This window comes from Triplophysa rosa, linkage group LG3 (assembly GCF_024868665.1).
Source record: "Triplophysa rosa linkage group LG3, Trosa_1v2, whole genome shotgun sequence".
NCBI classification, from domain to species: domain Eukaryota; kingdom Metazoa; phylum Chordata; class Actinopteri; order Cypriniformes; family Nemacheilidae; genus Triplophysa; species Triplophysa rosa.
Window position 1 is genome coordinate 4662751 of NC_079892.1, and position 60948 is coordinate 4723698.

General features: G+C 40.0%; 1 long non-coding RNA gene across 1 annotated transcript; it reads left to right on the forward strand.

The window, feature by feature from the left end:
- Positions 1–41939: 41939 nt before the first annotated feature.
- Positions 41940–45656, forward strand: LOC130551550 (uncharacterized). Its single transcript, XR_008962628.1, has 3 exons — positions 41940–41997; positions 43433–43666; positions 45545–45656. It is a non-coding gene; the product is annotated as an uncharacterized LOC130551550 (long non-coding RNA).
- Positions 45657–60948: the final 15292 nt, after the last annotated feature.

The following is a 60948-nucleotide window of genomic DNA, read 5'->3' on the forward strand; positions in this document are numbered from 1 at the left end:
CTAACCTAACAGATCAAATATGTTATAGTCTAGACCTGAAGTAAACGTCCCTCAAACCTTTTGCATCTGACATTTTGCCTCCTGACCGTAACATCCAAGATGCTTCACTGGAAGCCCGTAGCATCAGTGCACCCGAAGAACATTACCAACCCTGGCAACAATTTTCAGGACAGAACAAGTCAAGTGTGTAAAGTTCAACAGAAACATCATAGAAAATGAACCTGCCCGATGACATTTTAATCAGAACAGGCCCAACACGTAAAAACAACATTTTGTCGGAGCTGTGTAATTTATTTCTTGTGCTGTACTGTATGTATTGGTATGAGGCATTGCTGAGCTGCTCGTTGTTACACAGACGTCAAACGAATGTTTTCTTGTTCAGTTGAATGTCAAAGGGAAGCATATTTAAGGGATTCATTTGATGTTGATAGCCCTGCATTGATTATTTTCGAAGTTTGAATGTACAGTGAGATATTTTTGCTTAACCAGCCGTGCTGCATAGCTCTCAAAATTAAACATTATATGTTAAGCTTTGCCTCCTTTTGAACTGTAAAACTTTTAAATATGTGATCAAGTCATTGAAAGCAGGCGTCTTTAACCTTTAGTTGATTTTGATATTTTTATTGTATATTTTATTATTGCATATATTCATTGTATATTATATTGTACATTGTATTTGCATTATCGTTTTTATTCTGTAATTGTATTACAGAAAAGGACAGAATGTTTTAGAATGAGATAAGTTTTAATGCATTGCAGATACTTGATGTCTGTGCTTTTGTTTTTCCAACAGAACTGATGTCCCTGAGGAATGATGGTCCTGGAGGAACTGCTTTTGTGTGGTTACAAAAGACTAATAGGATGGAGAGAGATATTGGGGCTGCTTGCCTGTTAAAATGATATTAACACAAGCACATTTTCTTGAAAATATTTCATTTTGATGAAAGGAAAAAAGAGCAAACATCTGGACTATTTTTAAATAAAATAACAGATTTAATTTTGGAAGATATAAAATAAACATTTCTGAAAAAGCCATCGAGGAAATGACAATGCCAGCATCTGCTCTGAACCAAAGTAGTAAAATTATTTAGAATTCATTCTTGTGTTAACTAAATATATTCATTTAATGCATTTATTGTAAGTAAAATATTGACTTAATATATGAGGACTCGTTGGAGACATTAGTTGCACACATGAGTACTGTAGATGGATGGATGGATCTCTTTCTCATCGCTTGGACAGTCAGTGCAGATGACACCGCAGTGATCAAGCCTCGCGGCTCTTGCCCATTTTTCGGCCTGTGTTGAACATCAATCACGAGCTCTCAAAGGGGGTCGTACCCACACATGCACTTCCATCAGTCAGCCTCTCCCTCATGCCCGCACCACTCTCCAACAGAACGTTTTAATGCACTCTCAAAGTCAGACGTTTGAAACGCTGGGATAGCGAAGGTGAAATTGAAGTGAAGCATATACAGCACTATAGATTATGCATAAAATTGGCATAATTCCAGTCGCAGGGTGTGGCAGGTGCAATCTCGCCACGTTTTGTGGTTGGCGAGGGTTCGCGTAGCGCCGCCCGTCTTGTATGCGAAAATGCACAAGCAGCGAAAACGAAAATACCAAAGAGGTGAGAAATGGACTTTGAAATAAGAGGCAGAGAGAAAGAGAGAGTAAATCTAGCGTTTTAATGGCATATCTACTATCCTTGTCACGGAAGCACTTGTAGATGCAGAAATAAAGCTTTCAAAGTGACAGCTCAGATGCACTATGCTGCGGTAAAGGCCAGAATACTGAAAAGCACAATACGTCTGAAAAGATGTTTTCCATCTGGCGAAGTAAGACAGCCCTTCCACTTTAATTTAACTGCCAGAGGGGAATTGTAGCTTAGAAGATAATGCATCTGTATGCTCGCGGTGGGCTAACGTTAAAATCTACAGAATTGAGAATTTTAGTGCGGCAAAGCATGCGAATGTCCTCAAGGGTGATCGGTATCTTACTAACTGCGCTGCTGATGGTTTGATATGAAGATAATGACACATGATTGCGATGTAAAACGCTATCAGTTAGAGCGTGGCTACGCGGCGTGTTTTCTGAGGATGAGCTTTAAGATAAAATTGTTGTTTTTTTATGTATTCTTGGCCTTTTTGTCACATTCATTGATATGGAAAGATATGATTGGGGGAAGAAGGGGAAGTTGGCACTTGGAAACGTTGCAAGATGAAACTTGTGTTGGTTGCTTTTGTACCATATTCAGGGTGTCGGCCTTTAGTGTTTTAATAGATTTGGTCTTTTTTGATTCTTTGAAGAAAAATATGCTTGAAATGCACTCTTAAAAAAGTGCTTCAAAAGAAAAACCTTTGTTTCACGAAAGGTTCTTTGTGGCGAAAAAAGGCTCTTCAGATTATAAAAAAGTAAGAAAGAGATGGTTCTTTCAAGAACCTTTGACTGAATGGTTCTTTGTGGAACCAAAAATGGTTCTTTTATGGCATCGCTGTGAAGAACCTTTTAAGCACCTCTATTTTTAGGAGTGTACGGTTGTAAAAAATAGAAATTGGCTGATATATTTGTGGAAGTTGTATAGAGGGTTTCAAAGAAACAACAGAAACGTTACTGCGCATACACGCTTTTGTGGCCCAAACTTCCAGTACACATCCGCAAAGAATAGAGTCTCTGTAGATTATTTCTAATAACAAGCAAAAGAAATAAGTAAATTACATTAGCTAGCAAGTTACAAGGATGTCTAGTCAGTATTATTTTGGGTTACCAGTAGAAGAACCGGTACCTGGCTAACCAAATGTCAGGATATGGCAGAAGAACCCAATAGCAGGCAGGCAGTGAAGGGGTTAACAGATATATTTATTAAATAATAGACAAAACAGAAACAAAACACCCACAATGGGGAAAACGGAACTCAGAAATATATATATAAAACAAAAGACTTCCCACGAGGGGGCAAAACGAAAACAAGACAAATAACTAAACTCAAAGACACGACCAAACGTCTTAAATCATAAAAGGCACAAAACTCACAAAACACGAACAGGAACAGGAACAGGAACACGGGCAAGAGCACGACCACGATACAGAAACACACAGTACAGGCACCAAACACATACAATGCACGAGCACAAGACAAAGAAACAAGAGGGTATTTATAGGAAACACAAACGAGGGATAACGACATGGGGCAGGTGTGAGACATTAAACACTCAGGGAAAGATTACGAGGAAACGAGATGGCGGGAACAGAGACGAGACACTGGAAAAACACATGAGAGGCATAAACATCTCATGGTCTTCCCACATAAAACCCAAGAACTCTGTCCCGATCCCACCACACGACTAGAATTTCATAAACAAGACGGTGGGACCGTGACAGAGCCCCCCCCTTAATGAACACCTCCAGGTGTTCACCAAGGGGTGACTAACAAGACCTGACAGACTGGACCAAAGACAAAAACCAGACAAACATGGTGAACAAGACAAGGGGAGACAGGACAACAAGACTAAGGGACTGGGGTGACATAACAAGAAAAACAAACATGGGAGGGGGGGTGGGCAAAACAAGAGTTCATAGGGGGCAGTCCAAAAGGGTTGGGGGGAACAGTCCCAGTCCCCGGCTGCGCTCGAGGGCGCTGAGTCCTGAGGGACGCGTAGTCTAGGATTTAGGAGGAGTCCTGGGGGGACAGTCTTTGGCCCTGGGAGTCTCCCGACCGTGGAGCCGGCTGGACGCCGGCTGGAAGGGCTGAGGGCTTGACGCCGGCTGGAAGGCCGGCTGGAAGGCTTGACCCGGCTGGAAGGCCGGCTGGACAGGGCTTGACCCGGCTGGAAGGCCGGCTGGACAGGGCTTGACGCCGGCTGGAAGGCCGGCTGGACAGGCTTGACGCCGGCTGGAAGGCCGGCTGGACATGGCTTGACGCCGGCTGGAAGGCCGGCTGGCATGGCTGAGCCGCGGCTGGCTTGACGCCGGCTGGAAGGCCGGCTGGGACAGGGCTTGACGCCGCTGGAAGACCGGCTGGACAGGGCTTGACGCCGGCTGGAAGCCGGCTGGACAGGGCTTGACGCCGGCTGGAAGGCCGGCTGGACAGGGCTTGACGCCGGCTGGACAGGGCTTGACGCCGGCTGGAAGGCCGGCTGGAGGCGACGCCGGCTGCACCGGCTGGACGCCGGCTGGACAGCTCACCGGACTGGACGCCGGCTGGACACCGGACTGACGCCGGCTGGACACCGGACTGGACGCCGGCTGGATCACCGGACTGGACGCCGGCGGATCACCGGACTGGACGCCGGCTGGATCACCGGACTGGACGCCGGCTGGATCACCGGACTGGACGCCGGCTGGATCACCGGACTGGACGCCGGCTGGATACACGCGGCTGGAGGCCGGCTGGAAGGCGACGCCGGCTGGATCACCGGACTGGACGACCGGCTGGATCACCGGACTGGACGCCGGCTGGATCACACGGACTGGACTGACCGGCTGGACACAGACGGACTGGACGGCCGGCTGCACCGGACGTGGACGCTCCTCCGCTGCGCCTCTCCCTCCTTCTCCGCACCACCGGATCCATAGCCGATCTTGGCGAATCCGTGGGGACCGGAGGGAGTTCCGCATCGGAGGAGACCGCAGACGTCATCCCCGGGTCACACCTCCCCCACTCGCCACAGGCGCCGCCAGGAGAACCGGGGACCGTGGAGCTCCAGCCGAAGGGTACTGAGTCCCCCCGGGCAGCGGCAGCCAGGACGAGGCCCTCCGGAGTAGTCGACCGTGGGGCGAGGGCTCCGAGTGGAACCTCACCCTCGGGACCGTCCCGGTTGGCCACGAACCTCACCATGTCCGCGAACCCAAGGGGAGCCAGCAGCCTCTTCTCCGACGGGGCGAGGCGCTGAGTGAGGCAGCAGTTGAAGATCGCCTTCAACTCTGCCTCGCCAAACTCAGACGCCCTCGCCACCGTCGAGAATGCCCCGGCGAACTCCCGGTTCCCGTAACTCCCCTGACGGAACCCCAGCAGCAAGTGGGCTTGGGCGGCCCGCGAGGACGACGCCGTGCCGTCCATATTCCTGCCCGCTGGGTTCTGAACTGGCTCGTGTCATTCTGTCAGGATATGGCAGAAGAACCCAATAGCAGGCAGGCAGTGAAGGGGTTAACAGATATATTTATTAAATAATAGACAAAACAGAAACAAAACACCCACAATGGGGAAAACGGAACTCAGAAATATATATATAAAACAAAAGACTTCCCACGAGGGGGCAAAACGAAAACAAGACAAATAACTAAACTCAAAGACACGACCAAGCGTCTTAAATCATAAAAGGCACAAAACTCACAAAACTCACAAAACACGAACAGGAACACGGGCAAGAGCACGACCACGACCACGACCACGATACAGAAACACACAGTACAGGCACCAAACACATACAATGCACCAGCACAAGACAAAGAAACAAGAGGGTATTTATAGGAAACACAAACGAGGGATAACGACATGGGGCAGGTGTGAGACATTAAACACTCAGGGAAAGATTACGAGGAAACGAGATGGCGGGAACAGAGACGAGACACTGGAAAAACACATGAGAGGCATAAACATCTCATGGTCTTCCCACATAAAACCCAAGAACTCTGTCCCGATCCCACCACACGACTAGAATTTCATAAACAAGACGGTGGGACCGTGACACCAAAATTGCACGACCCATTCAGCAAATTGTTTATTTAATAAAATTAACAGAATAAAATATTAATATTAATTAAATATAAATAGTTACAATATTAGTAAGTAGCCAAACCGATCAAGATATGAAGTTAACTTCAGGCCTGGCGCGTGCGTCCGTTGAAACCATCTATAGATATTTTATATCATTTCTATCCACCAAAAAGTGATAAGTAAAATCACATTTTGCTTTCTTAGTAAAAAAAGTACTTTAAGTTAAATCACATATTGGTGATTTTCTAAGTAATTGTCAGTGAACAGATTATGGGTATTACGTGGGCAATGCCGTCTGAGGTTTCATTTACCATTAACATAGAAAAAAGCCAAAAATTTGACATGCGTTTTCCAGCTATTTCCTCACAAAATAGCACCCAAACTGTGTTAGCCTAGTTAGCATCACAGCGCTAGTCTCGCCTGTCCTATTAGCATCCGTCGATCCTCCTTTTTCTTCCAATCTGTGGAGACTTCCAAACACAAATCTGACAGGAAATATGGCTCGCTTCTCACCTCTCGGCTGATACATTTTTGTATTCAATTACAGCAAATGACTCGAGCCGATCAATATATGCTCCCCTTTGGAAAGAGCATTCTTCACCGACTCCGTGTTCATACAACACACCTGCCAGCCGAATGACTCCTTCCACCGCGGAACCATTTGTGCGGTCTCCTCTCTCTGGGGGAAGATTACGGCTTGTATCATTTTTACGTGAAAACAAGTTGAAAAGGGAGGGGGGGTGGATCGATAAGCTTTGGGTGCCTAAACGGATTGAAACAGGCTAAATGTTCCCATTTGTATCCTCTAGACAACAGCTTCGTATCCACCGCGGAAGAGCACGGCATTGATCCAATAAAGTGAAGCCAAATTTTATTTCATTCAAATGACAGATGTGTCATTTTTGGCATGATCTGTGGTAGGTTTACAAGGGGGTGAGAGAGGTTTTGGAGGTCGACGTGAGTCATGCAGACAGATTGTGCTATTATCAGTGGAAGAGAATAGAGCATCTTAGTATTTTCTCTCTCTCTCTCTCTCTCTCTCTCTCTCTCTCTCTCTCTCTCTCTCTCTCTCTATATATATATAAACAGTATATACAGTATATTGCACATTACAAATATTTGCACATGTATGTTAGAACATCCCTAACTATGATAAAAGATTTTGGTTTTACTGATTTGTTTGGGATGTGTTTGATTTGTTTTTTCTCATTATAATGTGCTGTAATTAACGAATTTGTTTTCTTTTTTGTCTGCTAATGTATCCTCTGTTGTTCGCTGGTGTGCTGTGGACTGACTGTGGAAAAGCCTTCTGGTAGATTCTGCTCCTTTGTGGAGCCCGTCTTGAAGTTCCCAATGCCACAGGAATGTAAAACAGATTCACCTGCCAGAGAGGTGTATGTGTTTCTTAGAGAGAGACTTGTGTGTGTGCGTGTGTGCGTGTGTGTGTGCGTGTGTGCGTGTGTGTGTGTGTGTGTGCGTGTGTGTGTGCGTGTGTGTGTGTGTGTGTGTGTGTGTGCGTGTGTGTGTGTGTGTGTGTGTGTGTGTGTGTGTGTGTGTGCGTGCGTGCGTGTGTGCGCGCGTGCGTGCGTGTGTGTGTGCGTGCGTGTGTGTGCGTGTGTGTGTGCGCGTGCATGTGTGTGCGTGTGTGTGTGTCAGTGTGTATTTCTCGGGCGCTTTGACCACACTGTCTTGCTGTGGAGAGAAACTGCCTATTCGCTCTCACCCGGCCACTTTTCTTCATTTGACTCTGATTAGCTTTGATAATGTATCTGTGCCGTTACTGGCTAATAAAAGAGAGAAGGGCGGCCAAGGGAACGGGGGTAATGGGGTTTACGCTCTGTGACTGAAAAAACACACTGACAAGCTCTCCGGCAAGGCGGACGAATCGCATGGGGCGCCTCGTCTCCGTTCAGCTAAATGCAACAATCCTTTAGTCAATGTGACCAACCTGGACAGCAGTCGGCAGGTCTATCTGCAGCGGCTGAGGAGAGCCAAACCATCTCAATGGGGCTGTATATCAAGCCTGATGGGGAACTGTGAATTTTCCCTTCAGGACAGGATGGAGTTGAGAGTTTTGAGGCTGAAACGGGCAGTTTCTTTTTCCTTTAACAAACAGGGCTGTCAGACATCGAGCTGTGCCAGGCCTTTGTTTTAGGGTGTAAATAACTGCGGAAAAACTTTGCATTCACATTTTGTCCTTTGGGGCTGAAAATAAGTACTGTCAGAGACATGGCCCTGCCCTTAAAATTGGAGTTTAGATAGGCCTGGGCTGTAGGATTGTATGTATTGTTAAATAGTAGAAATGAGGAGATGTGTGGTTACATCTGTTCATGCATTGACACAACTTTAACATGCTACTTATGTTTCTAATATGCTTCTTATTCTATTCTATTCTTATTGTTTATATAATGTGAAAAGATAAAGACAAATTAAGATGTAAGTCAATGGGGGTGAGATCTGTTTGGTTACTGACATTCTTCCAAATATCTTCCTCTGTGTTCAGCGGAACAAAGAAATGTATACAGGTCTGAGAAAAGTTTTAAACAAGTTAGTACAAATGTAGTCTTACAGTTTTAAGGGGGGAAAAAAAGAATATTAAACAACTTTTTTTTGTTTTATTTTTATTGTTAAACACATCTCTCAATATAAACATAACCATAGAAGCTGACATGGCGTTAAAAAGAAAAGAGAGAAGATAAGAACATTGTTGTTTATTCTTAACCAAAAAGCTTTAAATTGTGGCATTAACTTGTGATACATTACCATTAAAGCCCCAGTGAAATCAAAATGAAAGTTTTTTTCCTTTTATTAAAAATAAGTTAGCTTTAAGGACGTCAATAAACTGAAATGCTCCTATGCGCTGACAAAATTCCTTTTTAGAAGATATAAGCGTTCAAATTTGACAGTCTGGCATGTGCGCTCAAAAAAAATCTAGAAATTCCATGACATCACGCTACACTTCAGCCTCTCATCAAAGTTCTCGTCCAATCAACTCTGCTTAAGTCCCACCCCCTTCACTATGAGAGCTGCGTCAGTGGTGCCTCAAATCAGCCACTTGTTCGCACATGTATTATGTCCTACATGGTGAATGACACATAATGCACTAGTGTCCGGGTCAGAGACGATAGCACAGAGCTGATCATGCGCATGCTGAGAAAACAGTGCAGTGGGGCTTTAACATTATATGACGTATATTTTTTAGTCGTATTGCTCACCCCAAGTTGGAGCCATGCCTTAGTCTGTTTGTCACATGATGTGGCGACAAGTAAAATGAAGCATGTGAGACTTCTCTTTCTCTCTGTTAATCTCTTGAGTGTGGTGCACGAGCAGCAGGCTAAAACGGCGACTCCAAATGAAGCACAGAGAGACACAGAAGGGCTGTTGACAGCTTTATAAATGGCTTTTCCAGTTGATATATGTTCACCCAACTCCAGTCTAATTTTGTTTAAGTATTGTTTTGTTACCGTTGCTTCGGTCCATTTCAACAATAGAGCTTTCGTCTGTGCAAACATGTATTCTGCACACAGCCGATGGAGTCTGAGAATTGTAGGAATGCTATAATTTATAGTCTTTCAAAAGTCTAAAAGCGTGTCGGACAGTGTTGCCAGACGTACCATAGTTATCGTATTTGTACCATAATTTTGACCTCTGTACCATGTACGATCACTAATGAAAAAAATCCCATAATGTACAATAATTTCAGAATTTTGTGACACTTCAAATGATGGTCGTTGTAATCGTATGGCTTCTATACTCATTGATCTAACTGCGTCTACCGTCGTGATTATGAGACGAACGTAAACGTGCAGTTATACATGCCTCACTGTCTAAATAAATAGCTGTATTCAATACGTTTGACTCGTGTACGATAATTTTCTTCTAAATACAATAGTTTTGAGCTTCTGGTATGATAGTTGGACATTTCCAATCTGGCAACACTGGTGTCTGAAAACGTGTGTGATAGGTGTCATAAACACAAATATGGTAGTGTGTTTTGTGCAATCTTTAATATATCATTTGAAAACTAATTATAAACTTTATTTTAATACTGCAATGTCTCCATCTTGAGTTTATTTTGTCAGATATCAATTCTTTCATTGTTGCCTTATAATTTTCTGAGAATGAATTTTAGGATCATGACAAGTCTCTGGAGAAGAGGGAACTAATTTTGGAATTAACGCACTTGGTGTACGATTAATTGCACCAACACAAAGCAAGTTACAGCGAGTCTTTAAACATGCGTTTGGCGACGAGCTTTAGTCTGTCGTGTGCGCTTGTTGGCATATCAAACGCGCACCACCCACAGAGAGACACGCCATTACTAAATGTCACCGAGCACCATGAAAAGAAACCCCAAAATTGGAGAATTCAGGAAGAGGGTCATTGTTTCCACACAAGCGGCCTGTGGAGCTCAAGCATGGAGCTCAAATGAGTGAACAGTCTCCATCTCTTTAATTCCCCTCTTTAATTAAAGCAGGCAAAGGCGAGCACTCTCACATCTGCCTGAGCTCTGAAGTGTTTTCATACCGACGCCAATTACACCTTCCTTCCTAACGCTATGCTGTTTTGATCGGAGGGTAAGCCTCAGTATTAACAGCGTCATTTCACGCGGCCCTGTGCTTTCGGCGCTCCTCTTTTCCAGTCTCATTCAGATCACAGGAAAGTTGACGTTGAGCGAACGGTCCAATCTGCCCCCTTCGTGTGAAACACGGATCGTGTCATTTTCTCTCTTTATTTTGAAGTCTGTTCTTCTCGATTTTCTCCGCAGCGGCGCGTTAGTCGTCTCAAGCCCGCGCGTGCCTTTGACAATTGCAAATGTAAAGTTCACAACTGACTGCCTTTGCATCTGCTCTTTCAAGGCCGACCGTGTTTGACGCCGAGATGGTCTTGAGGATTTAAATTCCTCCGATGTGCTTCAAGTATCCCGAATGCTCGAGTGACGGGGGAGGTGGATCAATCGCAAAAAACTTCGCCACGCAAAGGTGCTGCCGACGACCGACTCGGGAAACCGTAGTGATGTGATGTCCCGGCCGAAAGAGGGGGATTGGGGTTGACGTGTTTTTAGGTTATGAATACGTCTAACAGTTAATAATGACATCTCATGCACCCTCAGAGATGACAATGTCCAATAATTCAACACAATGAGCACATCACTCAGAAATCTACCCTGAGCAAACAGTAAATCATTTTAGGGTGTTTATTGAAATTAACTTGGAATGCATTTATTGATATTTTCTGCTGCTGTTGAACGCAAAAGACGGTATTTTGAAGAACGTTGGTAAACAAACAACATTGGCCCCCAGTGACTACCTTTGTATGGACGCAAACCACATTTCTCAAAAATAGCTTCTTTTGTGTTCAAATACAGGTTTCGAATGACAAGAGGTTGAATAAATGATGACATATTTGGGTCAACTATCCCTTTAATGTCCATGGTTTTGAAGTTTAATGTTCAAAACACACGTATTTGTGATTTTGAGGTGTCATGACATACATACATTGTGCCACGCAGTGTATTACACAACCATTCACAATTGTGTATATGAAGGTTCGCAAAAGCTGACAGGTGCCACATCGTCCATTGACTTTGATTATAGCCTGCACCATCACGCTGGGCAGATAAGAAGAGCTTATGGCCTCCAAAACAATGAAACTCATAGCCAGTCATCACTAACGCTTAGACAGCGAAATCAATGCAGAGAAGCTTTGCTTGAATACAGTACAATACGGCAACATTTGTTCCAGCAAACAGTCCAGCTGAGATGATGGAGTACCATTAATCTGGTTCTCTGTGCCTCTCCCGCTCTCGTTCGCTCTCTCTTTCTCTCTCTCCCCATCTCCTCTTTATCTCTCTTATCTTGGTGACTGTGCAACAGCTAATCCCGAGGGATTTGAACCTAATGAATCTCATTGATTTGTTCTGGAGGAATCAGGAACAAGATGGAATGGGGTGTTTTGACACAAAAAATTAGATTCATCCTCAAGTGTGTTTTGGTCACTGGGAGCTTTAGAGGTGAGAGAAATTTGGACTTGAGGTTTATAATTAGATTTTCCTCTCATGAACCCTCGGCAAAGTCTACTAGTCTTACTAACCTTTTCCTCGTGGCAAGGATCTTAAAACAGCCTAGCTAGTTTGCAGGTCTTAGACGGTTTTAGATAGTCTAGCCGGTCTGTCGGTTTGGTGAAGTTGATTTTAGTTTTTTTTAGATGGTTTCTAAAACTGACCAGCTGAAAACTAACCAAAACCTATGTAAAACTTGCAGAGGCCACATGAAACCAGCAAACCATGCTGTTGGTTTTTCATACAGTTCTTTTATAAGGAGCATTATTATACATATGTTACTATTATTTTTGGTGCATGTGTGTTGGTATAAGCTGGTTTAAGATACAGTAGTTTAGCCTGGCCAAGCTGGTTTTTAACTGGTCTAGCCGGTCTCCCAGCGAGGACAGTCTTATGTTTGGTTGGCCTGCTGGTATTCCGGCCTGTCCTGCTGAAAACTGCCCAAAACGCTCCAAAACTAGCTTGCAGAGGCCACACGAGACCAGCAAACCAGGCTGTTGGTTTTCAGACTGTTCTTTTAGAATAAGCATCATGATAAAGATGTTACTATTTTTTGTATGTGTTTGCTGGAATTAGTATAAACCAGATGGTTTAAGATGGCTTGTTGGTTTTAGCAGGTTTAAGGTAATGTTGTAGGTCTCTCAGCCTGACCAAGCTGGTTTTTAACTGGTCTAGCCGGTCTCCCAGCTTGGACAATCTTATGTTTGGTTGGCCCGCTGGTCTTCCGGTCTGACCTGCTGAAAACTGCCCAAAGCTCTCTAAAACCAGCTTGCAGAGTCTAGATAGAACCAGCAAACCAGGCTGTTGGTTTTTCGGACTGTTCTTTTACCATGAGCAAGGTCATACATATATTATTATATTTGTGTATGTGTGTGCTTAAAAATAGTTTAAACCACTAAGATGGTTTCTTGGTTTTATCTGGTTCAAGCTAACTTAGTAAGTCTCTATGCCTACACAAGCTGATTTATACTTGGTCTAGCCGGTCTCCCAACGAGGACGGTCTTATGTTTGGTTGGCCCAAGAGTATCCCAAACCTCTCTAAAACCAGCAAAACAAATCAGTTTGGCAAAGCTTTAAGGCCAACTAACCACTGTTTTATCTCCATTTGAATGCTTGTTTGTTTTTACCAGGCTTGAAGCGCCGTTGGAATCCCTTTCAACTATATCAGTGTGGTAATTCAAAGCCCGGAGGCTCGCTTTTATTTGCATTGAACAACATATAACACTCATAACAGCCATCAGAATTACATTCTCGCTGAGTAAATCCGCCTTTGTAGCAAAGTTGTGTATTTAATTAATTCTTCAATTCCCACTCCATTGGTAGCAGATTGTTTGGGGCTCCTCCTTTTAATTAGCTTTTCTCCAGCACCCGGGCACAATGTTTCAATTAGACACTTAATGAAATTCAATGATCATAAAATGCAATTACCACCGTGGTGCATCTCTTCACTGAAACCAAGCGCTAACAAGCGAGAATTTCTTTTACCGTGGACGAGGAGCAGACGGGAAGAAAGGCATCTGGGGATTTGCGATCGGTCTTCTCCTGTTAGCGATGTTAGCAGTGGCGTAGGCTAAGGAAGATGGTGAGAGGCCTGTCGTGATGCTTGACCCTCCTGAGATGACTAATTATGGATGATTTGCCAGTGGTGAACTATGTGTGGGGTTTTTTTTAGAAAAATTAGACGTTACTTTAAATAATCAAGCTTATGACAGAGACAAATGTATTCGGTCAAATCAAACTTAAAAAATACATTTACATAACTAAAGGTATAAAAACAAATATCGGATTCTGTGTGCCCTTGTAGCACTCACTAAGCAGATGGTTTTACAGAAGTCACTGCACTACTCTTTATCATATTTGACAGTAATATCAAATGTAAATGATAAAATACTATTCATGCCTTCAAAAACTTTCACTCCAATCTTTAGCGTGGAAGGTAAAACTTGACTGCCTGCAGTCATTTAAGGGACGATGGAATCGTTCAGAAGCATGTGCAGGGATTTCAGCCCGACGTGGACCGCCCGCTGCGGAAAATTGGCCAGTGACCCCCGAGACGGGTCAGTCCCAATTCACAGATGGCAAATTGCGTGGAAGGCATTGATTAATGGGAAAGACACAACTCGTTATAGTCGCCGGTGTCATCCCCGCTCGCACCCTCTTATTCCCACCACTCGTCTTTCATCAAGCCTCTGGATGAAATAACAATTTAACAATTGAACTCACCTTCTGCAATTAATGGCTTTCTCATTGAGGTAATTTTCAGAAGAGAATAAATACCGGAACGAGACCCGACAGAAGGAGGTGCGCATGTTTATTCATTGTTTACCATATGAGGAAGTATGCTTTTACGTAAGAGCGTATTTCGATATTCAAAATGTTTCTGAATACGCAAATTTACACTTCTGAGGTAAATGATCCAACAAATGGCTTGTTTAATGTTGTCCACATTAAGGCGAGATAAAAAAAACACATGATTCCCCAAATATATTTAGTGTAGTGGCTTGTAATGTGGATGTTTACTTTTATAAAAGGGGAAAAATAGTTTAGCTACTTTGTGTAGCTACTTTTATTTTGTGTAGGTCAGAACCACCGTTTCAAAGTAGCTTCTCCAACACTGAAAGAAATTGATTCTTTAACCGTGGACCAAATAAAAAAGATCCTTGCCTCCCAACATCAATCACACGCTTAGAGAGAGAGGGACTCATTCAATATTAATCATCACCCAAATCTCTTTCCAATAACGTCTTGTCCGTCGTCCCCTTAGAGCAGTCGTTTTTACCTTTAAAGCACATGGTTTTTTTTGGTCAGGCTGATGGCAGATTGCCCTGACTGACTGTAGAGGTGCACGAAGAGAAGAGGTATTGGAGAAATATCATGTCTGATCCAGATCTTTCGCTCATGTCTAGGCAGAAGATGACTTATGGTTCGGACTCGCTCACCTGTGGCAGAGACTCCTCTATTGCTGTCTAAGATGAGCGGAGGACGTATTCCTCTTTGATTTATGGAAGATGACAAATTACAACTCTGTTCATATTTTCTCCATCTTCAGGTAGAAACATAGAGACCTCACTGTTTTTTAAAACAGAAAACAATCAAGATTAACCTCTTAACGGCTCTATTTTTGAGCATTTTATTGATTGAAAAAACAAGTTCAAAGTAAAATTTGTGTTTTAGCTTTTAAATGATGCATAGTTTTTGATAGTTCACATCATGTTGACACAATTGTGGTCCGTTGCTCACAAGAAACTCTCATTTAACTTCAGATGACTAAATGTTAAGTTAAGTAGCAATACAGAATGCACCACTTAAAGATTTTTATGCCGCTCTTGTGTTTGTTTTTATTTGTTTGTTTATTTTGTGCAGATTGACAGCATTACGTGGTTTCATTATCAACCCGGTCACATGAATTGCGTATAAATAACACGCTGTTGCATTATCGTGAAATACGTACGCCAAAGTTCGATTTTACTTGCATAAATACGCCAATGTATGCGTGCACCTCGCTGGAGAGCAGCCATTTTGAAACGTACATGAAGAGGAAACACTGAAATAATTAAAATAATACTGATAGGTTTAGGGTTTGGGATAGGGTAGAGGTTATAATATGCACGCACGCTAACATTAGGCTTAGGGTTTGAGTTAGGGGACAGGTTAATAAGACAAATTGCCGGTTAATATGCACGCGTGCTAAATTGGCGTATCATATGCACGCAAAATCGAACTTTGGCGTATACGTATTTCACAATAATGCAACGTGCGTGTTATTTATACGCAATTCATGAGAATGGCCTGTCATTATACATAGAGAAAGAGCTGTGTGAAGATTATTCACAAAGCATGCTTTATGTAAGCATCTAATCCAGTGTATGCAGGTGGGAGAAGAGTTTGGCGTCTTGTCACCTTCATGCCTAGTTTTATTAAGGAATTTGATCTGCTCTTATCACCTACATAGATGAGGAACAAAACAAGCTTAACTGAAATAAGATGAATGACATCTTTTTTAACAGTTCAAAGATGTCAAAGAAATCCATTTTGTCTTTATAGTGTATGCTTGCAAAGGACAAGTGTACTTTCTAGTACATATTTTCTGACAAATGATGTACCGCTTTATGGTGTTCCATCAAGGTAAGTATTTATTTAGTATTCTATGTTTTTACTATAGATTTATGAAGTATGTATTTATTTATCAAATATTTTTTTGTATTTTGTATTTGTACCATGGTGGGTGGATGCGTGGATGCGTGGATAGATAGATAGATGGATTGACAGACAGAGAGGGATGGATGGATGGATAGATGGAGAGAGAGAAGGATGGATGGATGGATTGACAGACAGAGAGGGATGGATGGATGGATAGATGGAGAGAGAGAAGGATGGATGGATGGATTGACAGACAGAGAGAGATGGACGGATGGATGGATAGATGGAGAGAGAAATGGATAGACTGATGTGGATCGATAAATAACAGACATATAGATGGAGAGAGAGATGGATAGATAGACATAATGATGGATGGATGGAGGGATAGATAGATGGATTGACAGACAGTGAGAGATGGATAGATGGAGAGAGAGAATGATGGATGATTTATAGATGGATTGACAGAGAGAGAGAAGTGGATAGACAGATATGGATGGATAAATAAACAGATGGATAGATGGAGAGAGACACACATTGCATTCAAAGGGAGTAAGTCACAAACTAATTATAAGCCCGCTTACCTCATCATATTTCTCGGTACGGCCCTCCGCCGAGTTCATTTTCCCTCGTTTAATTGCCGTGTGAACCAGAACCGCAGAGATGCCCGCCGCACCACTTAGTGCCCATTTAAGCCGAGCTGAACTCTCATCCCAATGTGTTAAAAGACTTGTTATCAAAAAATGGCTAACAATGGCACAACACGACCAGTGATCTTAGATTAATAGGAGTCGAGCGAACACATTTCTCTAGGCTTGTAGAGAAGGTGGAATGCCAAGTCAGATTGTTAATCCATTTAAAATGGCTCAACATTGTGAAGCGCTCAACACGCTTAGAGTTTCGCGTTTGCGCTCTTTGTTGCGAAAGAATATTTTAATTTGGAGTGCTGATACGGGTTTAGAAAGGATTTGTAGGGGTCCTGAACATAGGTTACATTTATGTACATTTTTGGTTGAAAGTGCTTGCTAACATTTATACGTTTTAATATTTTTCATATTTGGAGACTTTTGCATGGGTAAGCACCTCTTCCTTTTTTCAAATTTCTAGGTATTTCTAAAAGACACACAAAGTTTTAACAAGAATGCAGTATTATTAGCGATCCCTTTCTCAGCGTGCTTATTTATGTGCGTTTTCATTCATCACGAGATATTTTAGCCGGAGTGCTGAGTCATCTTCAATAAAACTTTGCTTAATGCGACGCTGGATGATGGCCAGGTCTCCTCCTTTGCTCAATAGATCACACATGTATAACCGCAACAAGCCTACATGCATTATGCCATCCATCTATCAGAGCAGGTCAGAGCTGCCGGCCCTCCTCTCGGTGTGTCTGTAAACATTTTATTTTATTTGTCGCAGATTTTTTTTATTTTACATTGTGATTGTGTTATTTGTCTTCGCAGCAGAATTGAAATATATGAACCTTGTCCTGACGTACACCCGGTTTCCGTCAGGTTTTGTTTTAATGACTTTATACACAGCAGGTCTGATGGGGGATTTTTATTCAGAGTCTCTGAGCCGAGATTTTGCTAGCTGAGACTTTGAAGCACAGGTGATGAATTAGCATGATGAGGGTGGAAGAGTTCAGACTCTCACCTTTCGGCACGCGCAGCGTTGCATATTTTAAAAGTCTGAAGAAGTTCTGATTTCTCTTTATTGATGTTTTTCGAGCCTGCCATGATTTTGAATCGTATCTTGGCATTTTATCAACCATCATCCTGAGATGCTTTGACAGTATTGAAGTAGTTCTTCAATAGTTTTTAGAAAGTTTTTTCCTCATTAATTGGTTCATGCATTTTGAAAACATTTTGTTTAAATACATTGTTTTCTGTAATGAACAAAACTAATGTGTGACAATTATACATATATTATATCAATATATGAATATATTTTTTCACCTAACTTAAGGCGCAATTTGGAGATTTTAGTAGCATCTAGCGGTGAGGTTGTGAATTGCAACCAACAGCTCACTCCACCCTTCCCTTATGAAGCACTACGGTGGCTGACAGAGGACAAACATGTTGTCACATTTTTGCTACTTTGCTGAAGGAGGTAACATATTTATGAAGCGCGCTCTTTGGAGCAGTTTTTCCGTTTAGAGCTACTGTAGAAACAACAAGGTGAATTCCATGCAAGGGGACCCGCGGTGTATGTAGATAGAAATAGCTCATTCTAAGATAATAAAATCATAACGCTTCATTGTGTAAGGTATTTATACAGCTCTGAGGACATAGTCATGTATATTACATTGCATTTCTGAAAAATCACACATGTGGACCTTCAGTTCAATTCAATTTCTTGTCAATTTCTCAACGGTTTAAATGGTAGTGTATATAAAAAAGTTCAAATGAATTGAAGAATTTGGCATTTGACGTTCCACTTGATGCTGATGTTTTACTACAGATGTGCAGACACCCATCCGCTTTTACACTGACCAAACAAACCAAATCCATCACCAGAAGCTTTGTTTTTTTGTTTTTGTTTTTGTTTTTGTTTTTATTGTTGAGGCACCCTGAGCAACACAAGTCATTTCTCTGGGGTTCATCAAAATTCTCCATGATCTCTGCAGCTCAGAATCAAATCGTACAGAGTCAAACACATGGGTAAACCTAAAAAAACGCCTGATGTACCTGACCTTCAAGAGGAGTAACAAAAAGTGAAGCGGAAAAGATTCTCTTGCTGACAGGCCGCAGCGCTGCTCATCTTCCGAGTGTTGCCCTGGTGTCAATTCCATTTCATCACTCTTTAAAAGTTGTGCAGGACTGGTCAGGATAGCCAAAGAATAAATTCTGCTCTTGGCTGTGGGTGAAAAGCTGCTTAGTTGTGGTGCAGTCGTGAGGATGAACTGAACACGCCCCGGGGAAAAAAAATGCCGTAGGATAGAGAAGTGTGTATGATGCTATGCTCTATGCTTTTAAGCATTACATCTTCCTATGTATGTTACCCAGGGTATAGAGCACGATGTTTCCCTCATATAACCTTGTAAATTATATATTTTTTGCATTTTATCTAGTTTTTCTTCTGCAAAACACAGGAGAAGATATTTTGAAAAATGTTTGTAACCAAAAACCGTTCCTCCCCATTGACTTCTATTGTATAGAGACAAAACGAAAGCTAGTCAATGGGGACCAACGGTTTTCTACTACGACATGTCTTTTACCCTGACATTTTCTTTATTTGTACTGTATGTCTAATAAGGTTGAGCAACTTTACTGCACTGCAGAGAATCTTCTTTGGCAAGGCCAAACTCTAAATGCAAGCCTTCGTGTTTACAGGCTCACTCGGGGAGAGAAGATCTAGGCCATAACACTAACCAATTACTTTCTCTCAGCGCAATTATGAATATTCACCAAAACATAAAATATTGATTGGCCCGTGATAACTTTGACCCGCGGTGAAAATTAAAACAAATATTAATCACATGCCAGAATAATAGCGATATTTATGAGGTCCGGTGTGATGTTGCGGATGAAGTCGAAAATATGATGAGATAACCTCCATTTGTGTTCTCCAATCTACTTTCGTAATCGAGGGGACTATGTATGTCCAATTAATTGCTAAGCCCAATGACACACACACACTTTTTCATATCAAAGACATCCATGTCCGCTAGCAGAATGACTAAATGTCAAGCTTTCACGTTCCCCTTGCGGATTGTGATATCGTTCCGTCTTATTGCATTTAGAGCTTATCGGGTTTGTCCTTTTCTCCCGGATGGTAATGAACCTCTTCACCATCCCTGTATGTGTAACTTTTAAATTACCCACAAAACCGAGGAGATGTCATTGAATGTTGTTGTGTGCACATTGGCTGTGAGGGTGTGTCAAATGGTGTGCAGAGACGCCAGATGCTGTACTGAACTAGTAGGACTATTATAAAGCAATCTGCATTTGGTGGGGTTTTTTGATGCATGTGTCTGGATGAGTGTGTGACCTACCTGTACTTTTTGGGACATTCCTGATTAATGGCTGGTGTTGAAGTTAACGTTGAATCTTGCGGTCCATGGTGGTTCTTATCACAGCATGCTTTAATATTGTACTTTGTATTATTTTTTATGATAATCCTAATGTTTTATTTTCGAGGTGAACAAATCACAGTTTTTCAATGACTTCTGCATCTCAATGTACGTATGAACTGTTTTGATTCATTTTCATGGGGACTAAAAGTTTGAAACACATTTTGAAAGATATAAATTTCAAAATGTAAAATCTGGTTTGTAAAATTGTAAAGTCTCTCTTGTAAAAGACATAATTGATCTTATTGGGACTTCCTGGTCAAATAAAGGTGAAATAAAATAAAAATGCATCTAATTAAAAGTCATTAAGTACGAGAAAAAATGCGAAATTACAAGAAAAATTGTACAAATGTAAAAATGTGCACAAATTGTACACTCTTTAAAAAACTGTTAAATGGTTTTACTTCACTGCGACTCATCAAGGTAAGTTAAGCCATTTCAACTTATTTGTATAAGTTACAGCAACTCACCACTGAGCAAAATAAAAAAATGAAAATTACTTGTACAGCCATTTTGATTGTACTTAAAAATTTACAGTGGCAGCAAAACCATGTCCCGTTTATGTTTTGGATACAAATGCCGCAGGCATTTTCTGCTTTGATATTTGGGGAACATCGACCAAATGCATGTAAACATAATATTAGTAGCATAATAAAACGATGCAAAATATACAGTAAACAAGCACACAAGGGGTGGGACATCTGTAAGACAGCAGCATCATTTGAACACTCCCCGAGTCACTCCCAACCTCTCCATGCAGATTCCTCATTAATCCGCTGATAAAACCTGCCACCAGCGTTCTGGCAACTTAAACACAGGACGATACTTACTGTACCATGTGAAGCAACTTTGAAAAGGTTTCTACTCTTAGCTCATCCAGTACACATCTGCATCAGTCTAATTAGCAGCGATGTTGGCTTGGTCAGATTAAAGGTCAGGCGGTTCTCTGAAGCATGTCTCCTGCAGTCCCAGCCACGCCGGTGTGAGCAGGTGTCAGACGCGGTCAGGCAGAAATCTATCTGTCTGTTCGCGCTCGTTTCCGGGGGGAAACGAGCAGCATCTGCTGAACAGGTTTATCTCTTGTAAAATTGGATGGCTGCGTCTACCAAGAGTCCATCTCAACTCAACGAGAGGAAAAATAAAAGCAACGGTTTGTTTGAACTTTCTTTGCGATCGGTTATGCAGAAAATGCATTTGCAAAATCTCATAGACTTGCTTTGTTGCATTGTTCAATTGCCGAACAAACAATTTCAAGGGAGACAAGTAACACAAGCGTATTATTTAAGCAGTAAAATAAAAGACAGGTGGTGTAAATAAAAGGATTACTGATATCCTGATGTTAATTTAGTCGTCTGTGAGAGGAATCAGGGGAGGTTTTGAGCTTTCTTCCACTTCTATTTTCTTTGTATCGATCGGCGCTGCGTTTTTGAATAATCCTCTGCATTTTTGGTGAGGTTCTCCCAAAGTCCCCGACAATCTGTTTCAGCTACGCCTCACATCCCCCTGAAGTCCTACAGGACCTATGGCTGACTTCCGCAGCTCGGCACGAGCGAAGCAGATGAGAATCTCTGTGGTAAATTTATGTAGTCTTTGTTTTCGTTGTCATGTCAATGGGTTTCGTCTCTCCTGCGATGCAGACGTGCGTTCGGATGAAAAGAAGCAGGAGGACCTCTGGCTCCTGAAGGATTTCTGGTGTGGTTTACTTTCATAGCATTGTCAATAGCAATTACAGCGCGAGGCTTTTCCCCGAGCTGCGGCATCACAGGTCTGGGAAAGTTGCCGGCAGCCATGTGCTCCCTCATTAAGACTGAAGGAAGTTACCGGCAGTATAAAAACAGCCCTGATTCCGGGAACTGTTGACATATCCTATATAATATAAAGCATGGTTCTCAACTTCAGGGACAAAATACACTTGTGTGCAAATTAGAGCTGTCACCATATCCTATTTGCAGCTGCGTGGTTATCGTTGACTCGCGTTCGTTGTGACGGTGTTATCACAATATCTGATGCTATCTATTTTTTAAGAAATAAACAATACTATTTCATTATGAATTACTGTCAAAATATGAGTATAGTGAGGTGGAGAAAGAGAAATTGTATGTAACTATTGTAGCTCTTAAAGCAATAAACAAGTACTGAATTATTTCTGATATTATCAAATGTGTAAAATTGACAAAGTATCGATTATCGTGGTTTAATATCACGGTTATTGGCACTTTTTGAATTTTAAGATCGCAATATATTGTGACACCCCTAATTTAAATCAGATTATATGACTGAAACATTTCTCGAAAACTCTTCTTTTGTGTTCTGCATATAACATGGAATAACATGACGTGAGTAATTGATGCAAAAGTTTTGGGGTGAGCTATCCCTTTATTTTACAGTTTTACATGTGTATCTGATCAAATCTGTGTCTTGACTAGAAAATTGCCAATTACCAACTTTTTACATGCCTGAAAAACATCAAATGTCTTGGCATGTTTTACATATTTTAGTTAAGTATGGCTCTGAAAAAGTAGGATATTGGCTGACATATGTATAATGAACAACTATTTCTAATCTGTGGGATCCGTTTCATTCTTCAATGTTATATACTCTAAATGCGAAGCTCAGCAATCTATCCATCAGCGTGGCCTAAATGTGGCATTTTTTGACTTTCCGCATTAATAATTTACATCCGCGCCCCAATGACAGAAATGTTTAACATGGTAATCCGCAAACAATTGTCCCAGAAGCCACCCAATTTTCGTGATTGACACTTGACGGATTGTACTTGAAATTTCTTTTCTTTCCACTTAAAGTTTCCATGTTCCACCAGCTGAATGCACATTAATGAAAGCGCACCATCCGCATTGACATCAATAAATTCACATCATTCTGGGATGGGTAAAAGTGAGCTTCAAATATATCCTCCTATTGTTAGACAACTAACTACACGTGTCCTCCTCAAGCAGGTTCTGAATACGCTATTGTGATCCAGAGATCATTATGATCGAGAGATCACAATAGACATCTTGTGTCAAGATGTTTGAGAAGAAAAGTCCCTGCTGGGACATTTATTGTTTGTCAAAGTCGGTCGTGTATTGAAAGAGCGTTATTCGTGACTCCACAACAGTGCCCTTCAAGGTCTGTGATTTTATTTTTTTGGGTCTCAATTTCTGAAAATAGTTCCCCAAAAGGGAAATTATGTCATTGTTTATTCACCTTCTTGTCATTCCAAACTTCTCCTTTTTGGTAATTTTCTGCTTTTTTTAGTTTTGAACCCAAATCTTTTGAAACGATACGATTGTTTTTGTGTGACGAACAGACTAAAATCATGTTATTCAGTTTAAATTATAAACTCAAATAAAGAAGAGATCTTTTCCACGTCTGTTTAACAATGAAATGATTTGGAGTTAAAGGAATAGTTCACCTGAAAATTGAAATTCTGTCATCATTTACCTTAATGTCATTTTGTATGACTTTCTGTTTCTGCAGAACAAAAAATAAGCTATTTTGAAGAATGTTGTTAACCAAACAATGAAGGTACTCATTGACTTGTATTGGTTTTGTGTCTATACAATAGAAGTGAATGGGCACTGCCGTTGTTCATTTACCAATATTCTTCAAAATATGTTCTGTTGTGTTCTACAGAAGGAAGAAAGTCATACAGGTTTGAAATGACAAGAGGGTAAATAAATGATGACAGAATTTTCATTTTTGGGTCAATTCTCCCTTTAATAATGTCAGAATTGGCATTTTTGAGTGAACTACTCCTTTGTGTTTTGTGTTTTCTTTTATCAAATAATATGTCAATGTCTCTCTCACTGTCCTTTTGTCTCATAGGAAAAATTGGACAACCGTGAAGCGCGAACCATTACGTCTGCTTGTGATGAGTTCAACATGACTGGAGCGTGAAGCAAACCCATCCCATACTGATTATGACCAACTTAATAACCTCCATCATATGAACTGGCACTGTGAAACCGATGAACTATGACCAATCATTCACATGATTGGACTACAGGGTGCCAGGCTTGGGTGGCCCAATAAAAACAATTGGTGCTAAGTTTCAGTATTCAGATAAGGGCAGGACAGATGGCTTAAAATCTCAAAGTGCCCACAGTTCATTCCTGTAGCGGTGTCCCGTTTGCTTCCAAACATGTTTGTTCAACACAGACAATAAACAGCAGTGTGAGATTTACGCCCTCATGTTTGCCCTTTAAAGCAAAGTGTGGCGTAGGGATGCTGGCAGGTGCCCAATTTGTGCGGATCATGAAACCATAGAAGTATCTGTTTAACAGAAGACGTCTAATGAGCGTGATTTTAATGTTGTACACGAATACTTAAGGGAATATCAGGATGGATGCGGGCGTGCTCGCCGGACGGTTAGAAGGAACGGGCCGAGGCATAGAAGACAAAACACGACGACAATAATTCATTATGCTAATAGGCGGATTAGCATAAACACAGTATAGATAAATCCAATTACCCTGTGATGCTCACCGAGTTGCAGATTTATGTAGTTTAGTATGCACATTTTCTGCCTCACTGCTGCCGGTCACAGTTATTTATTGCCATTTGCTTCGCAAGCGGTGGAATAAGCCTGCCAGCCGATCATGAAATGATGTCCTAATATTTCCAGAAACGACACCAAAAAAATCTGTTTGGATCTCAAGCGCTGCCATCGCCGAGGCGCTTTAAATTTTGGCTTTAGTGATGTTTTTTTGTTCCCACTGATTCTGCGTTTCATCTTTTTCATCGATTGTGTGTCATCGTTTATAGTTCTTATTGCGGGCTGTTCTTTTCCTTCTTGTTTGTCAGTATTAGACATGCAGAGTTCTTCTGCAAAGTTTCCAAAGTTGTGATTCTCTCTGAAAGCTTTAGTTGATTGCGTTGTAACGGTGAGTGACGTATTTTAAAGGAATGATTCACCTGTGATTTTATATTCCGACAATTTTCTCGCCCGCATGTAATTTTAGATTCATTTCTTTGGTGTAACTCAAATCGAGATCTGTTGAAATTATGAAATATGGGTTTGAGATGTAAGAGCTGGATTTACTGACGCTCAACCTTTTGCATGGGGGCCAGAAATTACAGTAATGATGTATAGTCTGAAAAGACTGAAATGTAGCACAAGGGTGACATGGACCTCTTTTTATGGTGCTTTTGTAATGCACGTTTATGTCCTTTTTGTGTGAAGATTTTAAAAGTCTTCTTTTGTGTTCCACGGAAACTAAACAAAAAGCATGGGGCAAAATTAAATAATGGTACAATTGCAACTATTTGGGCTAACCATTCCTTTAAATAGTAATTTACAGTAATATACTGTTTTTACATTAAATTTGTGTAATACAAGTAGTTACAATGGCAGGAACTGTAACTAGTGTAATTTTATTAAATAAGTTCATTGCTGGACTACATGTTCATTAGTGTAGCTCAGTAAATATTCACTTCATTATATTCTTAGCTTAAATACTGCATTAAAAAGAAACTATTTTTTATTTATAGTTGCTTAGAATCCAGCAGCCAAATAAGACGATTGTGTATGATAATAGTTTTTGTAGTTAAAGATGATTACAGCCTATTTATAAGAGGTTTGCGCTTTGTAATCTTCTGCTGGTTTTGTCACATAAATTGCAATTTAATGTGTTTACGTCCTAAATCAGCACACAGGGTCATAAAAAAATAACAATGAATTGCACAAGGTCATAACAGAAGCTATCTTGAACAGCCTCGTAATCAAGGTTAACGCCGCGAATCTTGACAGATTCCTGCGATGAAATTACACATCACAGACTGCTAAAAATACATGTGATTGAAATAGTCATGTCCCATGTTTCCCAGCGAACCCACGTCGCAAAGGGCCCAAGGTGCTTTTTCTTCCTTTTCAGCTATTATAGGGGCACAGCGGGGCAAAGGCTGATCTGAGTACAGTGAGTCAAGAGGGGACCTGTGGATCACATGGTTCCGCCTGATATTCTCCACAAGCCTGAGGACAGTGTCAGAGAATAATTCCAGCCCCCCGGGAGCGAGCAGACTCACCACTGTGTCCCGCTGTCCTCTCAGACAATAGGAAGGGTAATGGCTTCCCTACGGCCTTTCCTATTCACTCTGATTAGACCACCTGCATCATAGGAGCCCGCCACTACAACAATTAGCTCCATTTATCAACCCCACATCCTTCAGAGAGGGGTGGCTGGATAGAGAGGGAGAGAGAAAGAGGGGAGAGATGGTTTAGGAAGAGTTTGAAATGAATGCAATGAAGAAAGAAAATAGTATAAAGTAGCTGGTTAGTTGGTATCCATCTTTGCCAAGTTGGTGGTTTTAAAAGGGTTTTGCATAGCACAAATAGATAGACATCTATTTGATGTCTGCATTTACATCTGCAAGAGGTTTTTTTTATTGTTTGCTCATCTGCAATATGTCTCGGATATGTCTCCTGTCATGTACGTAGACATCTAGAAGATGTCTTTAAGATGTTTATGATTTAGAACGTATGTAAGACTGCCTTTCTAAGATGTTTATCAGATGTTTTTACGCAACTGATTATTTCCAGATCTTGAATTCCAGAAATTGCTCATATGTGACCCAGATCTGTTTACTGCATTTCAGTGTGAAAAGGACAAACCACATGGAATCCAACCTTTTTAAATCTGATCTGACCCATTTCCATATGTGGTCCTAAATAAGATACAGGTCTGATGTTTCGCAATGCGACCTCAGTCTGAACGGCCACATCGGAATTCATGCGACTCAATTCAATGGTCCGCTCAGCACCGCATGAAGTCAAACACACCTGCTGACTTGACCCTTGCTTATTTCTGTATGACAGCGTGCTGCGTGCTGCGTGTTACATGTTATTGTTATTTTGCGCGTGCGATTCAGTTCATAACCATCACGAGTTCACACTGGAATCTGATATTGGCCACATTTTAAAAATATTGTGAACAGCCGAACAAAAAATCAGATCTGAGCAGAATTGAGCATTAAAGCTTGCAGTGTGAACGTGGTCTTACAGACGTACTTGTGCTATCTGGGGTTAGCCGATAGACCATCTAAATAACATTTTGCGAGGCTAATAGATGTGCTTAACTGGCTAGCCTAACCTATTAAAAAAGCTAACCTACCAAACATCTGCTTGGCCCTGATCAGCTAGACCAGCTTTGTCATGCTAGCAGACTAGCATGAACCCTTTAAGACCAGCAAACCTTTTTGGTTGATTTCATTTAATTGATTTTATTTTTACTTCATTCTGCAGAAAAGAGCGAGAGAAGAATTGACTGACAGACGAGTTTGGTAAGCATACTATACCCAGATTGTGTTTTCTTATTTAAACAGACCCAGCTAATGAGGAACATTCTCAAACTGTGGCTAATGTTCTTGCAGAAACATTAAAAGAGCATTTCATCAATATTTTATGTCATAAATATCGTCTCTTAACGTTACTTTAAGAAATAGTGAAATAGTGAAATAGTTTTCATAACTGGAGCTCTATAAATGTAATGCTTTGTAAATAAGGGTACAGCTGCTAATTGGAAACAACAGCACAATCCACAATCAATTTCTGTCTCCTCCACATCAGGCTGAATTTCACTTAGCAGACGGTGTAAGCAACCAAGAATACAGCCTATACAAATATTCTATCAAGGAAATACAGATAGATGGGCTAACCGGTGAGCCGAGGTGCTTCATCTTAGCGGAAATTAGTTTTGAACGGTGCAAAAGCCAGGCACAAATGTGACAAATGTGTGCAAAGATTCCAGAGTAACCGTTGTTTAAGGACTAACCTTGACACCGCTGTGCTATAAATGTTGAGACTAAATAGTTCAGAGTAGATGAAAAGCAGGGACGAACAATTTTTCTGCCCAACCCTCTGGAGAGAACCTCAGCTGAACAGAGACAAAACACAGCGCAGAGAGACCTCGGCCCTTTGTCTTCGCTAAATATAATATGCCATATTTTTCATCGTGCTGGAATATGCTTTTAATCGCGCTGGAGTTATTTGTCATGAAAAGAAACGATATTACAAGTTGGGCTAAAAACACCAAGTGGTATTCTGATACAAAGCAGATCACCCCAAAGACTCCTGCAAAAAGTCTCCTAACAAAAGTTGGGCGGCTTGTTTTACGTTCCTCTCGGGTCAGTGCCAATTCAAGATATGCAATATGCTTCACAGGAAAAATTATGATGATCTTCTTTCTCGTTGAGAGTTCTAGTTCCACCATTTACCCAATTATACAGTTATTGGTATTCTGTCCTTGAATGGGCGAGGTGAAGCACTTACAACGCGTAAACTCGCCGGCTCTGTTAATTATTCGGCCTCGGAAGTCTTACTTCATAACGGAGGGCTTTCAGAGTGCAGGGGTCTCCAATTCCCCCCTCGGTCACTATGCCCCTCATAATCCAGTCTCATCAGTTGTCAGCGAGACAGTATATCCATCCTCTGAAAGCGTGGCCTCCACAAAGTCCTTAATTAAGTCCTGATCACCCTTTCCTCTCTCTGGCATCAGTGTGTTTAATTTCCTGCCTTCATATCGCTGACCCTCGCCAAGGTTTTATTAATCAGCTTTCAACTTGTGGCTGTGTTTGGAAAGGCCATGTTCTATTACTGTTAAAGCTAGGGTAGTTGCGTAGCGGCTAGCAATAGTAAATTAGCTTTCCCTGCGTCCCAATTCGCAATGCGTCCTAATTTAGAATTAGTCTTTTACTATACAATAATTAGAAATTTGAACGCATACTTTAGTATACTATCATATTATGGTAAACTGCAGTAAAATTCCTCCTTTTGCAGATACAATGGTGTTTTTGATATACTGTATATATATACGGTATATATTAAATGTTAGTTTAGTAAATATAAGTATACTCTCGCGGATATCGCGGAAATCACAGGGCTCTAAATATGGATATATATGACATTAGGGTACAATAATGAACTAAACTAAACATCCATAAAAATGGAAAAAGTTCATTTTACTACACTCCGATATTTGTGTTGTATATTTTATGAAGTTTTTTTAGGAAATTGCGTGCCAACACTCCATCAAATCTTCAAACCAACAGGACGCAGTATTCACTTCCCCCCATACCTGCCTGCCACGGTACGAGTAGAGATCTTGACATCTTTTGATACACAGCATCCACAGGTGGCTTTTCAATTCCGATTCCGTGACTGACATCCCTCTCCACGTGAGAAAAAGACAGATCGCGTTTTTCAGGAAGGTCGGCCGAAGAAAGATGGGCGGTTGGTAGCGCGCGGCCGCTCTCGGGACGACGCGGGTTGTAATTTCACAGCTGAGCTGCGTTGGGCGGCGTATTGGACTGTGCCCGAGACAGACCTGCTTCGCTGACTGCCTCTGACCCATGCAGAGATGGTGTCACTGAGTATTTGTGTTATATTTTTTTCTCTTTCTTTTACACCTCTCCTGTCAGATTCATTACCTCAGAGACATCCATCTTTTCAAAGTGACAGCGCATGTAACAGATTGTCGTGAAATTGCTTGACAAGTTTGTTTTAATTTTTCTTCCAATGTCAGAGCAGACAGAACCGTAATGCGAGACGTACAATATATCATCAAAAGAGGCCGTTATGACGCTATTATTTCACTCGCTTGTCATTTTTCTTAAAATAGATGCCAGCAGAAGGGTAATGGACTGACAATTGGCAAAGCCATAATTGTAACCTTGCGGAAAACAAAACGAGTTGTGCAATATCAACATGCTGTTATACATGTCGTCTTCAACCTTTGTCACACTCTTTTTGGTTGAACGAAAGTCTTCATTTCTACAAGCAAAATGAAGACGTAAGTAGATCTGACAGTGGGGGAGAATGGGGTTATCTGTGTGACCCTTTACTAAAGTTTTCATAGGCTGGGAGAAATGAGAGATGTACACTACAGCTCAAAAGTTTAGGGTCATTTGACTGGAATTTGATTTTTCTTACTCTCTGAAGGGATTTGTCTGAATGTTTGGAATTAGATTTGTAGAGATTAATGTCTTTCATTACAAAACCAAAATGTAATTTTATAAAAAAAGGTTTTTGAAATGGATGACTTGGAACAAATAATGTATAAAAGGCCGATAAGTGCCCTGAATATTCAGTATTGTTTAGAAAGCATCTTACATTGAGACCTGAGGAAGATGGTTGATAAAATGGCACGTAAATTAGTATATATTTATGTATAAATAATCTAAAATATTTAAATAAAAAGTAATGACCTTAAAGGGATAGTTCACCTAAAAATGAAAATTCTCTCATCGTTTACTCACCCTCAAGTTGTTCCAAACCTGTGTAAATTACTTTGTTCTACAAACAAATAATTTGCCTTAACATTTTGAACAGTAGTGTAATACGGTATTAATACTTACATATACTGTATATCAGGGTACTGCATGTATCTGCTATAGCTGAGGCATGGCATCATTTAAACGGCAAGATAAGGCCACAGAATAGGACTTTTAAACAATAAAAAGTGTTCTAATGTTTGAGGTAAACTGTGTCATATTGTCTCAAGTTTAATCATTGGTAAACATGTGAATAAAATATTAAATAACTATTACAAAAACGTATAAATACTAATGCACAGTTCTATTCAAAGTCATATTTCCTTATATCTGAAAGTAGAGAACATTTTTTCAGCTTTTAAAAGTATTTGTAATAGTATCTCTTGCCTTTGGGGACAACTTTACTATCATAGCTCCTGACACACTTTACCTCACGTCATAATGCGAAAACGCTCCATTAATTCATTCATGTCTAATCTTTAGCCATAAGATTTACATGATTCAATACATTGGCAATTCACCATGCATGATACATATTTGTACACCTGGATAAATTAGCTTTGACATTGAATTCCTTCTGCCTGCCATGAGAAGAAAATTCAATTAGACATGCAAAAAACTGAGGTGGTGTGCCACCACATGCATCTATATGTGCCCTTTCTAAAAATATGTTCATGTGACAGGTATGCACAGTTTGCAGATTAATAGAGCCTGCTGGCACATCTTACCCCACCCTGTCTTGAATATAGATGTGTTTTTCTACAGGTATCCACAGCTGTGGGCTGGAAACATCCTCATGACATAAATGTATCTCCAGACAGCTGCACGTAAGTATCCTTGAAGTTTCACAGAGAAATCAATCATTAGCCGGGAAGTGTTGAGCAAAGATGGTGTGGAGCTTTGCTCAGGCTTAGAGGGGTTTATTGTATAACGTCATGTTCTCAAACCATCCATGAATAGATCTCAAAATAGAAGGTGGCTCAGGTCCCTTTGGAATAGAAACGTAATATGTTTTAAGGCACACAACTATTATACATAGAAATCCTGGATTTCCTGGGGATTAGTGCTTTCAGCCTGGCTGCGGTGATCTCATTTCGTCCCTCGCTGACGTTCGGTAGCACAAGCCTGTCGACCTTACAGATCTACAAGCTTCTGTAATTCCAGGTGAGTCTGACCCATGTGACATCCCAAGATTCTGACAAGCCAAAGAAAAACACCCTGCATGGTGGGAGATCTCAGAACATTTACTTCTGCTCGTGCACCGCCCGTAAATGTGTCAAGCCCTTGGTCATTTTTCTACTGCACCGTGGCCTCCCTGCGGTTGCAATCACCTTGCTAACGTAACCCAAGTCCGTGTCAGCGGGTATTTTTCGCCAGCCCTTCGGCTTTGACGTTGCTGTGCCACATTCTTAAATAAAGGCAATGCATCACAGGACGGAAAGGTGTCAGTTAAAGAGAGAGAGAGCATGGGGCTAATGACTCAAAACGAGCCGTGACGAAGAAGTGGTACAGCAAATGCAGCTGCAGATGGCGTAGAAGTGCATTGTGGGACAGAGTTGCATTTTTGCAAGTGGTTGGTAAATTTTGCACGGTGGTTAATTTGTATTCATTTGTACGTTGTGATTGAGCGTACGATTATTAAAAAGAGGCCCCACCCCTAAATCTAATGTACAGATGAGATTGTATGGATTGGTACTAATTTGCTGTAAAATAGCGAGAGCGTTCGCAATACCGTTTTATTGGCAATTTGAAATAAGTACTTTTTCGAGTTGTCTTGGTCCAGATACCTGTGGCTCAATATATCAACTTGATTTTCAATTTTAACAATTTTAATGAGTCATGAGATAGAGCCCATGCAATAAATTAATAATTTCCGTTACACGTGGCAGCTTGGGAACGAAATCTCCCAGCCCAATTATTTAGGCAGTCCTGAAACTGTGTTTCACGTGCGCATTGCACTTTTTCCAAAAGCATATTCTGTCGACCCTTCATGCCAAAGCAAAACCACAAATGGACCAAATGTTTTGGTCGGCATATGTGGCAAACCCGGGCACGCATGACAATGATGGAGCCCCGACGAACGAGCTTACACGGCACATTTTATAATTTGCACACCTACCTGCACTTCAGAGAGGCACAATTACCGGGTGTCTCCGGGGCAGCTGGCCTCTCCGATCCTCATTGGCAGGCGAAAGTGCATCTCTGCGGCCCTGTCCGGCTACGGCTCCACCGGTGTGAAATGGGCGTTAATTCTCTTCGCTATCTGTACCATGCAGGGACTGTTTTAAAGCTTGCATTCAAATCTCTCTGTGTCCTGCTACAACCGCTCAAAAACTGTTGAGAGAGAATGGAAATGGGTGAAATAAAAACATCAAACAAACCTGTGAAATGCAAAATAGCCCAAGTTTTGCATGTGGTTGCCCCCATCAGCAGGGCTTAATGAGAATTTTACCTTCCCAGTTTGAAGGTAATGGAAAGGGAAAAAAACTGTGTTTACTGGTAAAAAATCAGCAGGATATTATACAGTTACGTAGTTTTTTATTAATGGGGGATACGTGTAGCGTTTAAGACTCAAATGCGGGACATTATGAGACCGGTGGTGCTGTCCGTGGTCCTGAAATCACCAAGACATCAAAGGAGTTTATACAAACATGCCTTACAAAAAACATTACTAGTGTGCATTCTGAGGCAAAACGAAGGCACTGGTGTATTTTATGATGTGTCAAGCTGTTTTCAGTTTGAACAGCTCTAACATTTATTTTACTCTAGTCTTGGCTAGTCTTGGGCCTGGGTTAATTAGACAGTTATTTAGCAGAAAGGCGTGTGCAATTTGTAATTTGTTTCGCCAATTTTTTAACCATTTTACATTCCAAGCAGAACTATGCAACATGAATATAAAGTTTTTAATACATCTTTAATGATATACTTGAATACTTGCATATACATTTTCCAAAGTTGGACATTATTTTTGACCAGGACTGTACATGGAAACATTGGAACACCTACTTGCTTATTAGCACTATGAATGTAACCTCCAGACAAATGTTTTAATAGTCACGTGATTGTACCTTATGTATCTTATGACAAAAAATGAAATTATACCATGTTTACTGTATATTTCATAATTTTCCTGTTTTCTTTGATTTCGTTTTTCCTTATTTCTATACTATTTTTCTTCTGTTTCTACTGCCTGTACTAATATATATTTACTGCGAAGATGCTTTGCAAAAATGTAAAATTGTGAATGGCGCTATAGTGTCAAATTTGAACTGAATTGTCTTAACACAAGTGTCCAAAAATTGGCCAAACCCTGTCATGTTGTATGGCACATAAATTTTAATTTTTTAAACCTATTTTAATGTCCTTTCATTTTCTATCCTTCTATACTCTATCAATTAAAACGTATGTGTTTACTTGTTTTACTTCTTTCTGAGTAAAATTCACTCACTGGACTCTGACCCAGTTCACAGTTTGAGCCTCCTACTCTATAGAAACTAAAATAATTTGCGAAACAAGCTTTCCTAGTTATGAAAACCTGATCTCACGGGAAATTGTAACTATTTTACGAGGAGCCTTATTTGTATAAATTTGTATGTTGTGAATTGCACAAAAACGTATGATTACTAGAAATAAAAGCAATACTGAAGCCCCGCTCCTAATGCTAACGTCACTGGTGCGAAAGCAAATTGTAATAAAATGTATGATTGAGATCATACCAATTCATATGAATTAGCCAAAATTAGCCACATTGCAAAATAATTAAGTTTTTGTCGTGAGATTGTGTTGGTTATTATTCAATTTCGCTATACGTTAGCCACTCCGATAATGCTAAGTGAAATATATGCTTGATGTGCTCATATAAAAAATAGTAGTTTAAACCATTCACAGCTCTCATTTTCTCTGTTTCTCTTGCTTTTTACAGGCTCCTGCTCGGTTCATTAGCATGAGCTACGCATCAACCAGGACGAGGTTGCGTTCCCTCATTCAGAAGCGTCTCTGTTAACCTGTCAAAACTGAATTGTAAATCTGCTCGATTTTAGGGCCCTGGTAACCTGTGTAGAATATAGAGAAGTTGACATGTTAGCTCACACTACAATCATATGTACATTTACTGATAAGATACCCGACTCGAAAGTGACCACCCTCATGAATGAGGTCTGTATGAGGATGTAAGTAAAAAGCACACATTCACAAAAGCTGTTCGTAACAGATGGAACTCTGTCTGTACTACAAGGGCCTGTCTGCATGTTGTACATTGGTAAATGATCCCCTGCCCCAGAGAGCTTCAATGAATATCCAGAAGTCCTAAAAGGTCACGTTAATATACCAGTAGAGAGAAGAACCATTACAGCTGACGCCAGACCATTGACATCCAGTGGCGAGTAGACATAAATGCCTCGCTCTCGTGAGATTACGTCGTAATCGTTTTTCGTAAAATACAATAACACCCAGCTTTGAAGAAATAAATGCCCCCATGGCCCCCCCCCCCTCCACCACGCGCTTCCAAATTGTCCTACCAACCATCTGATGTGCCCACATGCTTCTGTTTTTCGATCGCCTTAGACAAAACAAACAATAATAATGGAATAATTGTAATTTCCCCTGTTGAGGATTGAAAGGAGTTGGTGGCTGAACTAAGACTCCACACAGTCACGCTTTGTTGATTTGGAACACTTTGTTATGTGTGTGGGGAGCCTGCATTAGGGTCTGTCTCTCCGCTGGTTTTGGAGAACAGTGGCGCTTTGTTTCCCTCTGCTGGACATGTTCGCACCAACATCCTGTGGGATGCAATGAACAGCATTCATGAGCTAAAGAGCAACGTCCGAGACAATAAATCACTGCTTTGTCAATACCCTCATCCGTGCGTCTTGTTCAAGAAATGCCGACGAAACCCAATGGTGCAAAGTGATTCGAATAGATTTTTTAACCTTACAAGCATGTGGGGGAATTTGAGCAAAGGCAAAGCTGGTTTTTACTTTCCTGAACATGAAAGTATTTTATTGATGGGTTTGCAGGGTTCAGTGTGGACAACCAGTCTAGACATCATCAGTCAAGTTCACCAACAGCTGAGAAGTTAAGACGACGTCCAACACTTCAATACTCAAAGTATCCATTTGCTGCAGGCTTTTCAAAACCGAGAGAATTTTAAAGCCTTGGAGAGCTGAAAAGACCGAAGTGAGCCTGTTCAACTTTTATTTGATAGCTATTGGCTTGTTGTAGACCTAACAAGTGCATGAATGAACTTCAAGCAGAACACGTCAATCCTCAAGTCATCCAGTGTAGAATAGAACCCTGCTGTGACTCAGAATCAATGGGTAAGCTATTATTATTGGGACAGCTTGACATCTATTTAGTTTTTTGACACGGACGTGGTCCAGCAATGGGCGATTGTAGCTTTGACCAAGCCAAAGTTTTGCAGGAAACTTTTTTTGTTAAAAAAAAACAAAGGATTGCATCTACAGTGTAATTGGTCATTCAGTAAGCAACCTTCCTCCAACCATGAGAGCTTGAAGCCATGATCCATGTCCACGGGAAGTCCTTGGTGGAGTTTGTGAAAGATGTGTTTATTTGTGAACTTCTTAACCTTTGCTCTTCTAAAACAACACTTTCGCCTCGGCGGGTGGATGTCTCACCTCGCGGGCGAGGAGGGTGTCCTGCTGGGGAGACCGAGTGCTTTCGCAAGGGCGAGGTGAGATTGGTCGTATCCTTGATCCTCAACACTCTGGAGCCTGTGGGGAAAATCCTGCTAATGGCTTCCGCTCATGTGATTGGGTTGTTGACCAGCTTGTTCACGATTTGAAGCTGATCTCAGAACAGCAGGAGGAAGGACCGCTTCTACCAAGTGAGAAATGTGCACTACGTAGTTAACACAATCCATCAGCTTCCATAATTCAACCATAACGGATGCTCAGAGAACAAGATTGAGGGGTGGCGCCCATGCAGACACAGAAGATTAAGATCTGTGTATGTGTGACTGTGAAATATTAGAGGGTAGGTTGTTAATCTCTTGATTTTCTCACATCCTTATTCGTGGTATGCTATAACAGTCTCTCACCTACCATCAACAAATGAATTCTAATAAGCCTTTGAAGGCTTGCCGTCTCAGCAAGGGTTCTTGTTGGAGCGGGAGAGGCATTAGAGTGAGATGAACAAGATAATAGAGGTGGGTGGGGAGGATAGAGAGACGCGTGAAAGAGAATGCCGGGCACTGGCGTTCTCTCTTGTTATTTGCCCTTTGATAAGCCCTGTGGTGCACGGCAACCAAGACTTCTTATTCTTTTTTCTTTATCCTGATTACCATATTATTCTGTTACCCTCTCTCTTATTAAAGTTGTCAAGCAGCATGTTTCTAAGAAATGAGAAAAACGTTTAATGAGAAAAAGGTGAGAAAGCAGGTGGCGGGTGGACTGAATGTTTCGGTATTAGCGTGTGGAGTGACTATATTAAAGAACGATTGCAGTTGGGTTGGAAGAGCGTTCCTGTGTTTGGTACTGCAGTATCTCTTAGAAAAATGGACCTTGGTTTTATTCAAGTAAAAGTTTGTTGACTTTACCTGACATTACTGTTGTAATGTAAATGAATTAATTAAACAAAAAATAGCACTGTGCCTATTGTATTTAAGCGTTGACTTGTCTTTTGTTTTTTTATGTTCGCAAATCGAAATATATAACAGAAGAGTGTTGTATTTTTGACGCTGCCACCAAAGCATGACTGTGATCAATTAAAAATAGACAAAATAAATATTTTAAATTGAAATTATATAGAAAAATCACATTAAAATTCTTGGTTATTTTTAACCCAGCTTTGGGTCAAAAAGAGACAAACCTAGCCACTAGGTTAAATTAACCCAGAAAATGTGTATATTTGACCCAACGGAGGATTAAAACAACGCAGCATTTTGGGTTAAAACAACCCGGCATAGGTTAAATTACCATCCAACGGTTTGGTACGTCTATTTTTTACCCAGTGTTGGGTTTTGAATAACCCAGCACTTTTCATTGTATTTGTATTTATAGTCAATTAACAGTAATTCACCACTTCAAAAAACTTTAATGACATCATTACTCATGGGCGGGGCCTTGCAAATTTGCATATCAGTAAGTGCTTTAGTAAATAGCTTCTACTGTCTCGTATAGCAGTAACATTAATGGTAAAAACACGATTGTAATGGTGAATTTTCCTTTCATTCGTGGCAGGTCAAGGACCATTTGTCCCTTATCCCCAGAAGACTTCATCAACGAGGCTTTGATGATGATGAAGCATTAGCCAAAAAAAACATACAGGGATTTCAGCTCCACCAGGAAGCTCCAGCTAATCCATATGAATTTCCATCTGTTCACAGTTTAGATCTGCCTGATTCTGTGCTTTCTTGCAGGTGAGAGAACCAAAGGGACTCAGAGCAAATGGCTCGGATTAACTTGAGGTAATGGTACAGTCACGCTGCCTTTTGTGTGTGCGGCTTCCTCGGTTTATCCCGGACACCATACCGAGCGAGTTAATTTATCACTGCGTCGGGAATGGGAAGAAAATAGAAGAGCGAAATGCATTTTTTCCTTTTGATGCTCATTTCAGCATCTGATTGGTTTCAGCCAATAAGCTCGAGTCACGGTAATGAGGTGCGCTGAACGAATGAGGTCTGGTTGTGTTGTGATGCTTATGTCGGGAACGAGAACTGATGGCTTACCCCTGCGTGTCTTTTTTCTTCCTCCCCGCAAATCATTCTCTGCTGACAATTCTGCGTGAGCATGTGTGGCCTATTTTTATGTATTCAGCTGCTCAATATTCTTCTATCATGAAGAGCTGAAGGGATATGTCACATGGATAAAATGGTTTTACATGATGATTACCCCTGTAGATACAGATGAATATGGTTAGGGGATAAACTGGGATGTTGGAGGTCCAGCCATCTTAAAGCGGCCATTCATCTATATAGACTAAAGTTTACATCCCCAAATGAGATTTATTGATTAGCTAGGTTGCCAGTAATTGAAAACAGATTCGACAGAAAATGAATTCTGTGCAGTCTGGACTGAAATGCATTATGGGGGATTTAAAGGATTGACACCGGTCTTGACCAGAGAATTGCAGTGTGATCTCTGGATGTCAAGTGTGATGTTGCGTTTTTCATCATTTATAGCTTTTAAACACAGTACTCGGCTCAGAAGCATCTCAAACAATGCAGTTACAAATCTCAGTCAAGTGGAAAACTGTGGATGGGTGGAAAACTAGTCAAGGGCTGCCATCGCTTCTGCTTCAGTGAGCCATCAAGCGCTTTCTTTCTTTTCTCGTAGAAACCATCAAGATCTCACACAGGCTTGCCGATTGCTTGTTTCTCCAAAATGTGCATGTGTGGGTCTGGAAGGAGTTGCTGTGGGACTTTACACAGATGGTGCGTGTTGACCACGGGGACCGGATGCAAGAGCCAGATTAGGAATGGCTTCTGAGACCCTGCTGGGTTTCTGGTGTAGCTTTCCATCCATCTCGCTCTCTTTCTCTGTCGGTTTATCTGTCCTGTTTGTAGGTTGGTGTGTAGAGGCCCATTTACTGCCATTTTACAGCTCATTTGGGTCCAGGCGAGCAGCTTGCCAGAACCTTCTCACAGCTCCCTGTGACCCACTTTCAACTCAAGCTGGCCAACGAAACCAAATCGTGAAAGGACAAACGTATCTGCTCACAGGGATTCTGTCATTCTTTTTCACCCTCATGTCATTCAAAACTTGTATATGACACAAAAGAAGATATTTTTGTGTCCATACAATGAAAGTCAATGGAGTCCAATGTTGTTCGGTTACCAACATTCTTCAAAATATCTTCTTCTGTGTTCTGCAGAAGATAGAAAGTCATACAGGTTTTGAACGACATGAGGGTGAGTAAATAATGAAAGAATTTTCTATTAACTATCACTTTAAGCAAAAATTAGCTACACTTGGTTTTGTGAATCATGTCTCATCCACATACAACACAAAAATCAAAAATGTTCACAAACAAATTTCACGGATATGTTATTTTGTTACACGTTTTTCACATGTTCACTTATGTACTGTATAGGCCAATAGATCTGTGTATCCACAGGCTGGTGTCTTTTATCAAAGCCGAGCCAATATTATTATCTCTCCCTCTAGCTTTCCTACATTCCAGCCCTCTTCCTTCAGTCTGGGCACACACCTCACAGGCTCATTTAAGGAGGTGCATTACGGCGCAAGAGATGAAATTATTTCATTCCTCTCCTCTACGGCTCTTTTCCTGCTCTTGATGGGGTCCCCGCTGCCTCCGAGGCACGTGGGGAGGTACGTGTCCTGCGTAAAAAGGAGCTCGCGTCAAACACGCGTTTGACCCTTCGTTCTTGCACGGGAGAGAGCGGCTGCTTTCAGCATCAAATGATTAGCGATCTGAAGCCCCAGGCGCGGAACCAAGCTCAATTTTCCATCACCGAACGGTTAATGTTAGCCCGAGCAGCAACGCACACAAAGAACAGGGCAAGCCCATCTTTTCAACCCGGGCGATTCAGCAGGCTACTTTGATGCGGGACTGAATTTTATTATCTGGGGGAAAGCCAGTGGAGCTTTGGTAGACTTAATAATTGATAGTTTCATTTTCTGTATTGGCTTATTTCACATGATATAAAGTAACATTGGCTGCATTATGTTTCTTAATTGAATAGGAAGGATGGTGTGTTCAATGCCAAACACGTCGTGCAAATGATATGTACGCAGAAAATTACACAATGAAACATACGTTTGTATTTTGTTCTCGTTGTAATGTTGATTTATTGAAAAAAAAACCTCTGACGTTTTTAAAAAGTTCTGACCAAAGAACATTGTGTTTGTCTGAGATCATTTAAGGTCTTTAATATGTTTTTCAACAAGGCTCTATACCGCCATCTCTGTTTGAAACAAAAATTGCATGTTACGTATATATACGTTTTTTCAGTGGCATTACTTACATCACACTCTTTCACAGTTAAAGTGGACATCAACCCCATCTTTTGTCAATAGCAAATCCTGCCTTCTTTCATATGATTGGACAGAGTTCTCGCCTTCCTTCATTTGATTGGCAACCTCCATCAGGGGTGCGTTTCCCGAACAACGACATAACTCGCTGGTTAACCACCATAGTACGATGCGTCATTGGGGAAATTAACGATGTAGTTACGACTGTTTCCCGAAACCGTAGTAACTCTGTCGGAGATCAATTGTTTGAACCAAGTTGGTTCAGCAATCTAGTTGATGACGCCACACAGGTGGTGGAGTAATGACATATACTAATAAATACGTTCAGATCGAATTAATGTCAAATTCTTGCTCTAAATAACATACGTTGCATTTAAGGACTACTTTTGTTATCCTATTTTTGTTATCTGTTGTTTTATTTCATGATATTTAATTCATTTATAAGTGTCCTCCTACGAAATTCCGCCCAGGGATTCCACATGGTCCTAGCGCACGCAGTCAAGCGCATGCGCACTTTTAAAAAAACAGCGCTTCTATTTCCTCGACAAAGATGTCCAATTAAATTTGTATATATTTTGAGTGATGGATATGGAATGCACTGCGTGTTGCTTGCTTACTTTGATCAAAAGCTTGATGCATGTAAGTCTACATGTCATAATAATAAGGAACCATGCTTCTAACCACAGCTCTAGACCTGTAGTTCCAACCACGCAACTTTGCGATGCTGCTTGCGATTGATCGTAGGAACGATAGTTTTGGGAAACACTTAAATGGTTGATCTATGCTGGAACGACGGAACTTGCGACCATAGTTGGCTAACGATGCTTTTGGGAAACGCACCCCTGATTGATTTTGATGAGCTCATTCAGAGTCCATGTAAACTTGATTCCGTTTCGACACAGCAAGGTAAACAAAGTAATGTTGTACATTATACAATAATAATAAAGTGTGAATGATTATATGTACTGAACTTAAATAAATACATATATAATAAATATAAATAAATACATATAAATACGTTTAAAAATACAAAATTACAGTATCTTTTATTCTTGATGCGATTAATCTCGATTAATAGTTTGACAGCCGTAATTTTATCCATAGAACACAAACTTTTTAGAAGCATGTCATATGGACATTTTTATGCATTTTTCATTTTTGGAGCACCACGGTCCCAATATCCATGGGCCTAATGAAAAAGAGCCCTCGGAACAATATTTCTTCATTTGTGAGGAAGTATAAGAGTAGGCCTAAGTAAATTACAGCAGACTTTTCTCTTTAACAATTCTTCAGCACTGTTATTGAAAATCTAGAGAATATTTCCTCGACTTGATCCATTTCATAATAAATAAAGAAAAAGAGCAGCGGCATATTTAAGTTTTATTTCGGGAAGCGATGTGTAATACCGCAGGTTCATGTCTTTTAATATATCATCCTCTTGCTCCTCATTAAATCCTGCTAATAAATGTATGAGTAGCGTGAAGAGCAGGACTGTGGAACTTGTTCTCTCGTAGACACCGTCCTGCCCGAATCACAGAAGCCCCCTTGTGAACCACCCACCGCTGACTTTGTTTTCAATATAAATGCTGCTCTCTTTTTAACTATCTTTCTTTCCTTCTCTTACACACATTCCCCACGATTGACTCAATGAATCATTATTCAACCGGCAAACTTTGTTGAAGATGCATCTCCACATCTGAGACTCAATGGGAAGTTCTGACCCTGGCAATAGCTGCTGAATTATGAAGACCACCAATGAAGATGTTTGCCTTTGGTACCTGTTTCTCTCTCAGGTAAGACAGACAGACTTGCATAAAACAATGCAGTGATACAACTAGGGCTCTGTATATGCAATAGACTGCCGCTCGTTTCTAATCTATCGCATGTGTGTTTGCTTTTTTGTTGGCATGTTTCTATATTCTCACCATCCCACCTACTTGTCGTGCATGGTTTTGAACGATAGAGGATGAAGTCTGTCTTTAAGTGCCAGGCCTGTATTTTTAATGGCTGCAGAGGGGAAGGCGGGCCGTTTGGAAAATGGCCATCATTTGTCACGTATTAATAATGTAGTGAGATTGTCTGATGGGTCGTCTCGAGTAACCAGGGTCACTTTTTACAACTATGTCAGTTTGACACTGTTTCTTCCGATGTTCTTAACGCTCGGCCTAAGAGGTTTAGTGAAAATGACACAGCACGCTAAGCAGTAATGACTCTTGTTTTGGCGTTTCCGCTGTTTAGGGAAAATACCCTCTGTATACAGCTGCGATAACACATGCGCCTGCCTGTTGCTGGGTCAGATATTGTAATGTGTGCGTGCGTACAAAGTTTTGGCAATACTATCCTACAAATATATTGAAACATTTCATAATAAAGCACTTAGGTGGTATTCAAATAAATAAAGTATTATTAATAATAAAAATAATAATAATGAAATTATTTTGTTTTACCCTTAATCTAAAATATCGAAAAGTTTGTTATCTTATATATATATGTGTGTGTTGCTTTAGTTTTTATTTAGATTATATTGTAGTTTCCTTAAAATTTAAATGATTTATTTTTATATTATTTTTATGTATATTATTTAATGTAAAATAGTCCATTTATTTTATATTATATTTATTTTATACGGTATATTCTGTTGATACCATTTATGTATTATTGTTTTTATTCGTATTATTATTATTTTGTTATTTTACTATTTCTATATAGGTTTAATTTGTGTTTATTCCAGTTTAATTTAAGTTTTTCTTTATTTGTATTTAATTATTTTAGTGCCTCGACAATTTATTTCAGTTTATTCCTGAGCCATCATTTCTAATGCTCATTTTAAGTTTTTGAAATAATATTTAGGTCTGTATTTTCTTTTCTTTCAATTGAACAGAATCTTGGATCGATTTAGTTCTAACAACAAAAATAACCCTGATATGAAAGTTCAATTGAGTGGATTAAACATATAGACCATCATCAGGACAATATGATGTCCTCACTAAGTGAAAATGAAAAATGACCAAAATCACTTTAATATTTCAAGTTTACCGCAGACACCAAAAGAAGGTCCCTTTTTCTTTTTTATGAGTTGTTCACAATAACACTAGGAACATATTACTCTGAAAAAGTAAATAAGGTCAGTTTTGATTTCATGTTAACACTGAAGTTTCATCGACTTTGTGGGTGTACCTGTAAGTGTGTTTTGTGCTAATGGGATATCGTGGGACTATTTCATGACAGGTGTGAGCTGAAGGTGACCACAGAACAGCCTGGCAGCAGAATTGCAGAACCATCTCTCCCACTACGGACCTAATTAGAACCTTCCGCTGACCCCCGGTGAGCGCCGAGAAGATGCCACACGCCTCGGCTGTCATGGAAACAAGACGGTCCCGTCCTGAGAGCGGTTTCCTTACAGAGTGAATCATGTTCCGGCTCACAGATACAAATGAAGTCTGCGGTCGCCCTCTTGTAGTGGTGAGTGAATGAGTGTGTGTATTTGTGTCGTCTCTGGGGTACTGTGATCAAATTACCTTTTCTTGCCTGGTTGTGCGTTTGCCGTGTGAGTTGTCAGTGCTACAGTATTTGTTTGTCCCTGTGTGTGTGCCCAATTTTCTTGAAATAACAAGAGGGTGTAACCACATGAGAATACGCTGTCAACCACAGGGGAGGCGCTGGGTGAGAGGTGAATGCATCTGGGGTGTGAATGTGTGTCTCTGCAAACAACACATTGGAAGTACGGACCCAAGGACACAGAATATGTAAACTGGAATATATTTTTAGTTTTAATATCAATCTTATTGTCCAGGATTAGTTTTCGTACGATCTGCTTTTGCCCCATTGGCTTGGGTTAGAGGTGCCATTAAAGGGATAGTTCACCCAAAAATGAAAATTCTGTCATCATTTACTCACCCTCTTGTCATTTCAAACCTATATGACTTTCTTTCTTCCGCAGAACACGAAAGAAGATATTTTGAAGAATGTTGGAAACCGAACAACGGCGGTGCCCATTCACCTCTATTGTATGGACACAAAACCAATACAAGTCAATGGGTACCGCTTTTGTTTGTTACCAACGTTCTTCAAAATATCTTCTTTTGTGTTCTGTAGAAGAAAGAAAGTCTTACAGGTATGAAATGACAGAATTTTCCATTTTGGGTGAACTGTCCCTTTACTGTAAGAGCGAGGCTTCTTTCTTGCTTTTTGTATTCAAATCGTACAAATTCATGCAATAGTGAAATAGTTTTTGACATCAGGCTGGAAATGTCATGAAAAGCCATGCAACGAAACTACAAAAACACCCAAACAGACATGAACATCTGCATGTGCACTGCAACACGCCAAACATGCACTGAATCTTAATTCCAGACCCTTTATATTACATACATAACACAGTCTGCATCAATCACAGTGTTTACAGTGATGCTGATGCCTGAGCTGCGATCACTTATTTAGCCGGCCGTCTGTTTGTGCTGTAAAGGTGATGAGGGGGTGGGCTGCGTTTAAAATGAAAGGCAACCTGCTAATGTAATTGGAATGAATCTGAAGTGCAGGTACATAGCCGAGCCCCGTGCTTTATGTGCATCACGAGCGTAACTAGGCTTGGTTTATAAAAAAGACAGGAGCTCAGCACCAAAGATGGGCTCAGATTTACGGCGTTGTGCGCAAGGAATGCGGTTAGACGAGGTCTGCAATGTCATTTTGAAGGTCGTAAACAATGTTGCAGCTCTCCGTGCTAATTTTATTGACGGCTTGCTTGTGCTGGACTGTGTGTGCGAGGCGGGAGTGTGTGCATGCGGTTTTGCAGAGGCTGTATATAGACTCAGATTCCAGTTTGTCTGTGATTGAGTGATGTGTGTGTATTTCTGTTTGGTTGTGTGGGAATGATCAGCCAGCGTTTGGATACGCTGGGTCCTTTATATGAGTAGAAGTATAGAGCTTGGGAATCTATGTCATTGTGCATTGCATTCTGGGCAGTCGACACCATGTTTGGCGACACACTCAGCAGCGTAATGACAGCAAACAGAAATCACCAGAGTTAAAAACGACTGTATTTACATTAACATTTTTAAGAGCTGCTTGCACTTTCATAGAATAGATGGACTAATATTTAAATCCCTTGTTCATTCAAAGGAGCGCTCCCTTATGGACACGGAGTGATCGCAAAGAGCTATATCATGCACATTTCTCATGGTGTGAGCACTTATATATATTCAAGCGGATCAGAAATTATGAATCTGTAATAATAAATACAAATGACAAAGCCACATTTGATCAAGTTATTTATTTTCAATAAGTTGCACTTTGACCATCGTGTTGTTTCTAAGCTACAAAGTGGATATTTTTTCTTTTCAGATCCGTTTTCCCCTCCGGTCATGAGAGCAGATATGGCAGTTCATAACACAGCAAGCGTTCTACATTCTAATGTGTTTTTAACTGGATAATATACATTTAAACATCTACCTCCACCATTTCCCAGTCTCTACTGCAGTGTCGGTGTCCTAAAGTCACAGGATGCATGCGCTGCTGACGTCATGTTCCCATTCTCTATTGGCATTGTTTTACTGAAAAAAGGAATGCTGCTACTTTTTTTATTGTCGAAACATGACTTTTTTATGTTCAGTCATCTAACTTATTTATTCAAGTTGGGACTACATGAATGATGGTGTTGTGTTCACATTTGTTAAAACTGAGAAAAGAGGATTTCCATTTCCCAACATGCTTTACATAAGACTGCATTTTGAGAGTAATTTTCTTAATTAAGTGTTGTTTTATGTGTTTTTCAGTAAAGAAAAACACTTGTTAGTCTGAGATGTTCATATATCTTTGAGATTTAGAGGAGTTTGTTATATTCTTTAGGTTTTTTAGAAGAGCGTTGCCTTTGCTTGGTTAGTGGGTGGTTACATTTTTGTTGACTTGGTATCTTCTTGTTAAAGATAGTAAAAATGTTATGTCACATTAGCTACAAATATTTGAGTTGAAAACTCGAAATCAAAATATGAAACTTTAAAAATAAAAAAAACTTAATTTGGGAAACTTGAACATAGATAAATATGCTGAGTAAACATTATTATGTGAAAACGATTTTTTGTGTTAATTCAACAATTTTTTTTCAGTGTTCAAAGACAGATTTGTTTTATTAAATTATTTTCTTATTGTCAAGAGTTTATATAAGGTTATATTTCTATATAAAGTCTTAGAAAGTTTTAATGTTTATTTAGTTTTCAGATGCCTTTTATGTTAAATTTTTAATGTTCTCCTAGACCTGAATCTTTAATGTTAATTTATTCAATTCGAGTTTTCGAATGAAGTTTTTTTATATTGCTCTTTTTAAACAACGATGCATCCAAAGTAATGGAACAAATGATAAAGAATGATAAAGAAATCACAAAAAGAGGATAATTTTTATATGAATATAATGCATACAGAATAATTATGAAAATACGATTACGTTTTTGAAAACGACTATAAGGTAGACCAAAAGTGACAGAAATGTTATTGATTTTTTTCTTGTCTTGTCATTTGCGCCACAACAATTTTTTTAAATGTTTGTCTACATGGTTACCAAGGAGACAAAAGTAAAAGTAAAGAGCATTATTGATATGAAATGTTATGTAAGTGCATATAATGTAAACATGTAAACAAATTCATTCATTTTATTTGTTATTACGGAATTTGTGAAAATATGATTCATGTGTTATGTGTTTAGTATGCAAGCTAGTGTTTTCAAATCTGCCATAGCAAGATTGTCATTTCTTTCCAAAGATGTTTAAAATGTCTGTTCCACTGCAGAATGTTGTCAAAACACAATGCACAATTTGAGACGTGGTGGCACTTTTGGGTCGAAAAACAGACGGCTCACAAATAAATTCCAGAAATGCCTCCTGAATTCTGTGCCGTATGCATGTACATCCGCATTAGGACACTGTTAGTAGCCAAATCAAATAAACAATTGAGTTTAAAAACTGTTTTAAAAAAGTTTCCAGCCCGTAAGGCCAAAAGTTTCCATGTTACTGGATTCACTGGCCATCACATTTTAATTTGTGTGTTTACTCGATGAGAGGCATCGTAACCTATACTCTGTACCCTGCGCTCTCTCTTCATCCGCCTCTAAAACTCTTCTTTCATTTGAAGGTTAATCTCGCAAAGCTCCAGCGAGCACATATTTTATATTTGATTACCAGGGGCCACCAAAAAGAGATGGTCGCCACCGTGATAACATCACCTCCCGGATGATAGAACCATCTCCACGGCAACCCGATCAAATATCGGGGTGGCTGGAAAGAAAAGTGTAGGTACCATTAAGTCGGCTGTGTTAAAGCCTACACTAAAACATCATCTAACGCAGAGCACTCCGTTAGATTACACGACTGATATCGGAGCTGTTTGATATGCAAATGCTTCCAACCAGCTAAACGGGTTTTTTATTCCAGCCGTCATCCCGGGTCAATTTGCAGGCGTTTGGAACATTAGGACACTTACGACAGCTCTGTTTTCCTAGTATAATGTGAAATGACTCTGAGTTAATCTGTGAATTCGTTGCAGATATATGTGTATATAGACAGTGTTTCATTTTTAAACAGCGATATGTTTTCTTCTTATTATGATATTGAAATGAGCTGTTACATGCTTTTAGTTTGTTTGCTCTATGGACTGAACATGGCTTTAATGAGACCAGAAATGTTCCGTACAAACCATTTGGTATTAGTCAGAACCCACTAGTGAGTCGATGATGACAACAAGCAGCAGTGAAATTGACGATAATGGCCGAAATAGGAACTGCTGCTCTGGAAGTCGGCATTGAAAGGGCAAAGCAGGTCTAGTTGTCTGTTTTTATGGAAAGTAATGCTTTAATGCCATAACAATGGTTGGATGTTGTGTTAGATTTTCCTTTTTTTGTGGTTCATTGTGTTTGCTGAAAAGTTTTTTATGGCTTGATGTGACAGCTTACCCCATTTAGTGACAGCAAGTTTATGTTGAATTAACTGTATATTGCACAACAACGTTGCAAATTTCAATCGTTTTTTGTAGCAAGATTTCAAGGTATGCGCCTGTGCGGAAACTGACTTTCAAAAATTAACCGACCCTGAGAATATCAATGGACTTAAAAGTGTGACAAGCATCCCTCGTCCCTCCATTTGCTGTGTTACCGCAAAACTGAAGGTTACACTACCAATAACGTTTTCAAATTTCACAGTTTATTATTCTTTTGTCACAAAATGCCCAAAATCACCTGCAAACTCAACATCAAAAGAAACTTCTACAAAGGTTATTTCTACTATTATACAAGCATGTTAGTCCTCACCGCTGCTCAGATGCACTTGCTAAACGCAGAGCCGTATATATGATATATATGATATGAACATTCTGATCATCTTACCCTAATAAAACTCATAAGGTACTTTCTATTGGCCCCGAAGGGACTCTGCTGTGCCCTTTAGTGGCTGGCTTTTTGTGCTAATAACACAGCTTTCCTGAATTAAATTTCTCTCCGTCTCTCTAACGAGGTAACCTTTCCAGATACCCACTAATAATATTACTTTTCCACCTATTGGGTCTGAAGAGGGGCCACGGGGAGTGAATAGGTTTCGCAGGGCTCCCGGATGCTTTTATTTGAAAAAACATCACCGGTGTTGGGTAAGCTACTTATCATTAAAAAAATGTGTTATTGGATAAGCTACTTTCATTGAGCTACTAAAAATGTACATATAGCTACTAAGAATGTAAATTATTAACATAGCTTAAAACTGCAATCTGTAACTTTTTCGAATAAAAAGAAATATAAATTAGTTATTGAGCAAGTACTGTACGTAGAAAATCTGTTACCGCTTATAATGATTATTTATAATGTCAGGTATGAGTTAACTTCAATCCACCAAATTGATAAAGTAGCCTGCTATGTTATGTTTCAAACAGAGATGGCTCTAAAGAGCCAAATGTTTAATACGGCAGTTCTAATATAGTTCAATTTAATTTAGTATCCTATAGTTTTCCATAACTAGACCTTTGATCAAATGGCAATGAGCGATGTGTAAAGAGTCCTATAATACTTTGTTTTATGACACAACTTTTGTTTATTTAAAGGTCCAGTGTGTACTTTCTTTGTAGGATCTATTGACAGAAATGCAGTATAATATGCATAACTATGTCTTCAGAGGTGTATAAAGACCCTACATAATGAAGCGTTATGTTTTTATGACCTTAGTATGAGCTATTTCTATCTACATATCCCCTTGCATGGATTTCACCTTGTTGTTTCTACAGTAGCCCTAAATGGACAAACTGCTCTACAGAGCGCGTTTCGTAAATACGCAAAGAAGCGAATAAATAAAATAAATGTTCGGTAGCCTACTACGAATATAAAGAAAATTTTATGATTAGATATTTTAGCCTACAGTATGTTTGTACATCTGTAAATGTATCGTGTTTTAAAAAGGAACTGAGAAATTGCGAAAAAATAATTCACTCCAGGGAAACAGTTAGACATTTTAAATGCATAGAAACATTAATATGTTCATTTAGAGATGACAAGCATATGGAAATTTGTACCGCTTTGTCAGATTTATGGTTTTTGGTTTATTTAGCAAGAGCTGCTCCGTTGCGTGCGTCATACGCCTTTACGTATGTACGAGCCAGCGTCGTCTTTGCACTTGCGCACAACTTTCTACTTCTGTTTTGAATCTGATCAAGTGTTTACATGTCCTATCAAGCGGATTACAAACGGCATAAACCACCCCTTACAATCCGACTGAAATTTCAATCGGCTTGGGCATTTTTAATCTGATTGACGTGTTTATATGGAGAGTTTTCATTCGTATTGGAGTTTTAATCGGATTACATTGGTCCATGTAAACGCAGCTATTGTCCTTTTAAATAGATATGCATAACAAAAATGTAATTCTTAAAGCACCACGTCTTCAATCAATCCAATGAAAACGCTCAATTCCTCATTCCAAAGCTAAAAACTTGAGAATTTTTTATGTGCAAATAAACAGCAAAGAGTCAGAGCTACAGAGCGACCAGCTGTTTACGAATTAAATGAGATACATGACATTTGGAGCGACCTTGTTGTATTTCATTCCCTGTACCACTCCACGTTTCCAATTGTGTCTTGGCAGATTGCAACGGCTGCTCTATTTTCCCGCTCTGCATTGGAGAGGATGGAGCGAGAATATATGTGAATGAACACATTGAACGCCACCTAAATAATCTACGGCTTAAGTGTAGGAACCTGGGAAGGGTAGACACAAAGGAGGCTGATAGCGCGGATCCGGTATGGGCTCGATCTCGGCGTTATCATGACTCACAAAGGCCCGGCTTTTATCCTCGCTACTGAATAGGCTCATACATCTGCCTTTCTGGGAAAAAGATTAGTAAGCGAGTGCAAGGTTGAGAAAATTCAGTGCTTATGTTATTATATGATTTATACGTCCTTACGGGTGTGTCAGGTGGCAGTTTAGAAAACACAAATAAACATCAATAAATGACGAGCTTTGGAGCTTTTACATGTCAGATGTGGCTCATTCCAGGTATTAGAATGGACACATTCTGCTAAACAGTGTTGGGTGTAACTAGTTGCCAAGTAATTCGTTACTGTAATTTAATTACTTTTCCCCTTGAAAAAGTAAAGTAATGGATTACTCTTATTTTTTTCTGTAATTTAATTACAGTTACTTCTGATGTAATTAAACTAAATACTGTGTACTGTGTAATATATGTGTGTGCAATAGTGGAATTGACATCAAAATTCAAAGTCTAACTTTAAAATCTGTGCTTTAATGTATAATTCTCACATTTTTAATACTTTGGTCATTTAAAAATACTACTTTATACAGTTTTATATTATTTATTTGAATGAATTAAAAGAGCCGTTTCATGTCTATCCTTGAATCACTTAACTAATCAAGGTTGATATAGGATATAGAAAGTAATTAGTAATAAGTAATTAAATACTTTTGGAGAGAGTAATTTGTACAGTAATCTGATTACACTATTGAATATGTAATTAGTAACTAGTAATTAATTACTTTTTCAGAATAACTTCTGAATATCTGAAAACAGAATAACCAACACTGCTGCTAATACAGTGTATGGCATTTTAATGTGTATTACATCACGTTTTTGTGAGAATTTTAAAGCAATAGTTCACCTTCAGAATGACAATTCTGTCATCATTTACTCACCCTACTGCCATTTCAAGCCTGTGTAATTTTCTTTCTTCTGCAAAACACAAAAGAAGATGTTTTGAAAAATTATGGTAATCAAAAACTGTTGGTCCCAATTGACTTCTCTTGTATGGACACAAGAGCAAAGTCAATGGGGACCATCGGGTTTCTGTCTTCCACATCTTTTTGTTCTGTAAAGGAAACTCATACAAGTTTGAAATGACAAGAGGATAAATAATGACAGAATTTTCATTTTGAAGGTGAACTATTCTTTTAAATACGCACTCTTTTTTTAATGCATTTTAAATGCATCATATTTCATTACTTTATATTTATATGTATATTATATTTTTATTTGATGATCAGAGTTTAATGTTCAGAATTAGGAAAAAGTCAAGAAAATTTGCAAAAAATGAATTTGCAGGAGCAAATGCAACGTCTCGACTTTAGGTTATAGGTCTTCACCAGGCATACATGTTCAGAATTACCATCTGACCAAAACATGTTCAAGATTCTTGTGGTCTTTTTTGTACCCCGTTCCTAGAAACTAGTAATTACAAGCTTCTCTAAAGCTCATAATTATACCATTACCTCTCTTCGCCTTGAAGACTCGTTTCCTTTCAGGGAAGAAGGCTCCTTCAAACTTCATCACTCAACGTTCCGTGTGTGGAACTCAACGCAGGATACATGCTGTACAAACAGCCCCGGTGATGCGCAGTCATGCGGGCACGGAGACAAAGACACAGTGCCGCTTCACGCTGTCTTCCGTTCTGGTTTTCCCCACAGCACATGGACATTAATCACTGAGAGGATGTGTCGTTGACAGACAGCTGGATATCCCAGCATGCACGCTGGAAGCAACTTCATTTTTTACCTCAGTCCTCACGTATTCCAACAGAGTATCCTGACATCTTGATATTCTATTCTAAATTCCATTATATGTAGCCATTTCAAAATCTGTTTTACTATTTTTTTCTATTTCTAGGTATGTGTTAAGGTAAAATGATCATTTTTGTTTCGTTCTGTGAACTACTAACAATATTTCTCCCAAATTAGAAATAAAAATATTGTTTCTATTTGCATTTATTTGCAGAAAAGATGCTCAAATACTCAAATAAGAAGTTAAATACTGCAAAGAAAACAAGTTCATATTCATTTTTGAGCAATACAACAGTCATATTTTTATGTGTATTTAGGAAAAGTGCACAAATATTTTCATGTGATAACCTCGATTTCGATTTTTTACAGTTGTAATGTGTCTTGTCAAGCTGTCTTTCACGTTGCTGTTGGATGACTTTGTCACTTCTGAGCTTTGACACTGGACTGGAATGGTCACAACACTTTTAGAAATAGTAATTAATTAAATGAAATTTTGGAATGGTCTCTTCATTTTTTCCATGGCTGTTTATGTTTATGTTTATGTTTGTATGCTTTCCTCATTGCATTAGCAGCTCAGAGGTCATGGGTTAGAATGAAAAATGTATATTATGTATGCTATATGTCACTTTGGATAAAAGCTTCTGCCAGATAAATAAATGTTATGTTTTCTTTTGTGCTAATATTATTAATATGATTCATATTAATATATAGCCCCCCAAATTTTGGCTTCAGTGTTTTGGGGCTACTGTGCATATTGGGTCATTGTGGCTGTATATTTTATAATCTAAATATTTTTGATGGTTTAATAGTACACTTAAATGTCTCAAATTTGCCGGACTACATGAGCACACAGTTGTTGTGAGACATGTATGTAAAAGTAGCACCCTGAAAGCACGGCATGAAACTAAATATATTTTACCATGAATCAGCTGAATATATTTCTAACACCAGATATAGTTTTCATATCTTAAACCTGTATGTTTTGTAGAGTCGCTTATAAATCTTACCGAGATGCTGAGTATTACAAAATATGTGTGCCGTGCGGTGAAAGCGTTGAAGTGTGCATTTGTTTCACAGGTTTACAATATCTCAACATCTCGCAGTTGGTTTGAAGCCTCATTTCAGATAAACAGCAGACGTCTTACGACAAAATCTCTGGAGAAATCGGGCATTAACGCTGACCATCGGTTCAGTCCCCTCCTGGGTGATTTTAAATTCTGTTGTGATGTCTCCTAGGACTGATTAATTGAAAATAACATTTTCTTTCCATTGCTCTCTCTACCGCTCAGATTATCATCTCTTTTTTCAATATCTCCCACAGGATTTTCAGCTATTTCTTAGGATTTTCCAGGACTTCAAAGACAATGAGCAGAAAATGTGAGATTTGCAGGTGAGCCCTACAAGTGTGCACACACATTTTAAACCAGTTTTTACCAAATATTCACATACATTTAAATTGAGAATTCACTTTCAGTCCGTTCCTCACACAAAGTTATCAAATTGCTTCGGTAGAGTTAATCGGACTTTCTTCAGTAATATAGCACATGTTGACCACTTTATGATCCTTCTGTTGTTTATGATTCCTTCTGTAAGATTTAACGTTCCAGCTTACTGCTCCATTTACTGCAGTTACACGACAAAAAATGTTGCGTTTTCCATATAGATATCTCACTGTCAGTCATCCTCCATTATACTGTAACGTCATGGGAACATTACAGTTCAGTAGGGCCCGATCTCTGCCGGTTGGTCCAATGCAGGCATGTTGTATATTTATGGTCTAGTGAAGCGGGCGTTCAATGAAGCCCCGCAGACCGGGCCCGACAGACAGCACTTTCCACCGCGGGGTTCCTCTAATTTCCGTTAAAATAAAAGATAATGATGCATTTAAACCATCTGAACCTCTTTCAGCCTGTGGCCACACTGAAAGATTTGATATGGAGAGACAAGGCGAGAAGCGATCTGGTGAAACAGCGGGGTGGTAAACCGGTAGTGACAGCGAGAGTGAGACTGTCATTGTTCACAAACTGTTGAGAATCCTCAAGTGCTCAACTGTGGTTGTGCTGTATTTACTGTATAAATGTGTTTCTGCTTTTTAAGATCGTTAAAATGTCAGCCTAGCTCTGACCAAAATATATTAATTAGAATATCAGAATATATTCATTAGAACTAGGGGTGGGCAGATTCGACACCCTAGAAGCCCCCCCCACGGCCCCCCATTTTATTTTATTTTATTTTTGCAAACAATATTTCCAAAGCGTCAATTCACACACACGCGCGAATAAACTTTGTGGCTGTTTAGTTTGGTTCTTACGTGTCTGTCTGTTGTCTTTCCAGATGCATCCTGGGAAATGCTGGCAGGACAGAGAAGCAATGAATACAAGATCGAGACAAACATGAGAAGGCACACAGTGCGTGGCTCACCCCTGAACCGAAAGTCAATTTTCTGTTTCCACCACCAGCAGAACCCGGACAATGAATGTTTCTGTTTTCCTACCGGTCCAGTGCCGTGTCTTTTCTCCTCCGGCCCCGCAGAGCATATCTCTGTGGGTTCTGCTCTTACCAGCACAATCAACACAAACAAAGCCGTGTGATCAAAGAATCCTGCAGCATAAACAAAGCTTGAGAGCCCTGCTCTCCTCCCTCAAGCTTCCAGTTTTTGATGATGAAAAGCTACTGAGTGTTCTTATGTCTGAAAAATGAACTATTTGAAAACATCACAGTAATTTATTTAGTGCGTTTGAAAGGAAAGATGTGGGTTTTGCATTTGCTGAAACTTTACGCTCATGAAAACTTTGGCAGACATGCACGCTTAAACAGTGTATTAAGCTTTCGGTATGAAAGCTTCCATACTATGATGCCATAGGAAAACCTATAGGAGAACCTATTCTGCTCCCTATGATGCCATAATACAATCTATTCAGCTTCTTATGATGCTATAGGATAACATATTCAGCTCTTATAGAATGAATGAATGAATGAATGAATGAATGAATGAATGAATGAATGAATGAATGAATGAATGAATGAATGAATGAATGAATGAGGCATTTATATAGCGCTTTATTGTGTATTGCTGTACAAACAAAGCGCTTTTACAACTATGTGAGGGGGGGTCTCTCCTCAAACCACCACCAGTGTGCAGCATCCACTTGGATGATGCGACGGCAGCCACAGTACAATGCCACCACTGCGCTCACCACACACTAGCTATAGGTGGAGTGAAGAGAGATATAGAGCCAATTTAGAGGGTGGGGATAACCTATGTTGCCAGATTTTATTCAGTATATCTCCCTGATGTCATAAGATGTCACCTATTTACCTCCTTCCATACGAGAACCTATTATGTATAGGAGAACCTATTTAGCTCCTTATGGTGCTATAAGAGAATTTATTATGTATAGCAGAACCAATTTTGCTCTTTATGATACCATAAGAGGATCTGTTTAGCTACTTATGATGCCATAAGATAACCATTTTTGTATAAGAGAACCTATTCAGCTACTTATCATGCTATAGGACAACACATTCAGCTCTTAGTCAAACCTATGATGCTATAAGAGACTTTATTGTGTATAGCAGAACCTATGTAGCTCCTTATGGTGCTATAGGACAACATATTCAGCTCTTAGTATAAACTAGGATGCTGTAAGAGAATGTATTCAGTATAGAACATATTAAGGTCCTTATGGTGCCATAAGAAAACCTTTTATGTATAGGAGAACCTATTTAGGTCCTTATGATGCCATAAGAGAACCTGTACTGTATAGTAGAACCTATTTAGGTCCTTGTGATGCCACAGGAAAAACAATTATGTATAGGAGACCCTATTAAGCTCATAATAGAACCTACTTAGATCCTTACGATGTCATAAGAAAAGTTACTTGTGATGCTATAAGAGCACCTATTTAGCTTCTTATGACACTATAAGAGAACCTATTATGTATCTGCTCCTTATGATGCCATCGAAAAATCTTTTGAGCATCTGCCATAAATTAACGTTTCCATATTTATGGTGCTTTAGAAAACCATCTGCATATCTATAACAACCCTTAAGTCTATTGAGAAATGTACTGTATGCCGCCAGTGGTTCTTGATAAGAAGACTGGACTTAACTGTAACGAACCACTGAAGAACTAAGAAAGATAGCGGTTGTTCTCAGTCTCAACATGACTCTTGCATACCCTGCCAGGTGATGCTGCGTGAATGTAAAACAGCCATGCGGAGAGAAGGGGGGGGTGCTGGGAAACAGGGGTGGCAATATCTGCTGTCTCACCTCACTGCCTCCCCTCATCTCTCCTTGATTAGCTGCAGAAATGCAGTTTACTCATTTTCATTCCTAATGAAGAGTAAAATAGATGTGGGGGGGAGACACCGCAGACTGTTCTGGCGAGCTCCGTGTTAAAAGAATCGTTGACCACCAGCTGGGAGAAACAAGCTCACGTTTAACTGCAGTCTGATCTGTCACAACCTTTTTGAGTCCTAATTGATGATGACAGGGCTTCTTTAAGGCGGGAAATATCCTCGTAAGCACTTCCAGGAGCAGACACAACCCTCAGAGGAATAGTTAGAGTTCAAACTAATGTCTTAAGTGCCACCACGATGGGATGCTTGCGAGGTTTATCGCCCACTTCCCTACTTGGCTTCCACTTTAAGAGTATTGCTGTAAATATTAAGTATTGTATTAGTTTAACAGTCGTCCTGTAGCTCACTTGGTAGAGCATTGTTTTGTCATGGGTTCGACCTCCAGGGAACACACATACTTGTAAAATGTATAGCTTAACTGCATTAGGTTGCTTTGGGAATGCATAAGACGCATCCAAATACATACTACAAGTAGAAATACATACACGCAATGCAATTTCACAAATTTAAAGGAACAGTTGACCTAAAAAAATATGTTGAGCCCTAGGTGCTGCAGATACCTCCTGCTGTTGCAAAGAACTCTGGGTAAGAGTGTGTAGAGGCGCTTTGAGAGTTTATGAAAATCCATTCCATTCATGGGTGCTCAGCACGTATGAACCGAACGCTTAACATAATCACCAGAGTGCTGAGATCTATAAATCAAACTTTGAGGGTCATAATGGCGGTCTTCAAAACAACATCATAGAAAACGATTGCAATTTACATTTTATTTAGACAACCGCCATTTGCACCAATTTCGATCATAATCTTTACGGTAAAATGATCTGTTTTATCGCTGAATGAAAGTGACTCCCAAAACACTGTCGTGGAATTTGGTTAAATGTGGTTTCAATTAAAAATCCAATAGGCAGAGTGCATCAGTCTGTATGTGTTTGAAGAAAGCTGCATATTTTTAGAAATAAAAAAGAGAAACAATCACATATTCATTATTCATATGTCAGCTTAAAATTGTCTGACCAGGCCTCTGCGAATTCACACCCAACCGCCTACATAGACTGGAGTGTTCCCAGTAAGATAACATGCATTGCATGTGCATGTCTACATTTTGATTTCAAGAAGTTGTTTGTAAAGGTCCAGTGTATGAAATTTAGCGGCGTCTAGTGGTGAAGTTGCGAATTGCAACCGACGGCTCACTCCACCCCTCCCTTTCAAAGCACTACGGTGGCTGACACTGAACTAAGATATCGTCATGTTTTCACTTATTTCCTGAAGGAGATCACATATTTACTAAACGTGTTCTGTAGAGCAGTTTGTCCGTTTACGGCTACTGCAGAAACAACATGGTGAATTCCATGCAAGGGGACCCGCGGTGTATGTTGATAGAAATAACTCATTTTTAGGTGAGAACATAACGCTTCATTATGTAAGGTCTTTATACAGCTCGGAAGACATATTATATTGCATTTCTGTCAATAAATGTGTTCTATTAGGCCCACATTTCACGTCTATTAGGCCCACATTTCGCGTCTTTTTTTAACGCGCATATTCGTTATTTTAAATGTAGACGCGCGGCAGGCGCGCACAAATAAGGGGGCGACGCGGTCGCGACGTGCACAATTTTCTAGGCGCGTTGGCGCCGCATCGAGATGGAAAAGTTCAACTTTTCGGAGTGCCGCGCACATCGCGGGTCATTTGAAGAGAGAAAGTGGCGCGGCTCACGTTTTCCCCGCGGTTTTAGACGCGAAATGTGAATCGGGCCTTAGTTCAACTCTTAGAGCAGATCATGGGCATATAGTGATATAAAATGTAGTTTCTTTGAATAAAAGTGTACATTTAAATGAACTCTTTGTTTACAGATACATGTGATGTAGTGCAATATGATCACGTGCATGTGCATACTAGACCTGCAAGCTGCAGGTCATCAGTGTCTTTCCTTCTACTTGTACAAAAGGAGTGTGACATGTTCATTAAACAGCAGGAATCCCATTACTAACCTCAGCAGTCACATGTCACATCACTCACAAGTAATTAGTCAAACAAACGGCCACAGGAATGCTAATTGTCCCCATTCTATCTCTCTCTCTCTCTCTCTCTCTTTCTCTCATTTGCCCTCTACCTCTTTTCTTTCTTTCTTTCTCTCCCTCTCTCTCTCTCCTTCTTTTCCATTTGTTGACAGTTTGTTTGACCATCATTGAAATGATGACAGTATGATGTCAGAGGGTCATTTGTGTGCACCATTTATTCATAGCACAAATATAAAACTTTCATAAACTCACATTGCAGGCTCATGGAATCTTTGACGTCACTATTGATTGATTGATTGATTGATTGATTGATTGTGTTATTTTTCTGTGGTTTGGACCTGAAAGCGGTGGTCATGATTAACAAGCACACTGTTCTTGGTGTGAACGGACCTTTACAACAGCAGGATATATGATGCACTGATCACTGTTTGCTTTATACCGTGTGGAAACACATCTGTTAGATGACTACCAAATCTATGCGCACTCTCGTGCGTAAAACGTTCAAACAGAAATAGGTCGAGGACTAGCAAGAGACCTCTTACGATGAAATTAGTGGATGTTAATTTGAATCAAATCTACTAGAAATGGATGTGGATAGGGTCGCATCTCTCATAACTGTGACTTGAATAGACTTTCCTGCTCAATTTAACCGCATCACCTCAAAGCGATGAGTCACCAGCTCCGTGTGCTCAAAAATAGTAAACCGCTCAACTGAACGCGCATCGTGACCCTAGCCCTGACTAAAAGTGCTGTATTTACCGAATGAGAAGATGACGACTTGTGCGTATTCTGTATTTAGTGAGTCATAATCCTCAACGCGTTCTTGCGGTTGACCTAGAAGTGCTCCTTTGTTGGCGTAATCGTGCGGTTTAGCTTGCTTGTGCGCGCGCGCTTGCGCTTTTGTGTTTGGCATATTCCCACGGTTTGCCAGAGAGCGTCTGTGAGCCAGCGCTCCGCTCCAGAGCGCCGTTCCGTTCTGTGTGAATGAATCTTTCTGAATTAATTTGTTTCCCGAAACCCCTCCGCAGACACAAAAGAATGCCATAATAGCTGCGAAAGCCTGTCAACGTTTTCCTATAAGAACTCTCAAGTTCCCACTGTGGAGAACTATCAGAACTATCAATGATTTCCATAGCTGAACCGTTGAATGTGTGTTTGTGTGATTTATCCATCTGTGACTGTGTCTGAGTACAGCCGTAGGGCACTCTGTGGCTTTCAGAGCGGCTATCGTTTCAGAAGAGCATTGGCCTCTGTTGTCTAATATAAGCTTCTCTATGAATGTCCAGCCAATCAGAAGCTCCAGTTCCCAAAGCCCCTCTGCCCGGGCAGAGCCAAAGAAATCCATGGTGGTTGTAATTTTACAGGCCAACACTAGACATGAGATACTGGACGCTCTGGACTGTAGACTTAGGGCATCTTAAAGACAGCAGGGTTTGTGGTTCTAGTGAGAGCATTGATCATTTGGCAACAAAGACTGCGCCTTTACAGAACAGAGATCACAGTGCATGACTCCAGCAAAGGTTTTCTGTAACTAGTGGTATTTTGTATGATACACTATAGCAAGGAATATACTACACTTTAAAAATTAAAAATTAAAAAATACATGACTAGTAAAATCTGTGATATAAACATGAATGAAATTGCAATTGACGTGGGTTGTTGAGATTAGGGGTGTCATAATATAAAAACCATGATTATCAATATATCATGTTAATAGGACGAAAGTGTGATATCAAAAATAATTCAGCAGCCTTTTAAAACTCTCTCTCTCTCTCTCTCTCTCTCTCTCTCTCTCTCTCTCTCTCTCTCTCTCTCTCTCTCTCTCTTTCTCTCTCTCTCTCTCTCTCTCTCTCTCTCTCTCTCTCTCTCTCTCTCTCTCTCTCTCTCTCTCTCTCTCTCTCTCTCTCTCTCTCTCTCTCTCTCTCTCTCTCTCTCTCTCTCCAAAAAAGAAAACACAAAATGAACCCAATTTAAAGATGAATTTGAGTGTTAGCGGTTTTTTCCCAATAGATATCGCAATAATTTGTAGTGGAAAATCTGATATCGTGACAGTGTAATGTTATTTTCTTAAATGTTAAATTGAGTACAAAGTTACTTTTAAATGTTTCATGTATGAAGCAACCAACACACTAGCAACAATACTGTTTTGCTCTTTTGAGTGTTCCTTTTCATTTTCCTTTATTATGACGCGCCGTTCTCATAGGTCAGCTTATGAAATGACATTTGTACTTGAACAACATGAAACTAAAAATGTATATCTTGCATGAAGACTACAAGTAGTTTACAAGACCGCTTTCACATAACCAAGCATGTGCAGGCCGGCTGCTGT